This window comes from Ascaphus truei, unplaced genomic scaffold, assembly GCF_040206685.1.
Source record: "Ascaphus truei isolate aAscTru1 unplaced genomic scaffold, aAscTru1.hap1 HAP1_SCAFFOLD_209, whole genome shotgun sequence".
NCBI lineage: Eukaryota > Metazoa > Chordata > Amphibia > Anura > Ascaphidae > Ascaphus > Ascaphus truei.
In genome coordinates, this window is record NW_027455000.1 from 80,459 (window position 1) to 152,547 (window position 72,089).

The following is a 72,089-nucleotide window of genomic DNA, read 5'->3' on the forward strand; positions in this document are numbered from 1 at the left end:
CCAGCGGGCCAATCCCCGGAGGGGGGTGTGAAGGTACTGCTCCAATGAATGAATGCAAGTCTAGGTTGCAGTGATAGGCTGCACAGCTGCAGTAGATACCAGAGGGAGTGTGTATTGCTTTGATGAGTGAATCCAGGCTGCAGCAAACCTCAGGAGAGCTGATCCAGAACTGCACCGGTCTGCAAGGTAAGGCAACCAGTAAACCGTGGAGCGGATTCCTTACATGGACATTTTGATTTTATTTTGTTATTAGAGTAGGCTTTTTTTAATTGAATTCTATTTTTGCAAAATAAAGGATATTTTGAGTAGTCCATTGTTGGATCTTGTTTTTTCTCTCTTTAACGTTTATGCATACACATTAACAACAGCCCAAATTCAAATTAGTGAGCCAAAGGGACCATTTTTTATTGTGTCTTATTTCTAAATGTAGTAGGTGCCAATATATTGTTTACATTGTTATTTTTCCTATGTCATTTAAATTTTTTTCTGGTAGGTAGTTAGTAGAATAGCGTCCTCTGTTAGAATATGCCAGTGTCTTTTAATAGTACAGTATATCTTAGATGAAGCTTCGTTAACCTTCGTAGTAAATAGAATATGTGATATTGTACCATTATTTATTATTTTCTTATGTCTTCTCGGGGGCCCAGAGAGCTTGACGTTCCAAATTAATGGCTTTAGTAAAATATCCATTGCAGTCCACTTTTTTCCTAAATAGTTTTGTGTCGACTGAACTATTTCATGAAAGTGATTGTGCAAAGTCCAGGAATTCAATAATCTTCCTGCTTGAATAATAAGTAAATTTTAGACCAAGATCATTGCTATTTATACTCTTGAGAAAAGTATCTAAAGAATCTGAAGCCACTTTCCATCTAAAAACGATGTCATCAATAAACCTGCACCATTAAATTCTATTGGATAAAAATGGGTTTTTGTTTCAACTATAAAAATTCTCCCAATATTACATAAAAAGATTCTCATAATTAAGCGCAAATTTCTCCCCATTTCCGTCCCACATTTCTGTAAATAAAAATCACCTACTGTATAACGCAAAAAATTATGCATTAAAATAAATAAAATACAGGGCGTGGCTTGGAGCCTAACAGAGAAGGCTGCGTGTGTTTGGAGCTCCTCCAGATAAAGCTGCAATCAGATAAAAAAACGAACAATTATTTGGCCCAATTACCCCAAATTGAGTGCCACTGAAGAGAGTAGGAGACGGAGGACATTGGGGAGAAAAAAAAAAAAAAGCAACAATCTGGACAATCTATTGAGATCCCAGAAGCAAAGATACACAAAAAAAAAAAAAAGCAAGTAAAGGCCACACTCCTCATACAGAGGCAACTGACAGCAGCAGGGTCCGCTCGTGGTGCTGAGCGGTGCTGCGGGGACCCCCTCCCCTGCCCACACAATTGAAAGGGCTAAAGCTGCGGGAAACAGTCCAGTAAGAGACTCACCGGCACTAGTACAGTGATCGGAGGATCAAGCAGGAGTCAAGGAGGGAAGAAGGAGCAGCCATCTTGACTCCGTCACGGAGGAGCGAGCCGAGAGGTGTGCGGCCTCCTCCTGAGGGTGAGTGGCTCGATGGGGGGTCCAGAGGAGGGGAGAAGGAGTGCCATCTAAGATGGCCACCAGGCGCGCACGCGGAGGATAACACACGACGGCTGCACCGAAGGGGAGAGCCCTCATGGATGACCGGATTGAGGCCCGCTGACAGGGAAAGAGTGTCTGGGGATTCCCCCCCCTACCCCAGAGACAGGAGATTCCAACCTCACCTAAATCGAGCGAGGGGCCCAGGCTGAGAAGGGAGACGGCCATCTTGTGCCCAGAGGCTAGAAAAGACACTACACTGTATACCTCCCTGAAATCAAGAGAGGCAGGCTAGATGGACTAAGTGCTGCAGTTGGGAGCAGAAGGGGAGAGAAGACCTTACCTCATCAAACTGTTGTTTGAATCATTCAGCCACTGTATAAGAAAGCCCTCTCTGATGCTGGAACTCCCCAATGCATGGTCACTTAAGATTAAAAAAAAAAAAAAAAGGACTTCCGGTGACGTCACCGCACATGCCAGCCTAAAGCGGAGCTCCTGATCCCCCTCCACATAAAAGGAGATAGAAAGAGCAAAAAACACCCAAAAATGCCAGGGAAACGCGATGGCAACACCAGCTACAAGCCAGGATGGCAAAGCAACAAAAATAAAACCCCACGCAAAGCGTTTCAACATATTTTATGCCGGCAAAGCGCCAGACAGACCAGGAGGAGAAGAGCCAAGATGGCGCCAGCACCAGCGTGGCAAGTGCTCCCGCCCGCGAGCAACCACTACTGGAACACATAAATGCAAGCCACCTTATAACTAAAGACTTCCTCGAGGACTATATGAACCAGATGTTCACCAAGCTGAGGAAAGGCTTTAACGAGGACCTGAATAGTGCGATCAGCAAGATTAAGCAGGCCCTCAATGACCATAACTCAAAGAACGGAGTCCCTGGAGGGCAGGGTGGAGGAAGTCGAGGCGGTTCAGTCCTCAGCAGAGGATGAAATCAACAGGCTCAACCACGAAATTGCACTGCTGAAAGATGGTCTGGAAGACCAAGAAAATCGGGACCGGCGCCAGAACCTAAGGTTCCGAAATATCCCTGAAACAATTTCAGCAGAAGCCCTCACACCCTACCTGCAGGACCTCTTCCAGATCTTGGCCCTGGAGATAAAGAAAGAGGATATGGAGCTAGACTGAGCCCATAGAGCCCTGGGCCCCAGGCAGGAGGACCCAAAAAGGCGCAGAGACGTGATCGCACGCTTCCACTCTTACAGCACCAAAGAGAAAATCCTGTCTAAAAGCCGAGGGATGAACCAGATCTCATTCCAAGGAGAACAGATCCAGATCTATAGCGACCTGTCAAGAACGACTATTCTCCGCCGAAAAGACTTAAAGCCTTTGACTCAGCGCCTACAAAACCACAGCGTGCGCTATAGATGGGGATTCCCATTTAAACTCAGCATCCACGCTAAAGGCAAGTTCTACACGATCTCGCATATAGAAGAAGCTCCCAGATTCCTGTGGCTCCTGGGACTCCCTGCCTTACAGGGACAGAGACAAGAGGAAGAAGAAGATGACACAAATCTGCCCCGACGACAGCGAGGATCCAGATCTTCAGAACGCCTGGCCCAGCAGAGAACCACCAAAGCAACGCCAGGACCCTAAAGATCCAGGAAAGAAAACAGCAAGACATTCCCTGAAAGGCTGAGACACCCTCTCCTATCACATGGTGAAACTAACCCTCTTCCCCCCCCTCCCCATACGCACCTAAGTCACACCAGCTGACGATCCCCCCTGCCACCCAAGGACTATGCTCACCTGCAAAACCCCTACATGGAGCCGGGGGTGCCCCCCCTTTTTTTCCCTCCCCCCACCTCACCCCCCCTGCCACTTTCCCACCCATACGAGTACCCACACTACAAACACCCGACCCCCACATGTCTCGTCCGCCTACAGCGACCCTGCCCTCCCTCCCTCGAGCGCAAAGGGAGAGAAAACACAGGTGGAGGATATCCCAGTCCCACCAACTTACGGGGATACCCGGCAGAGCCTGACTGCAGACGTCGCGACCTGAGTGTAAAGGTAAACATAGAAGGAAGAGATTTTCCAGAAACGCCAACAGGAGGGCGCTGTTACATACGAAATGGGAGCCCTACTCTCTATCCTACGGAAGGGACAAAAAACTAACTGGTATCTCTGATTATTGAATACTTATCCATCATAGTGGCCATGGCTAGCTATTTAATAAAGTAAATACCAGAGCTATATCCACCTTCCCTCCCCATTCCCGCCCCCTCCCCCCAGTAACATGAGCTCACGGTCTCCATATACTGTACAACTGAAATGTATAGAATAAATTAGAAATGTCGAGCATAGAACTGATCATACCCCGCATATCCCATCCCCTTCCCCCCGCCTCCCTGGCCCCCCACCCATCCCCCTTCAGTCTCCACAAAAGATCTTGCCTAACCCAGACTAGCCCGGGTGCAAAGTATATAATTGTACATACAGGTTCAACTGAAATGTATATGAGTACCTACGACTCTAGATCAAAGAACTGCTGCTACCCTACCTTCCTTATCTCCCCCCCACCCCCAAAACCCAACCCCAGTTCCCACTGGCCCCCTCTGCCCCACCATTCGCCCCCCCTCCCCTCCCCGTCCAACTGAGCAGGATCAGCTTCTATCACACACACCTGAAATGTATATGATTATCTAAGAATGTGGATCAAATAATTGCTGTTACCCTACCCTCCCTATCTTACCCCCCCCCCCTGATACACGAATCGCTGCAAACGACATGATACAGTTGAAATGTGAGCAACGGACGACCTCTGTCCAATTGAAATGTTCCAGCTAACCTCTAAATGTATAACAAGCAGATAAGAGCAAGCTATCTTCCCACCGTCCCCCCTCCCCATCCAACTGAGCAGGATCAGCTTCTATCACACACACCTGAAATGTATATGATTATCTAAGAATGTGGATCAAATAATTGCTGTTACCCTACCCTTCCTATCCCCTCCCCCACCCACCCCAACCCCCCACCCCACCTCCCCCAACCCCCCACCCCACCTCCCCCCCTAACGCCTCAGATCCAGTCACCCACCCTATGTACAGGTCTTGATGCAAACGACACGATACAGCTGAACTGTTAGCAACGTATGCCCTATGTCCAATGGCAACAGCCCAGATAACCTATGAATGGGTAACAACGGACAAGAGCAAGCTATCTTCCCACTGCCCTCCCTAGCCCCCCTCTCCCCTCCCCCTTTCCTTACCTCCCCTTCACCCCCCCCCCCCACCCACATCCCCCTCCTCCCCACCCTTTCCCACCCCCCTCACCTAAACGGAGGACAAACACCAAAAGGGTAAACCAAATCAATAAAAGTGGTATAACCCGTAGCCTTACCAGGGAAGACAATCAGGATTGGGGTCTAACCCCAGAATAAGATCTACAACGGAGAGAGGAGGGTGACTCTCCGAGAGAGATCTTCAATAAATTAAATTAAAAAAAAATAAAAAAACAGGGTTTCAGATATTAAAATGTAATGGAGGGGTTGGGACATGACCGCGTAGGGCTGAGTGTGCTCATGGCTCACGATCGTCTCCACACGGGCAATAAGCCCAAAATCCAGATCACACAGGATCATGGTTTCCATTTTAGGGGTTTTTCCCAAAAAACCCACACTTTTTCTCTCCTCTCTCTATCTCCCTTTTCTCCCCCGTACCTCACCCCCACCCACGAGCAATGCAGATGCACAAGGCAAGGTCAAGAGATCCATGCCAACTAAGAAATATGCTGACCTTAATGGGAAAGTGGCTAAACGAGCCACTAAGGTCAAAGAAACTGAGCTATGGCTAGTACATCAGCCATAAAAATAATATCACTAAATGTAAAAGGTCTCAACTCTAACAAAAAGAGAAGATTAGCTCTTCAGGAGTTTAAAAAGTCAAAGGGGGACATAGTGTTTCTTCAAGAAACTCACTTCAACACAAACACCCCTCCCAACACATTTAAGCAAACTTATCCACAGGCATTCTTTGCATCCTCTAAAACAAAGAAAAGAGGAGTAGCCATCTTGTTTAAAAACAATACGCCATTTGCAGTGGACTAGGTTAAACCAGATCCAGAGGGCAGATACCTGTTGGTGAAAGGGTCTCTGGCGGGAGTTAAAGTTTCCCTCCTTAATGTCTATGCCCCTAACGAAGCTCAAACTGAATTCTTGAATGGGGTCTTAGAGACCCTAGACCAACAAACACTATCCTCCTTGTTGATAGCAGGAGATATGAATGTGGTCTACAACCCAGATATAGACAAAACCACAATAGCAGGTACGAACCAATCTGGCCGAACACGCGCAAACTCCACAAAATTTAGAGAGACAATAAAGGAGTTTTCACTAACAGATATATGTTTTCACTAACAGATATATGGAGGGCCCAACATCAGGGACAAAGGGATTATACATTCTACTCAGTCCCACATCAGACCTACTCGAGGATCGATTGTTTCTTGGGTACCAAAAATATTCTCCAGGCATCCTCCCAGTCAAACATAGGGTCTATATCTTGGTCCGACCACACTCAGATTGAGTTAATGCTCTCTTTGCCATTCAGTAAAACCAACAACTACACGTGGAAACTGAACGACTCTACTAAATTCGAAAGAGATAGGGAGGACTGTTAAGCAAAAGTTGAGGGAATACTTCCAATTGAATAAAGGCTCTGTGTCATCCCCATCAATCCTGTGGGAGGCACATAAAGCAGCGATTAGAGGAGAACTGATCTCCATAGCATCTCACAAGAAAAGAGAGAAACTTAAAAGATACAAAGAACTATCCACCCAATTAGCCTCATTAGAAAGGCAACACAAAGATACCTCGTGTAAGAAAACCCTTAAAAAATTGGAAAAAACTAGAATGGATCTTAAGGAAACCCATATTGACGAAGTGGAGAGAGCATTATGGTGGACGGACCAAAGATATTATGATAAAGGGAATAAGGTAGATAGGTTGCTGGCCTGTAAACTAAGAGGTCTGAGAGTTAAATCTCAAATCCCAGTAATTCGCACAAAGGCAGGGCCAACTACATATAATGAAAAAGAAATAGCCAGAGAATTCTCAAATTTCTACACTAAACTATACAATCTACATCCCTCCCGAGAGGGTAGCACAGGGTCCGAGGCAATAACAGAGTATTTAAATAACTGTAAACTACCGAGTCTAATTGAGGAGGAATCCCAGATGTTAAACAAAAGCATTACTAGAGAAGAACTGATGGAGGCCATCAGCTCACTGAAAGCAAATAAGACCCCAGGCCCGGACGGGTTTTCCAACTTGTACTATAAAAAATTTGCGAAGGTGCTCTCCCCATATATCCTCGAGACTCTCAACTCTTTTCTGGAGGGGGAACCCGTCCCGACCTGAATGTCTATGGCCAATCTAGCCATCATTCATAAGGAGGGACGGGACCCCCTCCAATGTGGAAGCTATAGGCCTATTTCGTTATTGAATACGGACCTGAAAATATATAGTAAAATTTTAGCGAACAGGTTGTCTCCGATCCTACCGAGACTCATCCATATAGATCAGGTGGGCTTCATCCAAAACAGGCAGGCCTCTGACAACACCAGAAAAGTTATAAACATAGTGGACTGCGTACACCTGACCGATACAAAGGCTATTCTATTAAGCTTAGCCGCTGAGAAAGCGTTTGATAGAATCAAGTGGGATTTTTTGGATAAAACACTATTAAAATTCGGATTCTGGGGACCATACCTAGAGGGCGTTAGAGCCCTGTATAGGTCGCCCACTGCCTACGTCAAGCTCCCGGGGGGGGGGGGGGATTCGACTCCCATCAAAATTAGAAATGGCACCAGACAAGGATGCCCCCTGTTCCCACTCCCCTTTGCATTAACAATTGAGCCTCTGGCATCTACAATTAGAGAAGATCAGAACATCCAAGGTATCAAAATAGGAGAGGTGGACTATAAGATTTCCCTCTTCTCAGATGACATTATACTATCTATAGCAAACCCATTAATATCCTTGCCCAATCTCCAGCTACAATTAAACCAATTTGGCAAAATATCCGAGTACAAAATTAATAACGATAAATCTGAAATACTAAATCTAAACCTACCGGATGCAGAAAGGGCAATATTACAATCTAAATTTAAATACAAATGGGCTGATAATAATATAAAATACCTTGGAATTAAAATAACAAAATCATTCCGGGAACTCTATAAGAGTAACTACCCAACGCTGTTTGACAAAATAAAAAGATACCTACAGCGATGGAACGATCTACAGATCTCCTGGATGGGATGGATAGCCACAGTAAAGATGAATGTTGTCCCAAGGTTATTAAACCTATTCCAAACAATCCCGGTAAAAGTCCCAATAGCAGAACTTAAAAACGTACAAAATAGAGTGTTCCAATTTATATGGAAGAGCAAAAGGCTGAGAGTGGCGAGATCAGTAATGCTGGCACCCAAGGAGGGAGGGGGCATGGGGGTACCTGACATAACCAAATATTATCAAGCTTCCCTATTGAAACAAGTGGTGACGTGGAATAACGACCCCACCACCGCAAGCTGGTTGCAGATGGAGTCTGTCTTTGTGTCCCCTCGCTCCCTGACCTCGACCCTTTGGGGAGGAGCAGAGGGTGAGGGACCCCCTGGGAGATTTGAGTTGGGATCGATGAGGTGTACGTGGGAGATTTGGTCAAGAACCAAAAAGAAATACTCACTCAATTCGAGTCCAACTCCTTTATATAATAACCCCGAGTTTCTCCCAGGGTGTATTAAAAAATCCTTCCAAAGACTAAAGGAGCTTGACATTGTTAGATTAGAAGACCTCGTGAGCGGAGGCAAACTTATGACATACCAAGAGGTGCAAACAAAATACCAAGCAAGGGATATCCCAATCTTTAGCTTCCTACAGATTAGACACTTTCTGCAGTCAGTATCGCAGAATAAGAGCTTTCCGGATTTAACAAAATTTGAAAGACTATGCACAATAGGGGTGCACCAGAAGGGTCTGATCTCGAGGATATATACGGGAATGACTTCGACAACCACCCCACAAAATCATAATTATATGTTGAAATGGGCCGAAGACCTTGGGATAGAAATAGATAGGGAAGACTGGGAGAATATCTGGGAAACGGCAGCTAAAACATCAATCTGTATGACTACGAAAGAAAATATATACAAAATTCTATTTCAATGGTACCTAACCCTGAGTAGGCTGAGCCAGATCTTCCCAGGCACACCTGATCTCTTCTGGAGAGGGTGTGGCCTGAGAGGAGATATGGCACATAAATGGTGGTTCTGCCCAAAGATACAACGTTTCTGGACGCACAAACAAAATATGGTGCAAGAAACCACGGAGCTGAGAATCCCTTTGGACCCGATGACATACCTGCTGGGAAAGCCAGTGGAAGATATTCCCTCGCCAGAGGGCAAAATGATCAGATTCATCCTCACGGCCGCACACTGCTCAATTGTAGCCACTTGGAATAACATCAATGCGCCTTCCAAGCAAACGGTCAACAAAAGGCTGAGAGAGGTCAAAATCATGGAGCTACTATCGGCCCAGCTCTCCCAAAAAGTGGAAAGATTTCACAAAGTTTGGGACTTATGGTCCCCAGCCTAGCCTAAACCCCAGCTCATCCTCTAGTGCAGAGAAACAATGGAAAAGGAAGTAGCAAATAACTAAAGAATAGCAGAGAATACCTACCATCCCCCCCACCCTCCCCCTCCCCTTCTCACTTCCTATTCTTTCTCTTCCTCTATCCCTTTCATACCAAACTGGTGAACCCTAAGAGTGGACAAACTCAAGGATATAAATGCATTTGAGGTCACCCTCATCTAACCCATGCAGGTATGGGGAGCCATACAGTCAGAACAAATATGTAAGTTTCTTGATAAGTTAAGTGTTATTAAACCTGTAAATACATGTGACTGCATGTATAATTGTACTCCACTCTTTGTTGATGAGTCGGAAATGTATAAACTGATATGATGTGTGAAAAACAATGAAAAAAATTGGGGAAAAAAAGGAACAGTCCCAGTCAAAGCAAGAGCTTACACAGAGCCTACACTCGAGCTTACACACGAGCCGGCCGGGCTATTAAACAACGTCACGAACCTTGGCAGATAAAGACACCAAAGTTAATAACTAAACCCCACACACTCTGCTAGAGCTGGCGGGGTCCGTCCCTGTGCACTCTACATAAGAGAGAAATCCCAAAACCAGAGTAATTAGCACGAATATGTTCCTCGGGGGCGCGCACGTGGCGCAGTCCACAATGGCCGTCTGAAGCAGGCTCCATGAGGCAGCGGGCATTTAAAAGCACCTAACAAAATAATAGCAGTAGGAAACGCATAGATTGGAGGCGTTGGATCTAGAGCTCTCTGCAATGGCTCCGAAAAGCCAACTCCGCAGGACTTCTTCAAGACAAAAGAGAAAAGCAAATCAGGTCGATCAGAAAGCAGAGCGACATCCACCACCCAGTCAGATGCAGAACCAGAATCTGAACCTGAGGTATGCAACCAAACATCAACTAAAAAAGACATTGAGAATCTATACGCCAGCCTAAAAACCTTACTCCACCAAGAACTGCAAAGCGCACTCAAAGATCTCAGATCAGAGGTCAGCTCCATAGGAGAGCGCACAGATACGTTGGAACATAAAGTGGATGAGGTCATTAACAATCAGACAACTATGGATATGGAGCTCCTAGATCCAGAATGGCTGACATGGAGGAGAAACAAGAGGATCAAGAAAATAGGGCAAGAAGAAACAACCTCAGGTTCAAAAACATTCCAGAGACGGTCACAAACAAAGAAAAAGCAACAACTGAATGGCTACAGACCCTCCTCCCGGAAATGTCCCCAGCAACACTGATCCTTGACAAGGCGCATAGAGCGCTTAGACCGAGACCACAAGCTGGAGATAGAGCAAGAGATGTAGTGGTGAGGATGCACTACTTTAAAACCAAAGAAGCGATCCTTACCCTGGCACGGGAAAAAGGAGGGCTGAAATGGGGAGATGTGACGATAGACGTGTACAATGATCTGGCACCATCAATGCTGATGAAGAGGATAGCCCTGAAACATATCACAAAAGTCCTGAGAGACAACGAAATTCGATACAAGTGGGGGTTTCCATTTTGCCTTATCGCCACCAGAAATGGAACGCAAGCATACCTGAGGGCTCCAGAGGAGGGAGTGGACTTCCTAGAAAGATTGGGATTGCAACCGCCAGACTCCATGACCAGAGAAGAATGCGGACCACCTCCCGTCAGACCCACATGGAAAGAAGTGGGCAGAGGAGCCACCCCACATAGAGGAAATCCAAAGGCACCCCAGAAATTTTAGGTCTATGCAAATCTTGCTACAACTGAGAAGACCCGAAAATTTCGATACACGGACCTATGCCAAAAATGATAGACTGTGATGTGTTACATAGACCCAGATAAGGAATAGCAAGAGGTCACCACCTTTCCCCCCCCATAGATGAACGGGTAACCCGAAAGTTAGAATTACTGGTGCCAGAACGCAAAAAACAAAAAGTTAAGCAAAAAAAAAAAAATTGGGGGGGAGGTTCAGGGAGGTGTAGACAAGATAGGGTTAATGTATGTTTTCAGTTGTTGAATTATGCTAGTTCAATATAGAGTTGATCACAATGTCTTAGCTCCACACATTTGGCTTGGGAGGTCTACTAAAAGGTATTAAAAAAAAAGAGGGATAGAAATTTTAAATGTTAGATGTTAACTAAAAAAACAAAAATAAAGAACAAAAAAAGTTGATTGTTAAGCGGGCCCGCCGCCTGGGACCACAGTACGGTCCATACACACTCAAGGATATGAGTGTGGGATTAGCGCTACTGTGCAATCGCAGGGAAAGATCATTCACGACCAGTGAACAAACAAATCCAGGCCATGTTAGCCACCTGGATTATCCTATTTATGTTGTTTTATTTTTGATGTTTAAATGTTTTCATTACTATAAGATGTGCAAGAATACCTTCCAGGCCGCCACTCAAGGGAAACCGGAAAATGAACCCACTAGAGAAGAAGACCTCACACCCAGGTAAATACAAATGACACTAACATTAATATCGCATTAATTATCGCAGGGACTGAATAATGTGGTAAAAAGGAAGCTAGCAATGACAGAGTTTAAAAGATTATCAGGGGACATAATATTCCTACAAGAAACGCACTTCACTGCTACTGCTGCGGCCCCTTTTAACCTCCAACATACCCGAGTTGCTCTCCGATATTTCCCCGCATGCCATGCATTCAAACGCGTTCAGCCGCACTCAGCGCTGAACGGCTAGACGCGCTAAACAATGGGCTAAACAATGAAAACGCCCGCGGCGCTTAAAACCGGCCGGAAAAATGCCGCATCTGCCCGCAAGTTAGAATTTCGCACCGAAAATGCTGCAGGAGGCTAAAGGCAGCCGCCACTGTAGCTCTACGTATTGGGACAAATTCTATCCCCAGGTATACACAGCTTCTGTAAAGGAAAAAAAAAAAGAGGGGTGGCCATACTCCTAGCAAGGAACTCTCCATTTACGATAGACAAGGTAAAAAGGGACCCGGAGGGACGATACCTAATACTCACAGGGAACATATAAGATACACAAATAACCCTAGAGTATATTTTTTACAAACTTGTTCCGACTGCTGGGTACAACCGCCCGGGGCCGCATAGTCTTGGTTGGAGATTTTAACATAGCCTTAAACGAAATACAAGACAGATCTAAACCTGCTCTAGCTAAGACTCTGGCTGCCCACAAAGGGGAGAGAAAAACGCTAAGAGAGGGACTTAAAGAGTTTGATTTAAGGGATGCATGGAAGGAGATGAATCCGCAAAAAAGTGACTTCTATTCTATTCAGCTCCCCACAAAGTATATACAAGGATAGACTACATATTTGTAGACTCTCTACGAATCCCAAATATTACAAAGGCCACCATACACCCTATTACCTGGTCAGACCATGGCCCAGTTGAAGTACACATTGAAGACATACATAAGAAGCCAAGTAAAGGGTCATGGAGATTAAACAAGTCACTACTAAAGATGCCAGAGGTCATAGCTGAGATCAGTAACGAGGCAACTAACTACTTCCAAATAAACGAAGGGAGCGTGGACTCACCCTATATCTTATGGGAGGCCCATAAGGCTGTGGTGAGAGGAAAACTTATAAGTGTCGCAACGCATAGAAAGAGGGAGAGACAGAAACAAACCGTAATTCTGCAAGAAAAGATAAAGACCTTAGAAGAGGCACATAAAGGAAATCACAGTATAGCCATTGAGACTGAATTACGGGATCTAAGAGGGAAATTAAATTTATTACTGACTGATAAAGTGGAGAAGGCCATAGCATGGACAAAACAAAAAATTTATGAGAAGGCCAATAAGGCTGACACAATGCTGGCCACAAGATTGAGGAAGGATAGAATGCAATCTAGAATACTGTACATACACTGGCGACACACTTTATTCGAGCTCGGCTAGTCCCACGAATTCGGGTATACCCGGGTGTATTGAGGTTTGTGACTGTTTTCTGCCCGAGTGCATTGAGTTATTTTCCGGCAGGGATTGAAGCATTTTATTCCCGTTGGCTGCAATACTGCACAGTACATATATATATACTGCATTACAATTCATGAATTTATGCCATCTGGTAGACACGCGAAGCATTGCAGCCTATTAAATCCTAATCATTATCATTTAACAGATCAGCCGCCCATCAGCCAGGCATGAACCCAGGCTGGGAAGGCAAATGCAACGGGGCTTGTCAGAGGTGAGGAGCGGCGCATTCCAGGTATCTGCCAGGTACATACCGGGTATTTGCTTGAATAAAGTGTGTCGGTGCAGTAGCATTAGAAGAAAAGATGGGGTGTGTACAACAAATCCACAGAAAATAGCTAATGAATTCACCACATTTTACAAAGAGCTATATAATGGAGACAAAGTAGATAAAGGGAACCCCACCAAGGAAAAACAGAGAGCATTCCTCAGAAAAATGAATTTGCCTAAACTCACAGTACAGGATATAACAACACTATCCCAGCCAATCACATCGACAGAGGTATTAGAAAAAGGGGTTGAAAAATCCAAGGCCCTGGGACCAGATGGCCTGTCCAATATATACTATAAAAAATTAGCCCACATATTAGTTCCCCAATTACTAAAGTTATTTAATAAGGCTCTTGAGGGAGAACAGTTCCGACAAACAATGCTGGAATCAAAAATAATACTAATACATAAAGAGGAAAAAGACCGCACCCAATGCAAAAGCAACAGACCGATATCCCTGATCAATAACGATCTCAAAATATTTTCTAAAATACTAGCCACTAGATTGAATAAGTATCTTCCGCAACTGGTAGACGCAGATCAGGCAGCATTTATACGAGGGTGACAGGCAGTGGATAATACACGAAGAACAATTGACTTAATCCAGATAGCTAAGCACAATAAAACGCCTTCGAAGCTATTATCTTTAGACGCTGAAAAAGCTTTTGATCGTATTGATTGGGGGTATATGTTTGAGACACTTCGGGCATTTGGAGTGAAAGGCAAATTTATGAAAGCTATTACATCTCTATATGGAGAAACCACAGCAAAAGTAGCCTATATTAATATGCAGACCAAGAAAATCCACATCAGCAATGGTACAATACAAGGCTGCCCTCTGTCACCCTTATTGTTCGCACTGGCGATAGAACCGCTTGCAGCCCAAATCAGGGCGAACGCAGATATTGGGGGGATTAAGGTAAAACAAAAAGAATACAAGCTGGCATTGTTCGCCGATGATATATTGTTAACAATTCCAAAACCCTTCACCTCACTCCCAAACCTATTTAGTAACCTGTCAGAGTTCCAGAAATTATCGGGGTTTAAAATAAATAATGAAAAATCCGAAGCCCTAAATATAAACCTCCCTCAGGAACAACTAAAGCTAATAAAAATAAACTTTGATTTCACAGGCCATAAAGTACTTGGGAATCTGGTTGACCAACACAACTGACACTATATATGAGACAAACTACCCAGCACTAATAAAAACACTGAAAAAAGATCTACAGTAGAAGAATGGTCCAGGTATCATATATCATGGATAGGCAGAGTAAACGCTATTAAAATGAACTTACTACCAAAAATCTTGTACCTATTTCACATGAAGCATGTGGTCAGTATAGGTCAGAGCTAGGGACATACACGAGCTACAGAAAAAAAATCACAAAATTTATATGGAATAACAAAAAAGCGAGAATAAAGCTGCCCACGCTCTATAGATCCAAACAGTCAGGAGGGCTAGCCTTGCCACACTTGTAGCAATACTATCGAGCGGCACATGTAAGCCAACTGGTCCACTGGCATGCACATAAACAGAGGAAAAAGTGGGTGGAAATTGAGTCCGATATGATATCAGGGTCATCTATAGAAATGATACTGTGGTTAACAAAGAAAGAAAGACCAGCTCTGATGGTGCCCCTGGAATCTATCACACACTCACTAATCGTGTGGGATTTATTGAAACTTAAACATGGGCTATCCAACTTCAAATCTCAGATGACACAACTATTTGATAATATTAACTTTATCCCGGGCACGGAACCAACAGCGTTTAAGGACTGGAGCAAGGCAGGAATCACAAGGGTAAAAGATCTACGGACAAACAAAGATATTAAAATGTTTGATACAGTAAATAGAGAAAATGGCCTTCATGATTCGGCCTTCTTTAGTTATCTTCAATTGAGGGATCACATACAGAGGACAGGTCCAATTGAAGATTTGTGCCTCATAGGGGAGGGAAAAAAAGGTCTGATCTCTAAAGTATACAGCATACTTGCAGAGGGTAAAACGGAACCGGAGATAAAACCCAAAATGATAACAAAATGGGAGGACGAGATGGGAGAACAACTAGATCAGGAGCAGTGGGATAACATATTTGAAGGAATAGCAAAGAGCTCCACATGTGTATTAATAAAAGAAAATGCATATAAAATTCTCCACCAATTGTACTACACTCCACTACGACTGTCCAAATTTTTCAGAAATATGTCTCCAATGTGTACAAGGGTGTGTGGCCAGCAGGGATCGTTTGTACATATGTGGTGGATGTGCCCTAAGGTTACAAAGCTATGGAGGACCACACATGATATGGCACAGACAATTCTTGGGTACACCTTCCCCCTAGACCTCTGGAAGGTACTGCTATGCAGGCCAATTGAAAACATGGAAAAAATTGACGATAAACTACTGACACGCAGATATACAGCGGCCAGATGTGAAATAGCCAAAGTCTGGAAACAGGAACAACAGCAGTCCATACACACTGTAAAGGCGAGATTATGGAGGATCTGTCTTATGAAAAAACTGACGGGGATACAAAACGACACAGTACAAAAATACTTAGAAGTCTGGGAACCGTGGAGAACTTATATAGGACATAGATATATTACTAGGGGAACTCTCAAAATCTGAAAAACACATAATAGAAATGCCCTAAAAACACATGAGCTGAGGAAGGGGAGGGGGGGGGGGAAACCCACATAATCCCTGAGGAAACCTTGGTGTGATATGTCTCGTATCGGTCTAAAATGAGGAGGAAGGCTTGGAGGGTATTCGGTACTCAAAAGTCACAAAGGTACGTGTTTTATAAGCTGTTATGTTAATATTACTGCTATGGTACACCGACAAGTGGACAATTGTTGCTAAAGTAATGACATTATCTTTTTGTCTTTTCCTTTTCCCTCTCCCTGTCTTTTTAAGTTAATTTATTGTACTAGTTATTTTATACACTGTCCCAACAGTGATGTTATTATTGTCTCCCCACTAAACGATGTTATAGACCTGACACAAAGCTATGTAAATCAAAAGTAACATTCTCCCCTTTTTATGTTCTGTACCCCACTCCCCATTGGTCTTAACAAAAAATGCAATGCTCTGCCTGATCTCCTGGGGGAGGCTAGGCAGGGAGGTACCATAGAGCAGGTGGAGATAGGGGCTCAGCTGAGTGTCAGGCAGAGAGCAGAAGCCAGGGCTATGCTAGAGAAGTGTAGGGCTCTGTTTTCAGACAAGCCAGGGAAGACACACATTGCAGAACACCCAGTGCTGACAGGGGATCTGAGACCTCTGCATAAGCACGCTTATAGAGTGTCAGCAGAGGTGAAGGGCAGTATAGAGAGGGAGGTAGAAGAGATGCTGGCCCTAGGGGTAATTGTACCATCCCAGAGCCCAGTCGGTTCTGTGTGGACTACCGGCAGCTCAATGCGGGCACGGTGTCAGATGCCTACCCCATGCCCCGCATGGATGAGTTGTTAGATGAATTCGCGGGGGCAAGGTATCTGATGACTATGGATCTCAGTAAAGGGTACTGGCAGATCCCTTTGACCCAGGAGGCTAGAGAGAAGTCTGCATTTATTACCCCAAGTGGCCTCTATGAATTTCTAGTGATGCCATTCGGGATGAAAAATGCACCGGCTACCTTTCAACACCTGGTCAATCGCTTGATGGAGGGTATGCAAGGGTTTGCAAGGGCATACCTGGACGACATTGCTGTCTTTAGTAATTCGTGGGACTCACACTTAGTGCTTGTAGCTGTGGTGCTAGCCAGGATTAGGGAACCGGGACTCACGTTGAAACCCACCAAGTGCTTAGTAGGGATGGCAGAGGTATTGTACCTAGGGCACAGAGTGGGTGGCAGGCATCTTAAGCCAGAACCAGCTAAGGTGGAAGCTATAGTGCAGTGGCCCATTCCCAAAACCAAGAAGCAAATCATGGCTTTCCTAGGCACCGCAGTCTACTACAGAAAGTCTGTCCCTCAGTATAGCGCCATTGCCAAACCCCTGACTGACTTGACCCAGAAGCGACAGTCTATGCTGGTAGTCTGGTCTCCTGCCTGTGAGGTCTCGTTTCAGGCATTAAAGACTGCACTAGCCAGCGCTCCTATACTTGCTGCTCCAGACTATGCAAAAAAGTTCCTGGTGCAGACTGATGCCTCAGACTTTGGCATTGGTGCTGTACTCAGCCAAGCGGGGGAGGAGGACGATGAGCACCCGGTACTATATCTAAGCCGCAAACTGCTGCCCAGAGAGGTGGCCTATGCCACCATTGAGAAGGAGTGTCTGGCCATAGTGTGGGCTCTAGAGAAGTTACAGCCTTATTTGTATGGCAGACATTTCACAGTAATAACTGACCACAATCCTTTGAGTTGGTTACAGAGGGTGTCAGGGGAAAATGCTAAACTTTTGCGCTGGAGTCTTGCCTTACAGGAGTGGAACTTCACCATCTAGCACAAGAAGGGAAGTGAGCATGGTAATGCTGATGGCCTTTCCCGCCAGGACAGCCCTCAGGACTTACTAACTTCAAGAGCTGGCAGGTCAGCCCAGCCACCGGACGGGGTGGTCAGGGCAGTCCCTGCGTCTTGAGTGGGGGAGGTGTGACGGGGAGGAAAGGGTTAATACCTGATTTGCTATGCATTACTGTTGTTGCCCTGTCCCCGCCATTTTTATTCCCCATGTGCAGGCCATTCCCTGTCTGCGAGGGTAAAAGACAAGATGCATTGCTTGCCATACCCTCTAACCAACACATGATAGCAGATCTTAAATGTAAGGCAGAAGATATTTTTTTTGTAAGTCCAAGCAAGAATTACTTGAACATCCAGCTGTGATATGGGTGAATGAGCTTCGGTATTTTTATGACCAAGCCTCAAAGGGTTGTAATTATTTTTATGATGGAGCCTCAAAAGGCTCCCACAGATTTAGAGTCCCCCTGTCTAAAAGAGTGTCAATTATGGCAAGACCCAGAGACCCATAATGTATACAAAACTGACATACTGATGCACAGCAGATGTCAGGCTAGTGACCCCTCCGGGACAATAATCAGACTTAGTGGCCCCAAGTTATGGGTGTAGCCCAGGTATGCTAAGTGGCATGGGCGTCAACCTGACCCATGCGCCCTGCCCACCGGGAAGCCCTTTTGACCAGTCTTATGAACTGTTGGTCACTTGGCTATTCGTGGGTTTTTTTTGTTCCCACGAGGGGATTGGATCCACATGTTAAAGATAGCTTTGGGCAGTCTATAAATGTGGCTTCCCATTTATTCCCAGTGGGATTCTTGAATTTTAATACATGATGTAAAGATGCAAGACTTTGTTCTAGTACAGCAGCAACCAGTCCAGGAGTGAAGGGGTTAACAACCACATAACCACAGGACTTTTAAAACCAAGGCTGCATTTCTTGCACTGGCAAGCAAAGGACAATTTCTTTCGTTCCAGGGACAATTTCTTTCATTTCCTTATCCCAGTGAGTGTTGTTTTAAGTGTATTCTGCAGATGTCGTGTGTTTGTCTATTAAGGAAATAAATCACAATTTATTTTGCAACTTGTTCTGTTCAATCAAGTACCCAGAAATATAAATGTGTTGATAAAAGTTGGTGTCATCGTGACACAGCCCTCTTCAAATAAATAATTAAAGTTCCTCAAATGTTAAATATCCTTCTCTGTTATATGAATGGGAACTCGATCTGAAATTACAACTGATTCATTTGTATTTCTATTTGTGGTCATATTTGAGTAATGTCTCTTTAAAGTAATATTTCTGATAAATGTATGCAGAGCCACAAAAAAGCTCAAATGCGGAGGCGCATGCGCGATGGCGAGGTGCATGGAGTCTTAGTTTCTGAGTTCTGTCCCACCCGGCACGAAAAGCTAATAAAGCGGCAATAAAAATAAACACATAACAAACTCATTACCCGGCAGAGCAACCGAAATACAGTATATCACGCAGTCTCAATCAAAGAGAATGACGCCTGTGCTGACGGACTATTTTCAAAAGAGCGGAGTGGGAGGAACGGGAGGGGGGGTTCTGCCTAGCCGCACTGAGGGATTGGATTCGGGGGGAGAGGACTCGGAGTGCGGAGGATCTACCAGAGGTCAAGTCTTTTGCTCAGAAATGAAAGCATTCTTTCAAAAGGAGCTTTGGGACATGAGGAAAGATCTGAACTGTTTGGGCGAGAGAACAGAGGATCAAGAGTCAAAGCTAGATTCCACTATAAAGGCTCTGATGAAAATGGAGAAAAATTCAGCCAACTTGAAATCTACAGTCTTAGACTTGGCGGAAAAACTAGAAGACACGGAAAATTGCGACCGCAGAAACAATATCAGGCTGCGCGGGGTTCCGGAGGTCATTACAGACCCCAAGTAATTCACCTTAAAATGGCTATCCCACATGTTCCCGGATAGGCTAGAGTCCAACCTACAAATGGACCAGTGTCACAGAGCGCTCCGTTCACGACCGCAAACAGGGGACCCACCCAGAGATATTATTATCATTATTATCCTGGGTGTCACATCGTGTCCCGGTTTCACACTGCCCTATGTGTTTTGGGTTGATGTTGCCTCGCGCCGCTACCCCCCATGTTACCGCTTGCTTTGTCAAGCCAAATATGGGGTAGCCACTCCACCGGACCGAGCTCCACTGGCTCCCCATGTCGCACCGCTAGGGAATGGGGACGCGGTGAGGTCTGAGACTTCCATGGATCTCGGCGATGACCGAGCTGGTGTTTTGGGGGGTCAGGTAGGGGGTGGAGGGGGGAGGGAATCGCGTGTGGTGAGAGGGGTTCGTTAATAGATATATGCACTGCTGTACTTTGGGCTCAGATAGGTTCATGAGTGGGTCAAAAAGAGGTTGCCTCGGGATGTGGTATAATGTTTGTAGTTTTAAGGCACTGCTCTGACACAAATATTAGACACAAAAGTCGAGGTCTCTTCCTTGAAAACTGACGCAGATGGCCGCCTAAAAGACACGGTTGAGACTACCTGAGGGGCCGGACGTAAAGTTTTAATTACAAAGTTGATTGTATCAACGTTATTGATACACTATTTTCATACTACATTGTGTTATTCTATATTATACAGTATGTATTATAAAGATAGGTTCACAAAGGTGTCGGAGGACCTCTTCGGCTAGTTGCTTACGTCTCGAGACATGGAACATGGAGGATAGCCATGTACACTACCGGGACCCTGGGGACCCTGATTTCTGAGCTCTCTCGGAGAAGGGGGCACATATGTTAGGTGTCCCAGGGGACTGTTCTACCCCAAGGGCAAAAGAGCCAGATTTGCCCAGCATCAAACCCGGCTCTTACAAATTTAGTGTTCCATGTGTTTGGTATGTCTTTTCTTCCTTGTCCTCCCTCATGTGTGTCACTTTCCCTATCCCCCACCCATACCAGGAGAGCGAAAGAGCTGCATCAGGTCATGCACAGAGAGAATGGAGTGGGTGCCGTCGGTGGCATCTGAGGTTATCTATGAGATGGGTAAGCAATCCTCACAACAAACACACATGGTTGTATATTTTATTTCCCATAATGTCAAGGGTTTTAATAGTTCGCAGAAATGGCGTATCGCCTTCTCTGAATACAGAAAGAAGAGATCCGACATATTGTTCCTTCAAGAAACCCATTTCAGTATAAGAAACAGCCCCAAATACCTGGATAAAAATTTCAGACAATTTTATTTAGCACCTGCAAACGAGAAGAAAAGAGGGGTCACTATACTGATCCACAACGGGCTGCCCTTTAAATTAGAAAAAATAAAGAGATAAGGAAGGAAGATACCTGATAATTGTCGGTCTGATACATAGCTGTAGAATAACACTAGCAAACATATACGGGCCATATGAAAGTGACCCTCAGGGAGCTTTGCACTAAGCTCCGTACTTTTATGTCTGGTTAAAATAAAAAACCACGTCCGATACAAAGTGAAGCCGGAGACGGGATTCACTAAGGCCTCGAGCCCATTTTCTCTCGGACGGACCAAACACTGGCTTATCGTGCAAGCTTTTTCCCCCTGCTAGCGTTCTTAAACTTTACGTACACTAGCTGATAGAAAAAAAAGCCGCATGTAACATTTGCATGGAGATTTGGCATCTCCATGCAAGGCTGTTACAGGCGATCGTACACAAAATAAAATCATTTTCATAATAGTGTACATGAGTAGGGGGTCTCCGGAGCTGAACTGCATTGGTTTTAGGTCCGGGGACCCCCTACTTCAGGAGATACAGGCCCCGTTATGGGGTGCCGGTATCCCCTGCACTTTGAAAGATTCCGCGTCACGTGACCGGGACATTTACATTCTGCAGGGGATACCGGCACCCCATAACGGGGCCTGTATCTTCTGAAGTAGGGGGTCCCCGAGGCTGAAACCAATGTGGTTCAGGTCCGAAGACCCCATGCTCATTGACAGTATTATAAAAGCAAACGTTACCATTTTTTACTAATTTGGTCATCTCCACGCTAAGGCAATTATGGTCCCCTGAGGTTCGTGTATGTCCCCTTAGTTTCCTGGGGGTATCTGTGGGAGAGTCCATGGAAGGAGTGAATCCATTCAATATAATATCATTGTAAATTACTGTGTGTGTGTTTCATATATATCTTTTTTGGGACATGGCAGTGTAGGGGTTAAATGCTGAAATGCTGAAGTGATGAATTTAGCCAAGCACATGACAACAATTATAATCACACTTTCGCGCCACTATTTTGGAGGGACACCCTATATAAAGCGTGCATTCTGTTCAGCCAGTGTGGGTGTTGTTGTGAGGAGAGATAGAGTGGACATGGTGGTAGTAGGAGGAGAGAGTTGGTTATTTGTTGGTGATTATTGAGTGAGTTGTCTTGTGTTATTATATTTTGTTTCTCTAAATTTTTGTATTGTTGGTGTGAAAGAACTTTGTTAGTGTGTCATTTTGGTTTATATTTCTTTTTTGTGAGTGATTGAGTGAAATAGAGAGGATGAGTGGGAGTGGACGTGGGAGTGGATGTGGGAGTGGACGTGGGAGTGGTGTGGTGGCTGGTGGAGTGGTGGAGCGTGGGAGTGGAGGAGGTGCCATGGCTGTGTCTTCCTTTGAACAACTCACTGGATCATTATCATGTAAGAATTTGTTAACAATTATTATATTATATTATAATATAGAAAGTATCTTGTATAGGCCACACTATTTACTGTATGAACTATATTTGACATAGGTAAGTTGTGGGTGCTGGGGAACAATGAAGAGACCTCTAATGTCTCCTAAGTACATATAGAACATAAAAAGTGTTCCCCGCACTCATAATGAATACTAAACAATCAATGATACTTGAAATGCATATATATATGAATGAGCAAAAGTGAAGAACATTAATTGACAATGTGCCAAAAAACTCTAATCACATACAATTAACAGGAGGGGGAGGGATGGTGAGGGAAGGGGGAAATGTGACATCACTAAAAAGTGAGGGATATGATAAACAAATCCCTAACAGGGAAGGAAGTGGGTGCGGTGAGACGCAGGGGAAACGTCACGTTTCGTGGTCACTTACCCCTTCTACAGGCCCATTCTCATAGTCACCACAAAGTGGGACTATGGTACTTACCGACTCCCTCACAGTAAAATCCTCCCAGTGTTAAAAGAAATGCTACAAAAGATGCCATAAATGTTTATGCAAGACATGCGTAACGTAACATTGAGCTGGTAAACATGTATGCTATAACGGAGGTGTGCAGCTGATTGGGCACATTTAATTTCTCACGAATGCGCTCATGACATAGCCTAATAGGTGTCTGTAATTATATGTACATGTTGTAAAACTGTATAATATATTACCATACATTATTAACTCACTACTTAAATGTATATTAACACTTTTACATATAGCAACAATAGAAAAATGAAACCCCTATAATGAGAGCACTCTAAACAGATATGTACACTGATGACACCTGAGGAATCTAATGATGTAATGAATTGATGAATTAAAATATTGCAGGTAAGTGAACCTATGCCTCCTCTGAGGCTTGCCTAATCTAAAGTACGAATTTAAAATGGAGTGGGTATAAACTGAGGTATAAAGCCCCAATATAACATATAAGTAGGACTATAAAGCCATCACGTTTAGATGCAAAATCACATCTAAATAAGTGTAGCTAAACACCAGACTCTGAATGGCTAATGAGTAACCTCTACAGAAAAATGAAAGGATCTACTGTCATAGAGAGTCTCTGTGATTGCTGCACTGTGGGGGTGCAATGCCTGTGGCCAAATATGTAAATGAATATCAATATGTAACACTTATATCAGCTCTGGCCTCCCACCTAGCAGGTAGGGTAGTGTGAACACTTTAGTTCACACTTCAATAAACAGGTAGATAGAGATGAAGAATGCAAGGTATAATAACCAATGATTGCCAATGCCAGTATCCAAAGATAATCCAGAAACAATAATGATGAGTTGAAGTAGTAGCTAGCAATATTGGGTTAAAAAACCTCCTGAAGATAGATAATGGGTAGGAATGACCCCCCCACGATCAGTCTCATTGGAAGTACCCCTGTAGCAATAATGTACTCACAGTTCCTCGGTTTATGGCTGGCAGGATGTGCAGCTTCCGGTAGTTGTAGATACAGGAAATGGGAAAGAGCGCACGATCCTACGGGAGCAAGGAGAGGACCCAATTCAAAAAAATATAAACTTTATTATGTCATAGACCTAAAATCCAACGCGTTTCAAACGCTGGTGCGTTCTTAATCAAGGATAACAAACACTGTTAAAAAATCCAAATATATACCCCTCTTACCTGCGACCAGTTCGCGCCAAAAAGAACCGCACAGTGACATCATGATGGCCGTGCGTGCCAACCCCCGCATGCGCGAACCGCCAAGACGGGATAAAAAGTCAAAAGGGCGGAAGTGGTGGCCAAGGGTAGGGAGACAGAGAGACAACTAAGGGCAAAAACAAAAACGACGGTAACCCAAGAGGGACAATAAATGAATGGCAATAATATAATCTTAAAGCTGTCAATAATAATCAGCCCTTAAAGATGGAAGGAAGTAATAAAAGAGAAGAAAAAGAGTAAAGAGAAGAAAAAAGAAGAAGGGAAAAATAAAGCAAAAAATAAAACATTGATTAAAAATAATAATAAACCCTATAGCTCAGCGCAAAAAATTATAACCGTGTAAATACAATATGTGCATGATAAGCTTTCTGCTAAGTGAAAGCTGCCAAAAGGGTCTCTGCCTAACAAATTTCTCACAAACTTGTTTACAGATAACAGTACACAAAATGCAGTGACCCAGCGCTCCAGGTGACAACAATACACCAGTCCAATGGTCAGTCAATGTGGATAAGGAAAGTTCTTTACAATGTTCCAATCGTTGAAGAAATGATGATCCAATTTCTGGCTGTTGGTTCCAAGTTCCTCCTAATGTACAATAGACAAAAGAGAAAAGACCATTGCGCAGCCACAAGAACCAACAGAATTAAAGTAGTGAACTTACAAACATATTGTGTCGTTGTTCCTTTGAGACAATATGTGCTTTAAACCTCTTCTTTTTCAGATATCACGAATCCCCTGTGTTGTCTGTCATTCATCCAGTTTTCTATCTGCTCACAGTATTACCACTCAGAAATGGTCCCCATTTAATCCCAGAAAGGAGATGACATAAAAAATGATGGTGCAGATTGATAAAATTTAATAACAATAAAATTAAAATAGCCAAAGGCTTACTCACATAAGCCAGGCTGTAATAAAACAGCTGACAACGTGCCGTCCGCAGCTTGATACAATCAGGTAGGGCTAGCTTCCGGGATGATGGCGCTCTCACTCCCAGCAAACCCTGGAGTTGGCGTCTAGATCTGTGCAATTGCTCTGCGTAGCCCACCTCTTCCCGTTATCGTTGCTTTCTCTAACTCAGCTTACAGTGGCCAGCACTACACTCTGTGCTATGCTCCCCCCCTCTGAGCGACTGCCGTCAACCCGTGCGCAGCTCAATGATGTCACACGGAGGCAGTGGAGGACTACATCAAGTCCAAGTATAGCCACTCGGGGCATAGAACAGAGGCGAGAATCTGTTATTTAATGAGGATTTGGAGTGTGGGGCGCAACATTTACATGAATAAGATGGAATACCGACCAGAAAATGGGTCCCCTAGATCCTATAGCATAACGGTGCTTGATGCTAATGGGAGGGAGGTAAGGAAGCCTGATCCCAGACATTATTACTGACGTTTAGATTCTCCTAGGGAATAATCTATTAAGTGTAATTTTGGGTGCAGTAATTATGTACAGTGTGGGAAAATGTATTCCTGTATTGATATTGTTGTTTTTGTATCTTTTGCAGTTGCCCGTTTGAAGGAAGGTTCCATAAATTTAGGCCCAAGCGGGGATGTTGGATTCCACCAGAGGGAGATTGTAGCCCTGTGTAATTTTGGTGTTACATGCCTCTTTCTTTCTGTGCAGTAATCCCTGTTAAGAGGGCAGGTTTGCCAGAAGTTATCATGAGGATTGCCTCACCCCATGTGAGGTATAATATGTAGCAAAGGAAGTGACAGCATGCTCTGTGTCCACTAACAGTGACACAAGGGTGGGCCTTCTGGAAGCTATATAATACGCATCACTTCCTAAAGTTAGTGTGTTCTGTACAGGCTGAGTTCAAGATCAAGTCTGTCAAGTGGTTGCAGAGAGTAACACGCTGACCTCACACTGTGCCAGGGCTCTGGCACAGATTGTGGCCCTCCCTTAGGGGAGAGGTGGCAGAGATAACCCTGTCTCTATTACAGAGTCAGGAGGGAACTTCCTTGAGGTGGTGAACTATGCTGATGTGCGGCTAAGTACCGGCCGCTATGATGGGCAGTCTGCCGCGGATGAAGTCAATAAAGATGCCCATGATTCAAAGAGCCTTCTTGCCTGAGACCGGAGTTAATCAGGGAGAAGTTGCACCCAGGGATTCTCTTCCAGACACTCCTCCCTGCTGTCGTGGGGACCTGGAAGAGATGGAGGCGCTGTACCAACTGTGAGTAGAACTCAGCACTACCTCACGAGCCAGTCATGGTGAAATCCCCAATACCATCAAGCGGGAGACTCAGGAGTCCTGTGAGCCAGCAGGTGCACCACATAACATGACACGTAACGGGGGGGGGGTGGGCTAGTTTCTCACATAGGGGTTAGGATCAGAAGGGCCCAGGGAAACACTGTTACATATATAATATATATATATATATATATATATATATATATATATATATAATGGGGGTCTCATCAGTGTGGGGTTAGTTACATTGGCTATGCAAAGCTGAAGCAAGCAAATTTTTGTCACTTTTTTAACTCACCATAACTTAACTAAGTATGGTAAAACCCATCCTGATAATATATATATATACAGCAAAGCTGAAGCAATCAGGATGGTTTTAACCATACTTATAGTAGTTAAGTACGATGGGAGAGGTAAGAGGATATTCAGGATTGATCTCTGTTACGGATACCAAGAGTATGGAGAATGTGAAGTAGAAGAGGGTTGTCCATAGTATCAAAGGCTGCAGAGAGGACGAGTAATATTTGTACAGTATGAGCAAAGTGTAATTAACTTTATCTTTTGCAGCATGGAGGTCATTAGTTATTTTGGTGAGGGCTGTTTCAGTGTAGTGGGCAGTGCGGATGCCAGAAAGAGAGGGTCTAGGAGAAAGTATGTGGTGAGAAAATGGAGCAAGTGAGAGAAAGGCGCTCAAGGAGTTTAGATGCAAATGGCAGGAAGGAGACAGGGCAATAATTAGAGAGACAGGTAGGGTCAAGCTTGGTGTTTTTGAGTAAGGGTATAACTGTTGCATGCTTGAAGGAGGTGGGAAAGGTGCCAGTGCAGAGGGAGGAGTTGAAAATATGGGTAAGTGTAGAGATTAGAGTAGGAGCAAGAGGTTTTAGGAGATGGAAGGGAATGGGGTCAAGAGGGCAGATGTTAGAGGGAGAAGAGGAGATCAGTCGCGTCATCTTCCTCTGTGACAGAATAAAAGGAGTCGAGGAAGGAGGAGAGTTAGGAAGATGTGTAAAATGTGCGGAGGATACAGTGGGGTTATCTTGCTGAATAGAATCCACCGTTGTCTTGAAATAGTCTGCAAAGTCCTGAGGTGAAACTCCACTTAAGAATGGTCCACTTTAAATCTGGAATGCTGCCTCCTCCTGCAGTGCTGCTACACCAGTGAATCTCTAAATATATGGGCGTAAGAAGTCACCTGATCCCATTTACTTTCAGCCCAGACAGCTCAATTAACACATGAGGCACAGAAGACTAATGTTATTTGTAATCAGACTTCTCATACCTATGCTAGCTGCTGGATTGACTAATTAGTTTAGCCCAGCAGATGTTAATACTGTTGCAGAAACAGAAACAAGTCACCCAGTGCATACCTGAGAAAAGAAAGATGAAGTTTGATACGATCTTACAAGATGAGGCCTCTATCATTCCCTGTTAAACTCCACTTAAAAATGGTCCACTATAAAGAAGGGACGCTGCCTGCCTGCAGTGAAGCAGATTGGAATATATTCTATAGCATTTCAATTATTGTATGTGTATACAGGTGAGAAGAGGATGATTTAGTAATGGTGGTGGCAATATGGTAACCATGTGTTGGATTGAAAACTTTGGCTTTCCTCACTATAATAGAATATGTACAGTAGGGGGGAGCATATAAGGTCAAAAAAGGTTGTTACATATTCTAACTTATGGAGGTTGTAAAGCAGCAGGCAGGACATTGCTGCCACACTGCCATTTCCGGTACCTCTATAAATAGGTGTAGCCAGGTCCCCCTCTGGGTAATTACTTTTAGCTTTTATGGCACTAACCTGCGTGGCGGTCGGGGATTCGCCATGGACTCCGGTGAGGAGGATGAGGTGCAGGGCAGCTGAGGGGAAGAGAAGCGGCAGCACCTAGGGTGATCGCGTCGCAGGTGGTTTCTGTAGCAGGGTGCCGCCATCTTGCACAAGGTTCGCACATGCGCAGGGCGGCGGCCATGTCAGGTTGTGCAGGAGCAATGCGCAGGGCGCATGCGGCGGCCCATAGAGACAGGTTAAGCAGGGAACTACAAGTCCCATGAGCCTGAGGAGCCTGAGACATGTGACGCATGGCAGCCAATCGCGCGACAGGATTGTGCTGGAGACAGTTGTAACAGTTTGGAATGCTAAAAGGGTGAGGCAGTTGATCCTGGGAGATAGAGAGGAGATGAGGTGCGTATGCAGGAGTCAGTGACCCTCTAAATTAGGTCAGTATACCCCTAGGCCCCAGCTAAGGCCCTGAGTCACCGCTAGCTTGTGGTTGCTGTAGGGACAGCCCTTTGTGTAGGGACCTTGCCTGTTGTATTCAGTACCAGTCAGGGACAAAGCTGCTGAAGATGAGTAATTGTAACGACAAAAGAACAAGGCGCACAACGCACATAGTGAAGCACAATTAAAAAAGTGAATTTTACTAAAGGATAATATGTTCTGCGTACATCAGAATAAATAAAATCAAGCAATGGATTAGTGGGGTTACCACACAGAGGGACAGCTGGAAACGTCGCTCTTCGCTCGATGCAGGGGAGGAAACAGGAGACCAGCGGTCATTTATCCAGACAGGAGGGCCCTCTGAGTCCGTGGAGTACACTCACTCTGTCTCAAGGTGATAGGATGGTATGTCCACAGTGTTAAGTCCTGCACACAGGTCCCGTAACAAGGTACAGCAGCCTCCGTCAGTACCACCACTGCCAAATGCCGACAGCACGCCGCTTCGCCTCGTGGGGCGCCTGCCGATGACGTCACGGACGTCCCCTCTACTGCAGTACCCAGAGGAGCATCCACAGCAGCGCACAGCACATTTGGTGGTCATGTCCGGAGATACAGAGATTCTGGACCATGATCCAGAGGCTCATACACGAAGTCACGGGACTATCCCTACCCTTGGACCCATTGACCCTGGTGCTGAACAAACCAATCAAAGATCTCCCCTCACCAATGTCCAGACTTGTAATGGCCATATTGATGGCAGCTAGGTGCTCCATAGCAGCCGCTTGGAAGCAGACTAAAGCCCCCTCTAGAACGACTGTCACTAGGAGAATTAATGAAGTTATGACCATGGAGAAACTGACCGCAATGCTCCAAAAGAAAATACCCCAGTTCCTGAATACTTGGGACCCCTTGTTAGCAAAGTAGACTCAACCGAACCGAGTCGCGGAGGCAGGAGCGCGCCACCCCCCCCCCCTTTCTCCCCCCCCGGACTCCGGGGGAGGAGAGGATGCTACAGAGTCCCCTGGACGACTCCCCCTCCCTCCCCCGGGACCCTCCTCCCCCCCTATACCCCTGTATGTCTTTTTCCTTCCCCCCCCTCTCTCCCTCCCCTCTATATCCCCCCCACCCAAGAAAATGGAAAATGTTATATGGTCACTCACAGATTGTAAAAAGCATCACTGTCATGGGATCATGACACCCTTATATGTACTGCATTATCTGATTGTGCCCAATAAAAAAATTGTTACAAAAAAGAAAAGGAGTCTGGTCCAGACCAGGAATATCAGATTACTGTATCGGATCGGGGCACTCGCTCTTCCCAGTGTGTCCCCGTCACCTTGGTCCCTCCGGCTAGCCCTTCCCTTCCTCTGCCTTCGCGATCCCTGCCCCACTCCCTTGAGGCATGCTCAGCGCGCTCCCGTTCGCGGTCCGCACACTCGCGCAGTTCTTCTATTGTGTGCGTGCGTTCCCGCTCCCTGGTCTCCCGTCTGGGGACTCACACCCCTCGGCGTACCTCCGTCCCTTCACCTGCTTCCTCCGCTCCTTTCCCCTCGCTTACCCTTCAGCCGAGTACCTCCTCCGCGATACTTCCCCCACGCTCTGGCACTCGGTTATTGCGTGCACGTGACCGCGTTACAGAGGGCGTGCGCACTGGCTCTATTTACCAATCCTCCCCTGATACTGGTTCCGCCCCTCGGAGCTTACAGGCCATTACCCTAGATTACCTCCATGTCTCCTCCCGTACTCACACACCTATCCCTGCAAGATCCCAAACAAACCCCTGCTCCACCCCTTCCTGCTATTTGTCCTCCCTCCTTTATAACCCCAGTCTGCTTCCTCGCTCTGCATAGCTTTCCTGTAGCTCCTGTGTGTACAGTGTCTATTCCCAGCTCCCTTGTCTATTTCAGCTCTGGTTCTTGTCCCTGCCCTTGTTTGGATTCCCTTGGTTTGTACTTGAACTCTGCTGTAGACTTTGACTACGCTTTCTTCTCCTGCCCTTGAACCTTGGCTTTCGGACATCACTACACTGCTCTCTTCTATCCCTGGACTCTGGCTCATGGACAACTACCTTCCGACCTCTGGCGCCCAGGACTCAGCAAGTATAACGTTAACTCTTACTCACCAGGTCCGGCAACGCAATTACCACACTCCGGGCACGCCCTCACTGCTGTGAGTGCGTGTTATACAATTACCCACCTCAGTACTGGGGACTGGCCAGGTCTGCGGGCATACAGGCATTACAATTACTCAAAAATACAAAAAAGGATGTGAAAGTGCGCAGCTAATACATGGTAAGACACACAAAGTGAATACAATGTGAAATAAACAATATTGTGGACCTTATAAGTGTAAATACACTAATGATGCATCTGCAGCCTTTCTTGGGGTGTGGCTCGACACCCCTAGAACTAGAGAAACGACAAAAGAACAAGGCGCACAACGCACATAGTGAAGCACAATAAAAAAAGTGAATTTTACTAAAGGATAATAAGTTCTGCGTACTGTACATCAGAATAAATAAAATCAAGCAATGGATTAGTGGGGTTACCACACAGAGGGACAGCTGGAAACTTCACTCTTCGCCCGATGCAGATGAGGAAACAGGAGACCAGCGGTCATCTATCCAGACAGGAGGGCCCTCTGAGTCCGTGGAGTACACTCACTCCATCTCAAGATGATAGGATGGTTTTCCACAGTATTAAGTCCCGCACACAGGTCCTGTAACAAGGTACAGCAGCCTCCGTCAGTACCACCACTGCCAAACTCCGACAGCACGCCGCTTCACCTCGTGGGGCGCCTGCCGATGACGTCACGGACTTCTCCTCTACTGCAGTACCCAGAGGAGCGTCCATAGCAGCGCACAGCACACAGGGCGGCACAAAGTACATAAAATGGGAAAGGCTGTCACAGGGGACAGGGAGGAATAAACCAAGGGTGGTCTTGGCCACAAATGAGTATACAAAATGAGCAGAAACACATTCCAATGCGTTTCGTAACAGAAAGTTACTTCTTCAGGGAATACAGGCAGCTGGGGGAGTGTACATACTTATATACCAAACAACCCCCAATCCAAAATAAGGTATCATATTACTGCACCAATCCGTGAAGGCGCATCAAATTGCTCATTAAGGTTCTGCAAATACAGTGTCAATTAAAAGAAACAGAACATATAAAAAGTACAAAATACAATAAAAACAATACAAATACATAATATTTAGGCGACAGAATTCTGAAAGAGAAAAGCCACAATTAGAGCCATACAGGTGCGAAAATAAAGACAGACATGTATACACTGGCGACACACTTTATTCGAGCTCGGCTAGTCCCGCGAATTCGGGTATACTCGGGTGTATTCAGGTTTCTGATAGTTTTCTGCCAGAGTGCATTGCGTTCTTTTCCGGCAGGGATTTAAGCTTTTTATTCCGGCTTGCTGAAATACTGCAATGCCGTGAAAATACACATGGTGGCGCTTGCGAGCTTTTCTCTGTGAAGCCGTCACCTATAATGAATTGTAATGCAGTATACAGTATATACTGTACAGTATATATATATATATATATATATATATATATATATATATATATATATATATATACTGTATAACAACAACCCCTATAACCCCTATAAGCCCTAACATACAGTACTGTACACATACAGTACTGTATACTGTATGCATATACATAAATGATACTACTGTATGGGCGGCGGGGGCGTGATGTGTTTGCAGCAGAGAGAGATCCGCTGCTCTCTCTCTGCGCAAACATCGGCACAATAAAAATTATTTGAAATACATTTTTATTGATAGTGTAGATGTGCAGGAGGTCTCCGGAGCTGAATCGCGTTGGTTTAGGTCTGTGGACCCCGTGCCCCCCTGCGTTTCAAGGCCCCGATCACGTGACCGCAGCCTGTAAACCAAGCAGAGCAGAGGGATACCGGCACCCCCTAAAGGGGCCTGTATCTCGGGGGGCACGGGGTCCCCAGACCTGAAACCTGTGCGCTTCTGCTCTGGAGACCCTCTGCACATGTACAGTATCAATAAAACATATACAATATACAGTATAAATAAACACTCGTTCTTTACCTTAGCGTCTATGCGCTATGGTAAAGAAGCATCAATTCTGTATTTTAATAATATTGTACAGTGAGCAGGGGGTTCCCTGAGCCAGAAATTAATGCTCAGGGACCCCCCCCTGCTCCTGTTCAATATTATTAAAAATACGGAAAATGCTGCGTCATTACTATAGCGGATAGCCGCTAAGGCAATGAAGGGGTTAACCCACCGTGCCCGCTTTATTGTGTGTAGTGGGGATGGGTGAGGGGGGTATTTGGCCCTTGGTGTGAGTTTAGAACTTGCGGGAGGGGGGGGGTTGCGGGTGCACTTAACCCCTTCACGACCGTAGCAGTTAATACCGCTACGGTCATGAAGGGGTTAAGCCCTCCCGCTACCCCCCCCCCCGCAAGCCCTCCCCAACCATCGTTGGGGCTAATACCCCATTCACCCACCCTCCCGCTACCCACAATAAAAAAATACACACACACACAGCAGCCGCCAAAAAATAAATAAATAAATCTAAATAAATAAATAAATAAATGACAATAAATACATTTGAAATACATTTTTATTGATAGTGTAGATGTGCAGGGGGTCTCCGGAGCTGAATCGCGTTGGTTTTAGGTCTGTGGACCCCGTGCCCCCCGAGATACAGGCCCCTTTAGGGGGTGCCGGTATCCCTCTGCTTGGTTTAAAGGGCCCGATCACGTGACCGCGGCCTGTAAACCAAGCAGAGCAGAGGGATACCGGCACCCCCTAAAGGGGCCTGTATCTCGGGGGGCACGGGGTCCCCAGACCTGAAACCTGTGCGCTTCTGCTCTGGAGACCCTCTGCACATGTACAGTATCAATAAAACACATACAATATACAGTATAAATAAACACTCGTTCTTTACCTTAGCGTCTATGCGCTATGGTAAAGAAGCATCATTTCTGTATTTTAATAATATTGTACAGTGAGCAGGGGGTTCCCTGAGCCAGAAATTAATGCTCAGGGACCCCCCCCCTGCTCCTGATCAATATTATTAAAAATACGGAAAATGCTGCGTCATTACCATAGCGGATAGCCGCTAAGGCAATGAAGGGGTTAAGGCATAATAAACAATTAATACATTCAATACATATTTTTCATGTCTGTGTTAAAACTCCCTGCCTTCTCTCTAATCTATGTAAAACCCCCTCCCCCTATCCCCCTATTGTGTGTGTGCGTTAAGCTTCCCTGCAATCTATGTAAAAAAACCTCCCCCTATTGTGTGTGTGTGTTAAATCTGCCTGGCCTGTGTTTCTGAGTGCTGAGTGCTCTGCGTTAAAGGCCCCGATCACGTGATCGCGGCCTGTAAACCAAGCAGAGCAGAGAGATACCGGCACCCCCTAAAGGGGCCTGTATCTCGGGGGGCACGGGGTCCCCAGACCTGAAACCTGTGCGCTTCAGCTCCGGAGACCCCCTGCACATCTACACTATCAATAAAAATGTATTTCAAATGTATTTATTGTCATTTATTTATTTATTTATTTAGATTTATTTATTAATTGTGCTGCTGCTGCAAGTCCTAAACTCACACCAAGGACCAAACACCCCCCTCACCCCCAATAAAAAAAAATCACGCACAGCAGCCCCACAATTAATAAATAAATCTAAATAAATAAATAAATAAATACATGAAGAGAAATAAATATATACTGTACAGTATATACTGTATATATACTGGATATATATATACATTATACAGTATATATAATAACAATCCCTATACAGTACATATACAGTATATACTGTGTACAGTATATATATACTGTATATATATATATATATATATATATATATATATATATATATATATATATATATATATATATACTGTATAGTATACAGTATACAGTACATACACACAGATGATGAACCAATATACAAATACAGTACATGTAGAATGGTTATCAAAATCATACTGTCCTACAAATAACGCATCTCTATACAGTACAGACAATAATAATAATAATCCATTTAATAATCCTAACTGATTTTACAATATAAAACATAACATTCCAATCCACACAGTACATTGCATTTACATTGTATACTGTAAATGATGCATAGCATTAAATCTATGCACCATATACTGTACATTCTGCAAATGAATGTTAACAATATAATTGCAAGCTACTCTACCAGTAAATACAAACACTTCCAAACAAGTCAACTACAGTATTTTAACCAATCAAGTAAACCAAAATCAATATATACTGTAAGTACCAACCAGAAAACACAATTTAAAACCAAAGCTAACCCTTACAATACCAAGGATTACATCTATCTAATTGTAAAAAACCTTATACATTATACACAGCATTGTTGAAAGCACCCTCCCCCCTAATGTTTCTGTTAAGAAGATTACACTGAAGGGAGAGAGATATAAAGGCCTAAAGCTCCTTCCCCCCTAATGTTTCTGTTAAGCAGATTACAATGAAGGGAGAGAGATATACAGTAAAGGCCTAAAGCCTTACCTGCATTGGTAAACCCTCCCTGCATTGATGTCGTGCAGTGTATGTACTGTAAATGTGGGAGGGGGGGGGGGACCCAATGTGCATTATTTACTGTGAGGTCTAACCACCCTCACCCCCTACCCACATACTGTACCGTTACCCCCCCCCATCCTGGCCATGGCCCCTCCGCTTCTGCAAAACAGACACAAAAATTAACACTTTCAAAGTAATGTCCCCTAACCCCTTAATCACCATAGCGGTTATTAACCGCTACAGTCATGAAGGGGTTAACCCACCCTCACCCACCACTCGGGACGCCTACTGTACATACCCTCCCACTCTAACCCCCCACCCCGTGAGGCCTAACCACCCTCAACCCTCACCCACTAACTACCCACAAGGGAGGCCTACCCACATACAGTACCGTTGGGGAACCCCCCCCACCCCCCACCCCCAGTCCCCGCAATCAAAACAATGCACAGCCCCACAATAAACAGCATTCTATTTATTAAATACATTACCCACCCCCTGTGCCCCCCCCCCATAAATACAAGATTTATTCTTTTACATTCAGGGTCCATAACGCAGCCCCACGCTAGTCCCCGGTGGGCTGGCAGGGCACCTGGACAGACCTACAGTTTACCAGCAGCATTCCACAGGTTCTGGAGGCCTGCTGGTGGATCCTGCCAGCACCATGGCGCCCAGGTGGTCTCCTTGGGTCACCGTGAGCCACAATTGGGTCCCCACGGTAGGCCCAAGGATGTCTGGGAGCCCCGGGTCAAACCCACAGGTGTCTGCGGGGCCTCGGGTGGTTCCCATGGGGGTCTGGGGAACTCACGGGTGCTCACTACGGGTCCGCGGTGCCCCCACATAAGTGGGACCACACATCATCATCCCCGCACCTACGGGTCGGAGGTGCCCCCACAGAAGTGGGACCACACATCGTCATGCCCGCAGACTAGGGGTCCGCGGTGCCCCCACAGAAGTGGGACCACACATCATCATCCCCGCATGTGTCACCCGTGGAACCACCAGCCTGCTACCCTTTAGGATACCCGAGGATTCCCCGCGGGTGGTCTCCAGAGGTCCCACGCAAAACCACGGAAGTAACCCTGAATGTAAAAAAAATAAACCTGGCCTATACATTCAATACATACACCCTCCCCCCCAACATCTACAGTACAATAATGTGCAAAATAACTATTATCCAGATATGGATAATAGATTAATTGCCCATTATTAAAAACATTAACTAGCATATACAAATAAATAAAGTACTACTGACCTCATCAATACGAAGTGTCCGTTGCCAGCAAAATCCTTGTCTTGTCCACAACATACAGTACATAGCAAATACAAAGCCAATACATTGCAATTACATTCAGATATCAATTAACCCCTTAAACACCTTATCGGATAATAACCGCAAAGGTAATTAAGGGGCTAAGCCACACAGGCACGATACCCACCCTTCACCCATGAATTTGTACTGTGGCTTCATCATGCAACTATATATATATACTGTATATATATATACAGAGAGACAGAGAGAAAGAGAGAGAGAGAGAGATATATATACAGTATATATATATATATATATATATATATATATATATATATATATATATATATATATATATATATATACACACACACGTTATATACACACCCATGATAAACCAATATACAGTACAAATAAATGTAGAAGGGTTATCAAAAGCATACTGCCCTACAAACACTTCTCCATACAGACACTACATTAAAATCAATTTCCTTTAAAAATCCTAACTGATCTCACAATATACTGTATATGATCACAAACCAATGAAAAAACTCACATTCCAATATGCATAAAATCTATGCACCATATACTGTACATTCTGCAAATTAATCAAAAGTAAACAAAAATCAGTTAGCAATCATTATTTACATCCCTAAACATTTCACACTCAATCACGAACAATGAAACCATTAACAGATTCACGCCTAGAGCAGAACAATTAAGCCTTTGAAAAAATATACTGTAAGTACCGACAAAATACAACATTTACAACCAAGGCTATCTATCCCTGACCTTCCTCAAACACACAATACAATACCAAGGAATACATCTATCTAATTTTAAAATACTTTAAACTCACAAAATAATTAAAAACACATCTAATCCAGCTTTTAAAACATCATTTCTTACCCTGAATGTATACTGGACAGTATATCTGTCTAGACATATATATTGTACATACATACATACAGTGGCAAGAAATGATATACCACAAAAAAAAAAAAATACACATGTTAAAAAACCTTTTGAAAAAATTAACAAGTTAAATAAAATACATTTCTTTACTGTAGTTCACTTACCATTACTTGCCCCCACCGATTCCCGTTGCGCAGCTTACTCACGAACCAATCCACGATCAGGAACCCATAAAATAATAAACCAGAAAATAATAAACTTTAAACTAAAAATCCAAATCAATCCACGGGTCTTCTACTTGTAATCCATCTTCATCTGTATTCTTCTTTCTTCTATCTCCTTCCGGGCGGGGCAGGGCGTGGTCTTCTTTCCATCATCGGCCACGCCCTTGTCTTTTTTCTTCTCCGGAGGTCCTTCCTCCGCGGCGTCTGGCTGCAAAATGAGACGACATAGGCTTTTAAAGGCCTATGACGTCACATTTTGCGTCATGGTTCCCACGGTCCTGATTGGACCGTGAAAACCATGTGTTTTGGCCGATAAAAAAAAAATGATGACGTCACTTAAAGGGAATGAAAGCACAGCCAATCAGAATGGCTTTGCTTCAATTGCCTTTAAGATGACGTCATGAAAAGGCACATGGCCGTGCACACATGGTACTAGAGCCAATCAGAGCGTGGGAACTTTATCCCTACTCTGATTGGCTCTGGTATACCATGTGTCAGGGGCTTGGGAGAGAAAGGATGTGACGTCAATGAAAACCTGTCACGTGGTACGGTAGCCAATCAGAGCGTGGGAACTTTATCCTTATTGACGTCACATCCTTTCTCCCCCAAGCCCCTGACACATGGTATACCAGAGCCAATCAGAGTAGGGATAAAGTTCCCACGCTCTGATTGGCTCTAGTAACCATGTGTGCACGGCCATGTGCCTTTTCATGACGTCATCTTAAAGGCAATTGAAGCAAAGCCATTCTGATTGGCTGTGCTTTCATTCCCTTTAAGTGACGTCATCATTTTTTTTTTTTATCGGCCAAAACACATGGTTTTCACGGTCCAATCAGGACCGTGGGAACCATGACGCAAAATGTGACGTCATAGGCCTTTAAAAGCCTATGTCGTCTCATTTTGCAGCCAGACGCCGCGGAGGAAGGACCTCTGGAGAAGAAAAAAGACAAGGGCGTGGCCGATGATGGAAAGAAGACCACGCCCTGCCCCGCCCGGAAGGAGATAGAAGAAAGAAGAATACAGATGAAGATGGATTACAAGTAGAAGACCCGTGGATTGATTTGGATTTTTAGTTTAAAGTTTATTATTTTCTGGTTTATTATTTTATGGGTTCCTGATCGTGGATTGGTTCGTGAGTAAGCTGCGCAACGGGAATCGGTGGGGGCAAGTAATGGTAAGTGAACTACAGTAAAGAAATGTATTTTATTTAACTTGTTAATTTTTTCAAAAGGTTTTTTAACATGTGTATTTTTTTTTTTTTGTGGTATATCATTTCTTGCCACTGTATGTATGTATGTACAATATATATGTCTAGAGAGATATACTGTACAGTATACATTCAGGGTAAGAAATTATGATGTTTTAAAAGCTGGATTAGATGTGTTTTTAATTATTTTGTGAGTTTAAAGTATTTTAAAATTAGATAGATGTATTCCTTGGTATTGTATTGTGTGTTTGAGGAAGGTCAGGGATAGATAGCCTTGGTTGTAAAGGTTGTATTTTTGTCGGTACTTATATTTTTTCAAAGGCTTAATTGTTCTGCTCTAGGCGTGAATCTGTTAATGGTTTCATTGTTCGTGATTGAGTGTGAAATGTTTAGGGATGTAAATAATGATTGCTAATTGATTTTTGTTTACGTTTGATTAATTTGCAGAATGTACAGTATATGGTGCATAGATTTTATGCATATTGGAATGTGAGTTTTTTCATTGGTTTGTGATCATATACAGTATATTGTGAGATCAGTTAGGATTTTTAAAGGAAATTGATTTTAATGTAGTGTCTGTATGGAGAAGTGTTTGGTTGTAGGGCAGTATGCTTTTGATAACCCTTCTACATTTATTTGTACTGTATATTGGTTTATCATGGGTGTGTATATAACGTGTGTGTATATATATATATATATATATATATATATATATATATATATATATATATATATATATACTGTATATATCTCTCTCTCTCTCTCTCTCTTTCTCTCTGTCTCTCTGTATATATATATATATACAGTATATATATATAGTTGCATGATGAAGCCACAGTACAAATTCATGGGTGAAGGGTGGGTATCGTGCCTGTGTGGCTTAGCCCCTTAATTACCTTTGCGGTTATTATCCGATAAGGTATTTAAGGGGTTAATTGATATCTGAATGTAATTGCAATGTATTGGCTTTGTATTTGCTATGTACTGTATGTTGTGGACAAGACAAGGATTTTGCTGGCAACGGACACTTCGTATTGATGAGGTCAGTAGTACTTTATTTATTTGTACATGCTAGTTAATGTTTTTAATAATGGGCAATTAATCTATTATCCATATCTGGATAATAGTTATTTTGCACATTATTGTACTGTAGGTGTTGGGGGGGAGGGTGTATGTATTGAATGTATAAGCCAGGTTTATTTTTTTTACATTCAGGGTTACTTCCGTGGTTTTGCGTGGGACCTCTGGAGACCACCCGCGGGGAATCCTCGGGTATCCTAAAGGGTAGCAGGCTGGTGGTTCCACGGGTGACACATGCGGGGATGATGATGTGTGGTCCCACTTCTGTGGGGGCACCGCGGACCCCTAGTCTGCGGGCATGACGATGTGTGGTCCCACTTCTGTGGGGGCACCTCCGACCCGTAGGTGCGGGGATGATGATGTGTGGTCCCACTTCTGTGGGGGCACCGCGGACCCGTAGTGAGCACCCGTGAGTTCCCCAGACCCCCATGGGAACCACCCGAGGCCCCGCAGACACCTGTGGGTTTGACCCGGGGCTCCCAGACATCCTTGGGCCTACCGTGGGGACCCAATTGTGTTCCACGGTGACCACCTGGGCGCCATGGTGCTGGCAGGATCCACCAGCAGGCCTCCAGAACCTGTGGAATGCTGCTGGTAAACTGTAGGTCTGTCCAGGTGCCCTGCCAGCCCACCAGGGACTAGCGTGGGGCTGCGTTATGGACCCTGAATGTAAAAGAATAAATCTTGTATTTATGGGGGGGGGCACAGGGGGTGGGTAATGTATTTAATAAATAGAATGCTGTTTATTGTGGGGCTGTGCATTGTTTTGATTACGGGGACTGGGGGTGGGGGGTGGCGGGGGTTCCCCAACGGTACTGTATGTGGGTAGGCCTCCCTTGTGGGTAGTTAGTGGGTGAGGTTTGAGGGTGGTTAGGCCTCACGGGGTGGGGGGTTAGAGTGGGAGGGTATGTACAGTAGGCGTCCCGAGTGGTGGGTGAGGGTGGGTTAACCCCTTCATGACTGTAGCGGTTAATAACCGCTATGGTAATTAAGGGGTTAGGGGACATTACTTTGTATGTTTTAATTTTTGTGTCTGTTTTACTGTACAGCAGCAGCAGCGGAGGTTGCCATGGGTAGTGGGTAGTGTATTGAATGTATTTATTGGTTATTATGCCTTAACCCCTTCATTACCTTAGCGGCTATACGCTATGCTAATGAAGCATCATTTCTGAACTTTTAATAATATTGTGCAGGAGCAGGGGGTCCCCTGAGATTAGATTTCTGTCTCAGGGAACCCCCTGCTCACTGTACAATATTATTAAAAATACAGAAATGCTGCTTCTTTACCATAGCGCATAGCCGCTAAGCTAAAGAATGATTCTTTAATGATGTACTGTATGTGTTTTATTCACAGTGTAGATGTGCAGAGGGTCTCCAGAGCAGAAGCGCACAGGTTTCAGGTCTGGGGACCCCGTGCCCCCCGAGATACAGGCCCCTTTAGGGGGTGCCGGTATCCCTCTGCTCTGCTTGGTTTAACAGGCCGCGGTCACGTGATCGGGGCTTTTAACGCAGAGGGATACCGGCACCCCCTAAAGGGGCCTGTATCTCGGGGGGCAGGAGGTCCCCCGACCTGAAACCAGTGCGGTTCAGCTCCCGAGACCCCCTGCACATCTACACTATAAATAAAAATGTATTTCAAATGTATTTATTTGTATTTATTTATTTATTTATTTATTTATTTATTGCGGGGATGCTGTGTGTGATTATTTTTTATTGTGTGTAGCGGGGGTGGGTGACGGGGTTTATAAATGTGAGTTTATAAATAAAATAAAGAATATTATTTCTAGGGGCCTTAGAACAGAAGTTCCCACGCCAATTGCGCGCTCATTGCTCTTTTGTTACAATGTTGCTGGTCTTGCGGGTTTGCAGTCTGGCAGCAAAAAGCTGTTTGTAGTACTGAGTGTGAGATAAATTAAACAGTTCTTTTATTACTGAACTTTTATTTACAAATACAGTACAAAAACCGTGCAACACACAACAACATACAGTATCCTTTGTTTAAGTACAGCAGGTACTATAGGGTAAAACATGTACTGTACAGTACAGCACAATATTACAGTATGGTCTCACTGAAAGTCCTCCCCATTTCCCATCCATGGCCGATTCCTTGCATGGCGCAAAACGCCATTAATGCAGTCTCTAACGCCTCTCATTACAGGATCTGTAACAGGGTAATAGCGCTGCATTTCTTCCACAATCTTTTTCCTTAAATTAGAAGGAAGGGCCTTTTTTTGGCGATTCCCATCATAGTTCACTTTGAACACCCACTCGCAGTACAATGTGTAGGGAACATGGTGTTTAAATATGATCAAGGCATACTTGTGTGGTATACCAGCACTCCTCACCCTATACTTCTCCCTCAGCGCCGGTGGCAGATCGCACAGGGAGATGTCGGGCTCTGTTTGTATGCGAGCGGGTGTAGGAGGTCTTTTGGGAGCGGGTGTACTTGAGGCGATGGGCAATGGTAGGGTGTCTGGGAGGAAGCTTTCCTCCGGTAGTGGTCGCCGGGTTGTCTCCTGGCGTGGTCTTGACGGGGTTGTCATGTCCTCCTCAATAGCATAGTACACTGCATCTTATGGTGGAGGGGGTGTGCTTGGTGATGGAAGAGAGTCGAAGGTACCATGCATCACATCCATGTCACCCCCCTGCTCCAGCGTCGGGGAAACAGGGGCATTAACACCGAGCAAATAATGTATGCCCGCTATGTCAGCCTCTATCTTGTCCATCCGTTGATCCATCCGTTGCTCCATATGTAGCATCCGTTGATCCAGCCGTTGCTCCATTTGTAGCATCCGTTCTCCATATGTAGCACCGACTCCAGAAGCAGATCTAGCTTTGCCAGCACAATAGAATTCCCGGGGAGATCCACAGTTAGCCCATTCAGGATCCGGTCTAACGAGCTGCTTGTGCATGGCATCTGGAGATCTGGGAGGATGGGTGCAACGGAGGATGAGATGGGGGTTCCCTGGAGAGAAGCGGCATCGATGGAGAGTGGAGGAGGTGACCTGGGGATGCCCGGTACAGGAGAAGCTGCAGCGTCGTCGAAGAGGGATGGAGAAGGTGACCGCTGGATTTCCGGGAGAGAAGCAGAGTCGTCCAAGAGCAAAGGAGACAGTGACCCGTGGATTTCAGAGGCAGCAGCATCTTCAGATGGAACCGGAGAAGATGGGGGTGGAGAAGGCGGGCTGAAGATTTCCGGGACAGCTACAGCTGCGGCAGAGTTTATTCGAGCATTTGCCCGTTCTCTGCCGCAGCAGTAGCCTGGCGCGCGCCCGAGAGTGACGGGCGCACGCCGAAGCAGCGGAAGAGCGCCCTCCGATCGGGGCGCTCTCCCTACCGCTGCCGGGTCCGCCGGGTCCCCCGGAACCCTCTGCCGCTGTCCCGCGATCGCGGGACACCAGGGCTCCCTCGGGGAGCCCCTGGACGCACGTGCAGGGGGCGCACGCTCCCGATGACGCGTGACCGCGCGTCTATGACGCGCGGCACGCCGAGGGGCGGCCACTAGCAAGCCGGGAGATTTCCCGGCTTGCGGTACCGACCACACTCGGATAAAGTGTGTCGGTACTGTACAGCAGAGTCGTCGAAGCTTATGGGAGCAAGTGGTCTGCGGATTCGGTGAGTTGGCTGCCATTCGTCTTGCGTACCGAGCACAGTACCGTATTTCTTCTTCACATAATAAGGCTGACGTGTTTTAAAAGCCTTAGCCTTTGGGGTCAGCAGAAGGTTTTCTTTGTTGGCCTTAGCCTGTCGCTTTGCCTTTGGCTTGGAAACGGTAACTGCCTTTCTCTTTTTCAGTGTGGCAGGCACAGCAGAGGTGAGATGGTTCTTTCGTCCATAGAACCGGGGATGCTCCATGTAAGCGGGAGGCACAATGCAGTATCTGGACAATGGCTCAGATAAAGATCAGCAAGTGGTGGTCTATGCAACGTGTACAACCTTTTATGCATGGCGGCCAGGTACAGGTGTTGAAAGTGGGTGGTCTGTAATGTGAGTCATTAACATATAAATACACCATCCATTTTGTGGATTCACTGCACATTGAATACACATCGACTAAACATCGAATATACATTCTTGTGTTTGTATTTCTTTCTACTCGCAGCAATGCCTGTTAAGAAGATTTCAAAGGATCTCAGCATGAGAATGAAGGAGATGTACACGAGCGGAAAACGAATTGCAGATATCCAGCGATGGTTAACTGCTTCTGGCCTCGTTGTGCCATCAAGCACCGTGTGCTATCATGCACAAGGAAAAAACAGAGACCGCAAAAAGGCACCAAGGGTAACAAATGCGTAAGTATACTGTATTTATAAAACTTAACCAAAAAAAATATAGAAAACTGTAGTGTACATCTACAGTATACCGTATTTATATAGTATATTTATATTACAACAGTATATACAGTAGTGTACTGTATGTGTGGTCAATTTATATTTTTTGTGCAGCAGTATACACTTTTGGTATATTGCAATTAATCTTACAACGGAATATACAGTATATGATGTGTATTTATTATGATATAACAACAGTATACCGTATTTATATAGTATATTTATTATATTACAACAGTATATAGTGTATGTGTGGTCAATTTATATTTTTTGTGCAGCAGTATACACTTTTGGTATATTGCAATTCATCTTACAACGGAATATACAGTATATGATGTGTATTTATTATGATATAACAACAGTATACCGTATTTATATAGTATATTTATTATATTACAACAGTATATAGTGTACTGTATGTGTGGTCAATTTATATTTTTTGTGCAGCAGTATACACTTTTGGTATATTGAAATAAAATGAAAACTGCGCTCATAAATGGATAAAATAATGGTGATGTGATTCAAAATAACTGTGAATACAACCTTGTAGGATGAGGTTTGATGCAGCTGTTCAAACGGAGAGCTCAGCACTCCAGGCTAATACAGAAAACAAGGAAAAGAGAACAGCGCAAAGAAAAACCTCATGGTGTAGTATATTAAGAAATTCAATTTATATTTAAAAAGGGTGAGTATTGCACGTACATCTAGTAAAAAATCACAAAGCATGACATGTTTGGGACATGTTACCCATCTGTAGACAGCTGTTCATCAGTGGCAGAGGTTCGCATGGATCAGCTCGCCGTTGGAGATCACTCAGCAGTAGCAGGGACTCTCCTGGATCAACTCGCTGATGGAGATCACTCCCAGCGTCTGTAGTTATCACCGTGGTCTCCGTTGAGCTCCTTCACTTCCTGACACGTGCACAAGGGCGTCTGACGTCATCAGATGGCGTCCGGTAGTGTCTTAGTGTCTTTAGTTCGTCGCGCTGAATGGCGCTAACCGGCGAGAAAGTCACAGAAGGACAGCAGGTCCCAGGCAGGCAGTGTGATAAAAAAGTACCACAATGGGTATATAAAGCATAAGTAGGGAATGCGCCCACTCCTACGCGTTTCGTTATAAATAACTTCTTCAGGGAATGATAGAGGATGTTCCGGGGCGCTTCATATACCCTCAGATCTCTCCTGATTGGCTGTGCTAGATTGACCCGACTCAAAACACCTCTGGGAAATTAACCCATTCAGCGCTGGGTCTTAGTCAAGACAGGCGGCCTCTCAGCTAGAGATAGGGGGTGACAACATAACATATAACATTAAAACACAATTTTATTTGGTTAACAGGGTATTAGAATGTAAAATCTAAAAATAAAGAAAAAATAATTAGTAACATCCTAATTTAAAAAGACGTAAATAAACACTCATACCTAATGCTACATGATAAAATGATATGGTCGAATTTGTATTACACAGACAAATTAAGAGAAATCATTAAAAATGAAATAAAAGATCTAAAAGATCTGATATAATGTTAAAAAATCTCTAATGTTCACTGGTGATATAAAACTATCTTTAAAAATCAGAATAGGGACCAGACGTCAAGTTCCTCGTTTAGGCCCAGTGGGGACAGAGTTTGTAACTTATAAATCCACAGGCTCTCCTGTTTGGATAATTTTTTATCTCTGTCTCCAGCACGTCTCCCTGGGGATACAATTTGTATGCCTAAATAGCTTAAAAGTGAGGGATCGCTGTTATGTTTTGATTTAAAATGTCTAGATACGCTATGCTGTTCAAAACCTATTCTGATATTCCTGGCGTGTTCTAGAATCCTCACTCTAAGGAATCTTTTCGTCCACCCAACATATTGATACCCACAGGGGCATTGTAGCAAGTACACTACATATGTTGATTTACAAGATATGCAATCTTTTATGGTGAATTTTTCTTTGGTGCTGCTTGAAATAAATGTTTTACGTTCTGTATTCAGCATTTTGCAAGCCTTACATCTTCCACAGCTAAAGTTACCGTTAGGTTTGCTGGGCATCCAGGTGGTCTCTGATGATGTACTTATTGGACCACCAATGTCCCTTGGTGCCAGATGGTGTTTCAGAGTCTTAGCCCTACGGTAAATAAAACTTGGTTTCGGATGCAGAGCCTTGTCATAGCCACATTTACTTCAGAAACGAATTCGAACCAGATAGACTTCCTGGACCTTAGTTTGGCATCCAGGACGGGTGAAAACATCAATACTAAAACATTTTTTAAAAAGGTAGACACCAACAGCTTCCTATTATCATCCAGTAATCACAAGAGAACCTGGATTGATAATATACCATTAAGCCAGTTCATGCGCATTAAGCGAAATTGTAGTCTTCAGACGGATTTTGAATCCCAATCAACTTCTCTGTTTGAGAGGTTCATTGAACGTGGCAATGACAAGGCTCTGTTGTTCAATTCTTTGGAGAAGGTAGAAAAGATGGAGAGAGACTCCTTACTGATTCAGAAGAAACAAATAAATAGGGATGAAAGTGACAAACTCAAAGTACCATTTATTACGGAATTTAGTTCAGTAAGTAAGAGCATCCAGAAGATAATCAATAACAACTGGAAAGTTCTATGTAATGATCCAATCCTAGGTCCCTCTCTGCATCCGAAACCAAGCTTTATTTACCGTAGGGCTAAGACTCTGAAACACCATCTGGCACCAAGTGACATTGGTGGTCCAATAAGTACATCATCAGAGACCACCTGGATGCCCAGCAAACCTAACGGTAACTTTAGATGTGGAAGATGTAAGGCTTGCAAAATGCTGAATACAGAACGTAAAACATGTATTTCAAGCAGCACCAAAGAAAAATTCACCATAAAAGATTGCATATCTTGTAAATCAACATATGTAGTGTACTTGCTACAATGCCCCTGTGGGTATCAATATGTTGGGCGGACGAAAAGATTCCTTAGAGTGAGGATTCTAGAACACGCCAGGAATATCAGAATAGGTTTTGAACAGCATAGCGTATCTAGACATTTTAAATCAAAACATAACAGCGATCCCTCACTTTTAAGCTATTTAGGCATACAAATTGTATCCTCAGGGAGACGTGGTGGAGACAGAGATAAAAAATTATCCAAACAGGAGAGCCTGTGGATTTATAAGTTACAAACTCTGTCCCCACTGGGCCTAAACGAGGAACTTGACGTCTGGTCCCTATTCTGATTTTTAAAGATAGTTTTATATCACCAGTGAACATTAGAGATTTTTTAACATTATATCAGATCTTTTAGATCTTTTATTTCATTTTTAATGATTTCTCTTAATTTGTCTGTGTAATACAAATTCGACCATATCATTTTATCATGTAGCATTAGGTATGAGTGTTTATTTACGTCTTTTTAAATTAGGATGTTACTAATTATTTTTTCTTTATTTTTAGATTTTACATTCTAATACCCTGTTAACCAAATAAAATTGTGTTTTAATGTTATATGTTATGTTGTCACCCCCTATCTCTAGCTGAGAGGCCGCCTGTCTTGACTAAGACCCAGCGCTGAATGGGTTAATTTCCCAGAGGTGTTTTGAGTCGGGTCAATCTAGCACGGCCAATCAGGAGAGATCTGAGGGTATATGAAGCGCCCCGGAACATCCTCTATCATTCCCTGAAGAAGTTATTTATAACGAAACGCGTAGGAGTGGGCGCATTCCCTACTTATGCTTTATATACCCATTGTGGTACTTTTTTATCACACTGCCTGCCTGGGACCTGCTGTCCTTCTGTGACTTTCTCGCCGGTTAGCGCCATTCAGCGCGACGAACTAAAGACACTAAGACACTACCGGACGCCATCTGATGACGTCAGACGCCCTTGTGCACGTGTCAGGAAGTGAAGGAGCTCAACGGAGACCACGGTGATAACTACAGACGCTGGGAGTGATCTCCATCAGCGAGTTGATCCAGGAGAGTCCCTGCTACTGCTGAGTGATCTCCAACGGCGAGCTGATCCATGCGAACCTCTGCCACTGACGAACAGCTGTCTACAGATGGGTAACATGTCCCAAACATGTCATGCTTTGTGATTTTTTACTAGATGTACGTGCAATACTCACCCTTTTTAAATATAAATTGAATTTCTTAATATACTACACCATGAGGTTTTTCTTTGCGCTGTTCTCTTTTCCTTACTTTTGGTATATTGCAATTCATCTTACAACGGAATATACAGTATATGATGTGTATTTATTATGATATAACAACAGTATACCGTATTTATATAGTATATTTATTATATTACAACAGTATATAGTGTATGTGTGGTCAATTTATATTTTTTGTGCAGCAGTATACACTTTTGGTATATTGCAATTCATCTTACAACAGAATATACAGTATATGATGTGTATTTATTATGATATAACAACAGTATATTTATATAGTATATTTATATTACAACAGTACTGTATACTGTATATTTTGTCTATTTATATTTATAGTACAGCAGTATACATTTTTTGTATATTTATATTTACTGTATATTACAACATTACATGTACAGTATACAGTATACATTTTATATTGCTGCATATTAATAACACAATATAATTTCTTTGCATTGTAGGGAGACTACTCTTCTGGTGGACAGAGTAAGTGAGGAGAATGATGAGAGGAGCGCATTAAGGGTTAAAAACACTGCAGGAAAACCACAATCTGACTGTATCCGAGAGCAGTATAAAGAAGATGAGACGCAGAATTGGATGGAAATATGGACGTGTGAGGTTAGTACTGGACAGTACAGGAGGTACTGTAAAGTAAAAGTGTTGTTTTGCAAACTGTACTGCGCTGTGACGCTAACATTTTTTATTCATTGTCATTACAGAGCGTACCCCATGATACGGGACGCAAACAAAATCAAAAGAGTGCTACAGGCCCAGGCATGGATCGACAGCGGTGAGACTTTCCAGGATTGCATCTTCACTGATGAGTCTACTGTGTCGCTGGAGAGATTTGCAAGATTTGCGTTCCACAAAAAAGGCCGCATAACTTTGAAGCCGCGGCCAAAACACCCTGTGAAGCTGCATGTGTGGGGTGCCATCTCTAGGCGTGGACCGGGATGCATTGTCGTCTTTGAAGGTACAATTTCTCAAATATAATGCCGCCTAATGCACTGTACTTGACTAGTGTTGCCTTACCGTATGCACTGTACTGTACTATTGAGCACTTTTCTTTTCTTGCTATAGGAATCATGAATAAAGATTTCTTCCAAGACAACATTGTGCCCGTGATAGTGCGATACATCACACAAGACTTTCCCAATGGTCATCGCTTTTACCAGGACAATGATCCCAAGCACACCGCGTCGACGGCGCATATCCTTGAGCGCGGCATCAACTGGGTGAAGACGCCAGCGGAGTAAGTGCAGTAGACCGTGTCCCATTTATGTTCCCCACTGTTTTTACTGTGTACTGTATCTCTTAAACTAATTGTCCTTTCTTTCCAATCACAGATCGCCAGACTTCAATCCGATCGAAATGGTCTGGCATCAGCTGAAGGACCACATCCGTAAAGTGGCGAAACCCTCCAAGAAGGACGAGTTGTATAAAGCCATAATGAGTTTTTGGAACGATGTACTCACCGTGGAACGATGCAATAAATATATAGACCATATTGCCACTGTGTTGCCCATTGTCATCGCGCGCAATGGGCAAGCATCAGGAAAGTAGTACAGTGCTGTAGTATTGTACAGTAAGTACAGTATGATACAGGTAAGTATGGCACAGATTTTTTCTTTCCCAATAGTCAGAGTATACAGTAGTTCCAGTATACAGTACAGTAGACTAGTTTGACAGTACTACAGTAACTGCCTACTAACTGCTCCATTTTTTTCTTTCCAGAGAAAGCTGCACCAGCCACCTACTGTACAGTAGTTCTACCATAATACAGTACGCACATACAGTACAGTACAGTAACTGAACAAAGTTTTTGTTTTCTTGTCGTTCCAGGAAAAAGGGTGCCCAAGGGGGAGGGGGGGCCTTGTGTTCCATCAAATCTGCTTGTGCAGTCAAATGTACAGTATATAAACAGCAGTAATGATGTACACAAAACCTCTCCTCTCTCAATGAACTACTGTACCGCAGACACAATGAGGATACTGTTACAGTATGAAGGGAAAAAGAACAGGATGGGTTATTTAACATTACAGTATACTGTGCAATATTTATACTGTATATTTATATATACTGTATTTTTATTCTAAAGGTATTCGAGAATGTACTGTACTGTATGAGGACCTGGTGACTTTCAACCCTCTCAGACCCACAGAACGGATTATTTCACATTACTGTATATTTATCCTGTATATTTTCAGTAATTTAGAAGCAGTGGCTGTTCTGAACAGAACAGTTACTGTAAGCAAACGGATGCACATCAGATTTACATTTCAAATTCGAGAGGGGATTTTTCCAAAGCAGGCAGGCCTCCCTCTAAGGAAGGTGGATGGTGGGATGATACAGTACTCTGGCTGGCCTCCTGCTGAATCTTGTTACCGTAGCCAGCCCAGGGCCAGATTAACAAAACAATGGCTTGGATTGGATTAGCCAGACGATTGATGCTTGGCCAGGGAGGGATTAAAAACTCTAAGGGAGGGGGTGGGTGGTGTAGCTGTAGGATTGTACTGTGTCAGTATTTCCAACGGCAGGTCACCCTAATAATTGCATGAATAAACCCCCAAAGACAAGGCCCAAATATAGTACAGTATACTGTATACTGCATATACAGTACAGAGCTGTATACTGTATTATAAATAAATAATCATACAGTACTGTACAGTATGTATTATTGTGTGTTGAGGTTTTGAATTGCTGTTAACTTGAAATGTTTCACCATTGTATTGTACTGTATTTGTAAATAAAAGTTTTTTGTGGCGACTTCAGCAATAAAAGAACTGGTTAATTTATCTCACATAAAGTACGTGAATACGACCGCAATCACCATTGTAAATGGGTGCATAGGATGGAACGACAGGTGCTAAAGGGGTATAAATATGATATTTATCAGTGTTGATCAAAGAGAGTTGATCAGAAGGATTCCCCTTATAAAGTATACAGCACTCTATTGTCATTCATACAGTATAGTAAAGGGTAGACAACAAATGGTCTTGCAGTATACTGTATTACTAAAAATCTGTCAGGTTGACCAGAATCACTGCGGATATCGGAAAATAATACAATTTTATTAATTCTACGTAGAATTAATAAAATTGTATTATTTTCCGATATCCGCAGTGATTCTGGTCAACCTGACAGATTTTTAGTAATACAGTATACTGCAAGACCATTTGTTGTCTACCCTTTACTATACTGTACTGTATGAATGACAATAGAGTGCTGTACAGTATATAAGGGGAATCCTTCTGATCAACTCTCTTTGATCAACACTGATAAATACAGTAATTTATCTCACACTCAGTACTACAAACTGCTTTTTGCTTGCAATAAACAAACAAACAGGGAAGCGCTATATGAGTTAGGATCAGGCCCAGCAGCCACTTTATGTTGAAAACCACATATGAAATGAGCATAAAATTGCATGAATAATTACACAAAAATATATAAAATAAATAGCACAAGTCTCTGACAGAGAGAAATTGTCCAGGTGGTGTGGATACAGGTTAATGCCCCTGTCTGATAGGACAGACTCGGGCAAGAATGGCCTGTGAGAGGTGAATATCCAGAATGGTAGCTGGGATGGAAAGCGCTACCAACTGTGCAGGTATTGAAGTGTGTAGAAATGGGAAGGTGCCGTAGGCATCAAATGTGGAAAGCGCTCACCCAGACTTCATACACTTCGCGCTTTTTGCTTGCAGACTGCAAAGCCGCAAGACCAGCAACATTGTAAAAAAAGAGCAAAAAAAGAGCAATGAGCGCAAAATTGGCGTGGGAACTTCTGTTCTAGGGCCCCTAGAAATAATATTCTTTATTTTATTTATAAACTCACATTTATAAACCCCGTCACCCACCCCCGCTACACACAATAAAGCGGGCACTTACAGTACACTATATATTTATTTCTCTTCATGTATTTATTTAGATTTATTTATTAATTGTGGAGCTGCTGTGCATGAGGGGCCATGGCCAGGATGGGGGGGAGTAACGGTACAGTATGTGGGTAGGGGGTGAGGGTGGTTAGACCTCACAGTACATTATGCACATTGGGTCCCCCCCCTCCCCACATTTACATACCCTGCACGACATCAATACAGGGAGGGTTTACCAATGCAGGTAAGGCTTTAGGCCTTTATATCTCTCTCCCTTCATTGTAATCTGTTTAACAGAAACATTAGGGGGGAAGGGGCTTTAGGCCTTTATCTCTCTCCCTTCATTGTAATCTGTTTAACAGAAACATTAGGGGGGAAGGGGCTTTAGGCCTTTATCTCTCTCCCTTCATTGTAATCTGCTTAACAGAAACATTAGGGGGGAAGGGGCTTTAGGCCTTTATATCTCTCTCCCTTCAGTGTAATCTGTTTAACAGAAACATTAGGGGGGAGGGGGCTTTCAACAATGCTGTGTATAATGTATAAGGTTTTTTACAATTAGATAGATGTAATCCTTGGTATTGTAAGGGTTAGCTTTGGTTTTAAATTGTGTTTTCTGGTTGGTACTTACAGTATATATTGATTTTGGTTTACTTGATTGGTTAAAATACTGTAGTTGACTTGTTTGGAAGTGTTTGTATTTACTGGTAGAGTAGCTTGCAATTATATTGTTAACATTCATTTGCAGAATGTACAGTATATGGTGCATAGATTTAATGCTATGCATCATTTACAGTATACAATGTAAATGCAATGTACTGTGTGGATTGGAATGTTATGTTTTATATTGTAAAATCAGTTAGGATTATTAAATGGATTATTATTATTATTGTCTGTACTGTATAGAGATGCGTTATTTGTAGGACAGTATGATTTTGATAACCATTCTACATGTACTGTATTTGTATATTGGTTCATCATCTGTGTGTGTATACTGTATACTGTATACTATACAGTATATATATATATATATATATATATATATATATATATATATATATACAGTATATATATATACTGTACATAGTATCACTGTATATGTACTGTATAGGGATTGTTATTATATATACTGTATAATGTATATATATATCCAGTATATATACAGTATATACTGTACAGTATATATTTATTTCTCTTCATGTATTTATTTATTTATTTATTTAGATTTATTTATTAATTGTGGGGCTGCTGTGCGTGATTTTTTTTTATTGGGGGTGAGGGGGGTGTTTGGCCCTTGGTGTGAGTTTAGGACTTGCAGCAGCAGCACAATTAATAAATAAATCTAAATAAATAAATAAATAAATGACAATAAATACATTTGAAATACATTTTTATTGATAGTGTAGATGTGCAGGGGGTCTCCGGAGCTGAAGCGCACAGGTTTCAGGTCTGGGGACCCCGTGCCCCCCGAGATACAGGCCCCTTTAGGGGGTGCCGGTATCCCTCTGCTCTGCTTGGTTTACAGGCCGCGATCACGTGATCGGGGCCTTTAACGCAGAGCACTCAGCACTCAGAAACACAGGCCAGGCAGATTTAACACACACACACACAATAGGGGGAGGTTTTTTTACATAGATTGCAGGGAAGCTTAACGCACACACACAATAGGGGGATAGGGGGAGGGGGTTTTACATAGATTAGAGAGAAGGCAGGGAGTTTTAAAAGCGAGAATAGGGGGAGGGGGTTTTACATAGATTAGAGAGAAGCCAGGGAGTTTTAACACAGACATGAAAAATATGTATTGAATGTATTAATTGTTTATTATGCCTTAACCCCTTCATTGCCTTAGCGGCTATCCGCTATGGTAATGACGCAGCATTTTCCGTATTTTTAATAATATTGATCAGGAGCAGGGGGGGGTCCATGAGCATTAATTTCTGGCTCAGGGAACCCCCTGCTCACTGTACAATATTATTAAAATACAGAAATGATGCTTCTTTACCATAGCGCATAGAAGCTAAGGTAAAGAACGAGTGTTTATTTATACTGTATATTGTATGTGTTTTATTGATACTGTACATGTGCAGAGGGTCTCCAGAGCAGAAGCGCACAGGTTTCAGATCTGGGGACCCCGTGCCCCCCGAGATACAGGCCCCTTTAGGGGGTGCCGGTATCCCTCTGCTCTGCTTGGTTTACAGGCCGCGGTCACGTGATCGGGCCCTTTAAACCAAGCAGAGGGATACCGGCACCCCCTAAAGGGGCCTGTATCTCGGGGGGCACGGGGTCCACAGACCTAAAACCAACGCGATTCAGCTCCGGAGACCCCCTGCATATCTACACTATCAATAAAAATGTATTTCAAATGTATTTATTGTCATTTATTTATTTAGATTTATTTATTTATTTTTTGGCGGCTGCTGTGTGTGTGTGTATTTTTTTATTGTGGGTAGCGGGAGGGTGGGTGAATGGGGTATTAGCCCCAACGATGGTTGGGGAGGGCTTGCGGGGGGGGGGGTAGCGGGAGGGCTTAACCCCTTCATGACCGTAGCGGTATTAACTGCTAAGGTCGTGAAGGGGTTAAGTGCACCCGCAACCCCCCCCCCCTCCCGCAAGTCCTAAACTCACACCAAGGGCCAAATACCCCCCTCACCCATCCCCACTACACACAATAAAGCGGGCACGGTGGGTTAACCCCTTCATTGCCTTAGCGGCTATCCGCTATGGTAATGACGCAGCATTTTCCGTATTTTTAATAATATTGATCAGGAGCAGGGGGGGTCCCTGAGCATTAATTTCTGGCTCAGGGAACCCCCTGCTCACTGTACAATATTATTAAAATACAGAAATGATGCTTCTTTACCATAGCGCATAGACGCTAAGGTAAAGAATGAGTGTTTATTTATACTGTATATTGTATGTGCTTTATTGATACTGTACATGTGCAGAGGGTCTCCAGAGCAGAAGCGCACAGGTTTCAGATCTGGGGACCCCGTGCCCCCCGAGATACAGGCCCCTTTAGGGGGTGCCGGTATCCCTCTGCTCTGCTTGGTTTACAGGCCGCGGTCACGTGATCGGGCCCTTTAAACCAAGCAGAGGGATACCGGCACCCCCTAAAGGGGCCTGTATCTCGGGGGGCACGGGGTCCACAGACCTAAAACCAACGCGATTCAGCTCCGGAGACCCCCTGCACATCTACACTATCAATAAAAATGTATTTCAAATGTATTTATTGTCATTTATTTATTTATTTATTTAGATTTATTTATTTATTTTTTGGCGGCTGCTGTGTGTGTGTGTATTTTTTTATTGTGGGTAGCGGGAGGGTGGGTGAATGGGGTATTAGCCCCAACGATGGTTGGGGAGGGCTTGCGGGGGGGGGGGGGGTAGCGGGAGGGCTTAACCCCTTCATGACCGTAGTGGTATTAACTGCTACGGTCGTGAAGGGGTTAAGTGCACCCGCAACCCCCCCCCCCTCCCGCAAGTCCTAAACTCACACCAAGGGCCAAATACCCCCCTCACCCATCCCCACTACACACAATAAAGCGGGCACGGTGGGTTAACCCCTTCATTGCCTTAGCGGCTATCCGCTATGGTAATGACGCAGCATTTTCCGTATTTTTAATAATATTGATCAGGAGCAGGGGGGGGTCCCTGAGCATTAATTTCTGGCTCAGGGAACCCCCTGCTCACTGTACAATATTATTAAATCTCTCTCTCTGCTGCAAACACATCTCGCCCCCAGTATGTGCAGTAATTTACTGAACATGTACTGTAGAATAAATGCATAGTTTTATTTATTCGGGTTTATTACACAGTACTGTATACTGTTCGGCCGGAAAACATCAGCATACTGTACTGTACAGCACAATATTATCCATCGAAATCCCCCCATTAGCCGTTTTCTTTTCTGAGGAAAAACAAAATGAAAAGTTTTAATGTACAGTAATGGTCAGCCCCCTAAAGAAGTACCCAGCCTGCCCCACCAAAATAATACGGCAACAATACAGTACTCACCATACTGTATTACTGAATTTCCCATTCAGCTTGCGCCTTCGCCGGACCACTGCCAGTCCAGCTTTCGTCGATAGTTTGCAGAGGGACTAGCCCACCTGTAGTCAGCGGGAAATCGCTTAGGTACATGCAAGCTTCATCAAAACTGGCCGCGAAATCCGACTCTGTCTCAGGGTTGTCACTGACGGCGGGGCCATCATTAGAAGCTGGTGCTGGTGCTGGTTCTGGTTCTGGCGCATTGCTTGGCAGGGACTGTCGCTTTACCCTTCGCCTTTTGCCGCCTCCATGATCATAGATACGGGAAAAACCCTGTGACACACACCAATACCCTCCAACAAATTGGGGCTCAATACGGTGAAAACAGGGGTCACTACATAACCTTTTCCTTATTGCATGCTTCCACAAATGAGGAGTTGGCGAAAATCTGTAAAAGTCATAGTTTTCGATAAAATACTGATAAATTTGAACAACTGTTGCCATCTTATCCTCTGTTGCATTAATAGCGGCCCATATCAAATAAGCATAACTTCTGTCAGGTTTTTGGAACACGGGCTGCATTTGAACACTCATGTCTCTGGAGAATAGTGTAAGCGAAAATGGTCTTTGTCTTTATTTAATACAGTATGTAAAGCCTAAATTGATACATTTTTTGCAACGTCTTCCTTCAGTCTCAAGGGCAAGTTACAATAGCATACTGTACTGGGGTAAAGTATCTTTTTTTAAACGAAACAACTGCAAAGCCCACACATTACTTAAGTCATGAGTTTATGCCATCTGGTGGACAAGCGAAACATTGCAGCCTAGTAAATCCTTCTCATTATCATTTTACAGATCAGGCCCCCGTCAGCCAGGCATGAACCGTGGCTGGGAAGGCAAACGCAACGAAGCATGCAAGAGGTGAGCAGCGGCGGATTCCAGGTATCTGCCAGGTACAAACTGGGCATTTGCTCGAATAAAGTGTGTCGGTGCAGTATATATGGGTGCTTAAAGATTAATACAGGGACCAAATATCTATATCTTCGTTTAACCCCTTAGGGGTCAACGAACTCATTTGGTAAATCCAAAAGGTTTCTTGGTAGGAGAGGCTTTTAATTCTATCGCCTCCCCGCCTCTCTTTAGGAACCACTTTAATGCCCTTAAACATTAGTTTAGAAGGGTCTTTATTATGATGTAGTGCATAGTGGCGGGAAAGGCTATGTTTTTCATAACCAATTTTGATGTTCCTGATATGCTCCTGTATACGGATCTTTAAGCATCTTTTTGTGCGGCCTATATATTGAAGGCCGCACTCACAATTAACCAAATAAACCACATGGGTTGAATTGCAATTAATAAAGGAATCAATGGCAAAGCTCTCACAGGTAACAAACGATTTGAACGTTTTCCTCGCAGGGTGTAGGTGCTTACATATTGAACACCTCCCACACTGGAAGTTACCAACTAGTCTATCACCAATCCAAGTGATTGGGGCAGGTTTAACACAAACATTACCCACATCACTGGGGGCCAATGAATTTTTAAGATTTGTTGCCCTCCTATATATGAATTTGGGGGCATCTGGAAGGCGGTCACCTAGAACTGGGTCATTACATAAAATTGCCCAATGTCTCTGAATAATTTATTCGATTTTCTTATTAACTGAGTTGAAGGTTGTAATTAAAGGTACCTCTAACAGATTACTCTGATTATTTATTTGTTCCTTAATTTTTGGGACTAACATTGTTTGTCTGTCCATACAACGTACTATATTAAGATCTTTAGACAAGCTAACACTCGAATAGCCTCTTTCAAGGAATTGTCAAACAACAATTGGGACTGCTCCTCAAAATCATGTTCCCCACTACAATTTCGTTTAATCCTAATGAATTGACCTCTGGGAATATTAGTAATCCATGATTTTTTGTGGTTACTACTCGCCATTAACAAGTTGTTGGCATCGATTTCTTTAAAGAAAACTTTGGTAGATATGTTCCATTGTCCAATGCTGTCAATTGTAAGTCCAAAAAGTTAATACTGATGGGGTCAGAGACATGTGTAAAAACCAAGTTTTTGTCATTGGTGTTCAAGTAGGTGAGGAAAGAGCAAAAGGACGAATCATCCCCCTCCCAGACACAGAGGATGTCGTCGATATAGCGACGCCAAATGATGATATGTTGTCTGAAGGGGTTGTTGTTCCAAATGCTCTGCAACTCCCACTGACCCATATACAGGTTTGCGAAACTGGGAGCAAATCTTGTGTCTATTGCAGTTCCGCAAACCTGTATAAAGAACTCTGCAAGGAACATAAAATAATTGTGGGTAAGTATGAAGTCAATGGATTTCAAAATAAATTCGGTGTTAAGGTGATGTAGTGTCGTATCTGCCTCCAGCAAAAATCTGACTGCAAGGAGTCCCTTGTCATGTGGAATGTGAGTGTAGAGCGCCTGCACATCACAAGTGATCCATTTGTAGGTACTCTTCCACTCAAAATCCTGAAAAGTGTGCAGGACAGAAGATGTATCTTTTAAATAAGATGGCAAAAGACTTACATAAACTAGCAAGAAGAAATCCACATACTGCGAAAGGTTCGCAGGAAAGGAAGGGGCGGACAGAAGGGAAAAGTATGGGTGAAAGGTAAGTGAACCTCTGTGTTAAAACCAGAAAGATACTAATCATGCAAAAAATGCTGCAGTTCCCAGTCAACATTAAGACCGTGTGGTTGCAAAGTATCTAACAAAAATATCCATTGCATCTCCATTTAATTTAATTTATTAAGTCGGTCTCCCCCTCTGATGTTAGTAGGGATATGAGTGACGCCAAAGAATCTAAAGTTCTTCAGACCACCATTCAAACAGGATGTAAAATGTTTGCTGACGGGATGGAAAAGATCTTTTTTGAGTATCAATCTTACATGTTCAGATATTCTGATGTGTAGCGGGCGAATTGTTCGTCCAACATATTTGGCTTTGCAGCCACACATTATAACATACACCACATAACTCGTGTGACAATTGATAAATGTAGAGATTCTAAATTTGGACACTGTAGATACCATAGCTATTCTTTTAGTAAGTATTGCATACTGGCAGCATTTACAGAATCCACATTTAAAGAACCCTTTGGGTGTAGTTGTTACTTGTGATGTAGGTGGAGACTGAAATAGACTTTTGGAAAGGGACGTAGCCAAGGTATTTGCTCTTCTAAATGCAAATCTTGGTTTCTGCACATACAGTATGGTTCCAAATCTGGGTCAAGTTTCAACACATTCCAATGTTTGGATATAATGTGTTGAATTCGTGGGTCCTGTCTACTGAATTTAGTTATAAACAAGGGATTGTCTGCAAATGTATTTTTAGTCAGTTTTTTTTTTTTTTCTTTTTTAACAACATAGTTCTATCCGCACAGTCAGCATGCATGAAGGCCTGTTCTATATCTTTAGTAGAATAACCTTTATCTGCAAATTTGAGACTTAGATTCTTGGAGTGTTGGAGAAATTTGTCCTGATCTGAGCATAATCTTTTGTGGCGTAAAAATTGCCCTTTTGGTATACCATGGATCATGGATCTAGGATGGCAGCTCTTAGCATATAGATATGAATTTCTTGAGTGGGGCTTGGTATAAATGTCAGTAGAAATCAGAGATCCTGGGCCACCATGGAGTGTCACATCTAAAAAATTAATATTGTGAGGATCAGTGATGGATGTAAAATGAAGATTAATATCGTTAGTGTTTAAAGTGTCAATAAAAGTGTGTAGTGAATGAAGATCACCATCCCAAATGAAAACCAAATCGTCAATATACACTGGCGACACACTTTATTCGAGCTCGGCTAGTCCCACGAATTCGGGTATACCCGGGTGTATTGAGGTTTGTGACTGTTTTCTGCCCGAGTGCATTGAGGTATTTTCCAGGCAGGGATTGAAGCATTTTATTCCCGCTGGCTGCAATACTGCACAGTATATATATATATACTGCATTACAATTCATGAATTTATGCCATCTGGTAGACACGCGAAGCATTGCAGCCTATTAAATCCTAATCATTATCATTTAACAGATCAGCCGCCCGTCAGCCAGGCATGAACCCAGGCTGGGAAGGCAAACGCAACGGGGCTTGTCAGAGGTGAGGAGCGGCGCATTCCAGGTATCTGCCAGGTACATACTGGGTATTTGCTCGAATAAAGTGTGTCGGTGCAGTACCGTTTATAGAAAATAATATTTGAACGAAAAATATTAGTGTCACCAAAAACGTGAGTGCTTTCCCATAAACCCATAAAAAGGTTGGCATATGAGGGCGCAAATGACGTCCCCATAGCCGTACCTTGTGTCTGAAGATAAAAAAGTGAGTCAAATAAAAAATAATTGTGTGTCAATAGAAACCAGATACAATCGCTAATGAAAGTGGTTTGTGCAGTGGAAAGAGAAGATAGTTCCAAATAGTGAAAAATAGCTTTAAGGCCGTGTTCATGTGCAATGATTGTATAGAGTGATGTGACATCCATGGTGACCCATCTGTAGCTCTCCTTCCAAACAATATTCTCCAACTCAATAAGTAAGGCAGTGGTGTCCTGTAAAAATGATGGTAGTTGTTGTACAATGGGCTGTAGGAAATGATCGACATAGCGAGATACACCATCTCCCAAAGATCCAATACTGGAGACGATGGGTCGCCCCGGAGGGTTCTCCAATGATTTATGGATCTTTGGGAGATGGTGGAATATCGGTATGATGGGGGATTCGCATTTGAGATATTTTCTCTCTTTATTGCTCAGAACTTGTAGGACATCACCTAGCTCGAGAAGTGTTTCTAGTTCTTCAAGAAACCTCTTTGTGGGATCTGTTCTCAACCTTGTATAAAATGTGTTGTCACTCAATAATCGAATGGCTTCTTTCCTATAATTGATAGAGGATTGTACAATAATGGCCCCTCCTTTATCCGCATTTTTGATTACAATGGAACGGTAATTTTTGAGTGATTCTAAATCTACTTTTTCTTGTCTGGTTAAATTATGTGTTCTATGAGTAGACCCTGGAAAGGAGAAACCTTTTGCTAATAGTCTAAGGTCTCTATCAACCTGACATTCAAACGTAGAGATGCATGAGCCCTTAGAACTATTTGGGATGAAAGATGAACGAGATTTTAATCCTGAATCAACGTGTCCAAAGAAAGGGGGTTCTATGGAAATGTCTGTGCAACATTCATCATAGAGTTTGTGCATGTCTGTGTTGAACGCATGTTCTCTAAAAGAGCACACTCCCTTATTCAGTAATGAATTATCAGGCTCTGTCGTATCAACAATTGGATTCACTGCCATTTGACCCTTTTTAGAAAACAATTTTTTCAGCGCCAACTGGCGCGTATATTTTTGAAGATCTATGATTGTGTTAAAGAGATCAAAGTCCTCTTGGGGCGCGAAGTTTAAACCTTTATTGAGAAGGACAATTTGTTGTGGGGTGAGCGGGGTGTCTGAGATGTTAATGATGTTGCTAAGAGAGGGGTCTAGGAGTATTTTTTCCTCTTGTTGTCTGAGCCTGATGTTTTCTCTGCTCTTTTTCCCCCTTCTGCACCTTTTCCATTTTTTGATGGTACATAATGTGTGTTTGGGAGATTGGTTTTAGATCTATCATCTTTGTGACTAGAAATATATGTATTTTTGAAATATCCATCATCAGAATCTCTATGGTCTTTTATGCTTTGTTTTGAAAAGGACACTGATGGTCTGTCCATATTGTCAGACGAATCTGTATCAAAACTAGACCTTCGTTCTGTGTATGGTGATTTCAAAATTGATCTAGTTGTGGGCTTTTGATTAGAATGATCACTGTCAGTAGACATCTTGCGAGGCGTAGAGTGAAACATAGCTCTAGGCCTATCAAAATCTCTATTGGAACCCAATCTTTCCCAAGAATACACTTGGTTCCTCTCATAATCTGTTTTGTCTCTAAAGAACTTTTCTTGTTTCTTAGAGACTACACCCTTTTCCATTTGCTCTATATTTTGTAAAAGGATTTTGTCGTTATGGGGAAAACGATCCATATCACAAAATGTATGTAATTCTTTTTTAAGAATATCAATTTCAGTTGTAAGAGACTTTTTTCTTTCACCTTATACCGTACAATCAATTGCATAAGATCAGTTGAACAAGTGTCCAATATTTTTCTCCAGTGTAATTCAAATTCTTTATCTGGAAAGCCAAATGAGGGCATTTTCTTCACACGTAATCCTCTAGGGATTCGTTTGACCCTTAAATAGTTCTCCAGTGATGTTATGTCCCAAAAAATTCTGATGTCTTGGGTTAACAGCTTTTCCAGTTTAACAAAATGATCAATTAAATCTGTAGCATTGTCACATGTGATGTTGGCTGAAGATTCATCAAATAAGTGTAAAGCCCTTTTTGTTCTTTCTGAGTTATTCCCGCATTTCTGCACATAGCTGGTAGTAATATCAGTTGTTATGTCCTGTTCCTCATCCATGTTATATAGGGATTCAATTCAACCCTTTAGATTAGTAATCAGAGATATCTTAATCATATATTTCTTTCAACAATAAAAGAGTCACCACTAACCCTGGTATAAAGTGGGTAATCTTCTTAGTAATACATATATTTAAATCCCACAATTGACTCGAGCAACCTGTGTACTGTCTGGTAGAACTGGATAATGAGATTTATCCTATCAGGTGCATCAGAGTCTCTTTATAGTAGCCGCTGCAGGTAATGAATATGTATATAGTCTTAGAAAAAAGGAAAAGCAACTGGCCCTGCTTAGGGCACCAAATGTTGCAAGCACTCACGGTTTGGGGAGTAATGATGGTTTGATGAGGTCTCAGTAGCCGTGTAGTTGCACCGCCAACCCTTTCATGACTAGCGTCACGTGGGGCGGTCACGCGACCGGCGGTGTTCTTCTCTGGTGTCTGTAGAAGGGGACCGGTAGGCTCCTTTACTCTGCAGGGCTGTTGGTCTCTGGTCTCTGTGATAAACTGCTACCTCTGGCGTGTCAGCTGTATGATGCGAGGCGGTCACGTGACCCGCGGGACTCCCCTCCGTGTGCAGCAGCTACCGGTGTGCAATCCAACATACAGCAGTATGTGAGCTCTTCCAGCAGCAGCAGGAAAAATCGTGGAGCACAACCGAGAAAACGAAGCAGGGTAGACGTGGTGTGGTGACTTCAAATTTTTTTTATTCAAACAGACAGGTGTAGCTAGTGGATCATCTGACGCGTTTCAGCCCTAGGGCCTTTGTCAAAGAATGATCCATCAGCTTAAGGGATACATAGATATAGGCAAAATTAACACAGAACACCTGCACCAAATAAAGATCAGGTGAGGTGGGTAATTCACCTAATACCACTGGGTGGGAACATAAAAAACATTTAAAAACAGTGCCAGCAATATATCATACAGATCATGATTACATGAAGATAACTAATGTAAAGCAATGTCAGCCTTGTAATAACTGACCTAAATATAAGTAAATCTCAACGTTATGTATGCATGTAATGATTGCTTGGCAACAATAAAATACAAAATGAATAAAACAACAACAGTCTGTTATGAAACAATGTAATTCAGTATATTATGTATAACATGTAAATATCTCAGTTCGACATAATAAATGGACCATGACAGGACCATAACAACTTGTTGAGAACTTATTTGTAATGGTTAAAAAAAAAATCCACAAATGCGCACCAGGGATTAGTGGAAGGTAATTTATTAAAAATACACAAAAACTGAGGGGATCCAACCCCACCTCAGAACAGCTTTGCAGCTGGATGGCTAAGTACTACCAAGGAGAACACCTAATGGTGACTAAACCCTAAGCTGCACAGTATACAAATACAGTAAAATTTATATAAAAAACATGAAAGAAAAAAACAAACATGAAAATAACCTATCAACAGATTTGTATAGAAACCGCCATAGAGTTGGGCACTGGCAAGGGGAAACGGACACTCACACTGAGACAGTCAGCAGACTCGCGGTGTCTGCACAGGATCCGGATCTCGGCACCGCGGAGATGGATAAAACCGCTGCTGTCTCCTGCAGGCTCCGTCTCAGCTTACCAGCATACACGCGCAGGATGACCTGTCGTGACCTCTACGCGTTTCGTACCAAGTACTTCGTCAGTTCACCTAGATTTGAGAGTTTCTGGGGAGACGCTTTATGTACATGCTGCAAAGGGATCATCCACACCATCACACAGCACGAGCGCTGAATACCCTGTTTTTTCTACCTTATTTGTAATGGAGCAGGGTATCTGAGAATGTGATGAGGGTATTACATGAGGGGGAGAGGGGGAGGAGGAGGGGGGGGAGACGGGGAGGGGGGTGGAGGGGGAGGAGGGGGGGGAGACGGGGAGGGGGGGGAGGGGGAGAAGGGGGGGAGGGGGTGTGGAGGGGGGGGGGTGGAAAGGAAGGGGCAAAGCACAAAAAGGGGCTTTTGACCACATCCACGCCAGCACAGGTCAACCGCGCCGGGGTAGATCTGGCTCAGCCTAGCAGAAGTCAGGTACCACTGAAATAGGATTTTATATATGTTTTCTTTTATTGTTGTGCAAATTGACGTTTTTGGGGCCTGCTCCCAGATCTCCTCCCAGTCTTCCGGGTCTATTGAAAGGCCTAGTTCCTCAGACCATCTTTGCATGTATCGATGGTTAGGTGGTGTGGAAGGTGACTCTAATCCTTTGTATATTTGAGAGATCAGGCCTTTTTGGTAAGTTTTTTTGGCACACAGAATTTCGAATCTGGTTAGTTTGGGGAATTTAGAGGTTGGGGAGAGGGATAACAGGAAGTGCCAAATTTGCAAGTATTTAAACAGGTGGAAGCCCTGGATCTCGAGTTTGTCCCTAATCGCCTGAAAAGTAGCGATCTCATCTTTCTGCAGCAGATCGGCCACCATCCTAACATTGTGACTCTGAAATTGGTCAAATTGACTTGGGGAACACCCTGGTGGGAATTTGGGGTTCCCGAAGATGGGGGTGAGCTGTGAGGGGGATGCTAACAGACCATACTTCCCTTTGCATTTAAGCCATACTTCCCACGTGCATCTCATTGCTCCCAGGGCAAACCTTGGTGGTTTGGTCCCGCTGCTGCCAGTGGACCACATTGCCACCTGGAAGGAGAGGGGGCGGGCGTAGTGAGACTATCTCTAGCCATGAAGCTAAGGCCGGGTCGCAATTCCAAACTACAGCCTGCTTCAGCTGTGCTGCGAGATAATATTTTGCTAGGTCGGGGACCCCCACACCTCCTCTCTCTCTACACGAGAGCATCACTGATCGAGGGACTCTGGGCCTTTTATCATTCCAAATGAATTGGAGGATTAGAGACTGCATGTTTTTAAGCGATGTTTGTGGGACCGGGATTGGGAGGGTTTGGAAATTATACAACAGTCTTGGGAGAACGTTAATTTTTTTTTTTTTTTCAAACAATTTTATTAGGCATTTAGGTAGATATGCAGTTGCATCATGCGATAAAAGAAAAAACGAATGGCGCAAAGCCAGGGAGCCAGGTGTGGAGTAACACGCTGTTCTTTATTAGTGCATGATGAGAGACAAGTATACCCCCTTGTGGGACAAAGACAGGAACCTTCTACGCGTTTCGGACCTACGGGTCCTTTATCAAGGAGTATGGGATGTGCTGGAGTAAGGCACCTTACATACCTGGTTCATAATAGGCAGATTGAAAAAATCTGTGAAAAATTACACCGCAGGCCCAGTGCGCATGCGCGTGACGTCACCCGTGGCGCCGCACCATCAACCCAATGGATTGTGGGTATGGACCGCCCTTAGTCGCCGTCGGCGCATGCCCAGACTGAGACATGAGGCCAAACATGACTCATCTAGTCTCTGTCTCTGCTCCTGCCCATAGTGACGTCACCGCGGGTATCCGATAGGTCGATGCACATCGCGGCACCACCAATGAGTGTGCTGAGCAGACGATGTAGCACCAATCAAACAGAGTCCCCTGCGCTCACACCAAGGCCCAGAACAGTACACAGGGAGCTAGAACTGACAAAAACAAAGACCTGATTAAAGCACACAACAAGAGCAACTAGTACAAAATACTTAAATATTCTTGTTGTGAATGGTATACCTTCTCACTGCAGATCCCACATATAAAAAGACATACAATGTGACATACATAAACACACTAAACAAAACCATATCAACATTATGCATTATGCATTATGCAACATATACGTACAGAAAAAATATTAAAAATATTAAAAACAAAATATACAATTATAAAGACCTTTTTTGTTATGTCTTCTATTCAATATCTCCAAGGGTGAGGGAAATCAACTGTATAATTCCATTGTAAAAATACACTTTTACATTTTTAACATCTCGTTTGCTGATCAATAATTTTTACTCAAAATAGTTAATATAACTTGGGACAATTATATTTCTAGTTAATGGCAACTGCCGGATAAGTTGTAAATCATGAAGGGCTTCCAATAGTTTATCTGAGTCTGATGCAAAATTGGTCATAGCAATAACTCCAAAGAATATTTCATACAGAGAAAACAGTGTTATAATAGGATAGTAATAATGTGATTTTCTATCATTACTACTAAAATATTGTTGGTAATATTTAATCAATTATTTATGCAAAAAATGGCACAGGTTCCATTCTACATTTAGACCGCAGGGAGTTCTGGTCTGAAGCATAAATATCCAGTAAGCCTCCCTGCGGTCCAGGAGGTTGAGTAGGTCACCCCCTCTTTCTTTTGAAAAGATTTTCTCAATTCCCTGAACTTTTAACCCATTGATGTTACCTTTGGGACGTTGTGTAAAATGTTTAGAGACTGGGTGAGATGTATCCCCTTTCTTAATTAATCTGATGTGTTCGAGTATCCTGTTTTTTAGGGGTCTGATGGTCCTCCCTACGTAATTAATTCCACATCCACATGTCAGTAAGTAGATCACATATTGGGTGTCACAATTTATGAAAGACTTTATCGGAAAATCCTGATTGGATCTACAACCCCTAAAATGTTGTGAGGGAATCATAAATTGGCAAATCTTACATCCTCCACATCTATATGATCCCTTGGTTACAAATTTTCTAGTAGGTGGAGGGGAGGACGCCACGTAGCTTGGTGACACATAGGTAGCAATGGTTTTTGCCTTGCGATAAACAAAACGAGGGCCCTTTTTAACACAGTCCTTTAAGCTCCCATCCATTTGGAGGATGTTCCAATGCTTACGGATGATATTCTGGACTTTATTACTGCATCTATTATATTGCGTAATCATAAGTGGAACATCCTCTTTCATGAATTCAGCACCTCTATTATTCTTGTTCTTGCTAGATGTTACTGGAGATGACGTGAGTGGGTTTCTTTGGTATTAGACTCTTATAGCTAAGTATTGACTGCTGTCATTTTGTCACTTACAAGTCTATATTTACCTACCCACTCCCACTGGTATCTCCAGGGTTAATGGTTTATTGTTTATGGAACTGGATGGAATCACCCTGGGTTTGAGCACCCTAATCTTTTTACCTATCTAGCATCATGCGATAAAGCCTAACATTTTCAAAACCATAACTTTTTGGGGGGGAAACAGGTAGACAACCGCCGTTGTCAGTAGAAGAGGGGGGAGTGCCTTCATAGAGGGAAGGCAGAGGGGGGGGGACTGGGAGGATGAGGGGGAGGGGGGGATAGAGAGGGGGGAGGGGTAGGGGGGGGTGGGACCCATCTGACTGTTGGGGGTATGGACTTGCTGATAATATTAGAGCACCTCTGGTGGGGGGGTCGGTCTCTGACGCGCTGGGGTTGGTTGTCTGGCCCTATTTCTGGAGATCCATGGTTCCCAGATGTCCTTGTAGGCAGGGAGTTTTTGTCTAACGACAGTGGTGAGCCTTTCCATGACCATCACCTCGTCGACTCTTTTTCTGATCGTTCCCAGTGCCGGCGTAGTTGTTTTCCTCCAGGAGGCCACAATACAGCATCTAGCCGCGGTAAGAATGAAGGATATTAATTTCCTGATTGGCCGGACCATGTCCTTCAATGGTGCAGCCAGCAGGTAGGTCAGTGGTTCAATAGGCACTTCCAGGTCGGTGACCTCTTTTATCAAAATTTGGACCTTGGCCCAGTACTTCACAATTTCTGGACAGGTCCACCAGATGTGGACCATGTCCCCTCTATGACCACAGCCTCTCCAACATAGATCTGATGCCAGAGGGTAGATCTGGTTTAATCGTGCTGGAGTAAGATACCAGCCAAACATAATTTTATAAATGTTTTCCTTTATTGTAGTGCATAGGGAGGTCTCCGAGGCTGTCTCCCAGATTTCTTCCCAAGTCTCTCTGTCTATATTTGTATTCAGGTCAGCTGCCCATTTGAGCATATAATCATGCTCTTTGGGGGTCGAGGAGCGCTCTAGAGCCCCGTATATGTCTGAGATTAGACCTTTCTGGTGGGTCTTTGTCTCGCTAAGGAGTTCAAACGACGTGAGAGTGGGGTATTCTGTGAGAGGGCATGTTGTCCTAATAAAGTTTCTGATTTGAAGGTATTTGAATGTGTCCAATTCTCTCATTTTAAATTTGGTCCTTAATTCTTGAAAACTCAGAAGCCTCCCTAGGCTCAGAAGATCCGCAATCGCCTCTATACCCCTTGTGCTGTATTGATCGAACAGTTTAGATCCACATCCCGGGGGAACTTCGGATTGTTAAAGATGGGGGTCAATTGGGAACTTTTGGTAGTAAGGCCATATTTGTATTTACATCGTAACCAGACGTCCCATGTGAAACGGGAGGCCTGTAGTTTAAGATTGTGTGTATGCCCCTCTCCTCTGTCCAGGCTCCAGAGGCAGGCTTGCAGAGAAGGCATTTTGGCACATTGAGTCTCTATCTCTACCCAACAACAACGGGTCGGGTCCGAATTCCACATTACTACCTGCTTGAGCTGTGCAGCTAAGTAATATCTGTGTAAGTCTGGTACCCCCAGTCCTCCCCTAGATCTTGCTGCCATCAAGACCGATCTGGCAACTCTGGGTCTTTTGCCCTGCCAAATGAAGTGGAATATTCTGTTTTGCATATTTTTTAGATCAGCGCCCGGAACGTGGGTCGGGAGTGTTTGAAAGAGGTATAACATTCTTGGGAGTATATTTATCTTAGTGGAAATCATGCGACCGAACCACGATATCTGTTAACCTTCCCACTGATCTAGATCCTTTTTGATCTTGTCCCATAACCGCGGGTAGTTATCCCGGTATAAATCCCGATAGTGCCTTGACACATTAACTCCCAGATATTTAATGTAAGAAGGGCACCATCTGTAGTTAAAATTGGTTTTGAGGAGATTGACTTCGGGATCTGGGAGACTAAGAATTAGAGCCTCTGATTTGTCGCTGTTTATCTTATATCCTGATACTCTGCCAAACTCCGACAGTTCCCTCTGGAGGTTAGGGAGGGAATTTAGAGGTTTAGTCAGAGTAAGAATGATGTCATCAGCGAATAGGGAAATTTTGTATTGCGCTTTATCGATCGGGATTCCCTGGATGTTCGGGTTCCGTCTTATTTTAGACGCCAGTGGTTCAATCGTGAGGGCGAAGAGAAGGGGAGATAGGGGGCATCCTTGTCGGGTACCATTCTGGATTTGGAATCGTTCAGAGCCTCCGCCTGAGAGGCGTACCGAGGCAGAGGGATTCTGATAAAGTGCTTGAACACCCTTTAAGAACGAGTCTCTGAAGCCGAATTTAATCAGTGTCTGGTTTAGAAATAGCCAGTCAATCCTGTCAAACGCCTTCTCTGCGTCTAGGCTTAATAACATTGCCTTTGAGCCTGAAAGGTGGGCATGGTCTACTAAATTAATTATTTTACATGTATTTTCTGAGGCCTGACGGCCCAGGACAAACCCGACCTGGTCCTTGTGTATTAATCTCGGGAGGATGGGATTAAGTCTGTTCGCCAAAATTTTACTATATAGTTTAAGGTCGTTGTTCAACAATGAGATTGGTCTGTAACTGCCACATTGGGTGGGGTCCTTCCCGTCCTTAAGTATTATTGCCAGATTTGCGGACGACATTGTGGATGGGATAGGACTCCCTTCTAAAGATGAGTTGAACAAGCTTAATAGATGTTTGGACAGGATGGGGAAGAATTTCTTGTAGTATGCATTTGTGAAACCATCAGGGCCCGGCGCCTTGGAGATCTTTGAGGCTCTGACGGCCGTTTCTAATTCGTCTAGCGTAATTTTCGCATTTAGGTAAATATTTTCTTCCTCTGTTAATGATGGAAGGTTGCAATCGGATAAGTAATCGGCGGCTAATGCCATATCCGTCGCTCTAGAAATAGCAGAGTGGGTCCTTAGGTTATATAATTTGGTGTAGAATTTGGTGAATTCCTCTGCTATTTTTTTTCCGTTGCATTGGAGTTCACCCGAATTATTCCTGATCGCCGTGATTTGCGATCTTTTCTGTATTCCTCGTAGCTTGCTAGCAAGAAGTCTATCGGCCTTGTTCCCTTTATCATAGTACCTCTGACCCGTCCATCTAAGAGCTTTTTCTACGCCTTCTAATTGGATTATTCTTAAATTGTTTTGAGCAGTTATCAATTGTTTATAAATTCTCCGGGAGGGATTATTTTTATGCTGCTGCTCTAAGTCGATTATTTTGTCTGTAAGCTCTTTAGTTAATTTGAGTTTAGTTTTCTTCCGGTGGGAGGCAATCGATATAAGATTTCCTCGGATTGTCGCCTTATGGGCTTCCCACAGGCTTGCTGGAGAGGCTACAGAGCCTTTGTTTATTCTAAAGTATTTCTTAAGGGATTTTTTGAGTTCCCTCACTGTCCTGGAGTGGTTCAGTAGGGAATCGTTTAGTTTCCAGCAGTATGAGATAGTTTTCCCAAAGGGGATGGATAGGGTCATGGTGATGGGAGCGTGATCTGACCACGTAATTGGGCCGATATCTGAGTCTGTGGTGGCCTCTAGGACGTTCTTGGAAGCGAGAAAGTAGTCAATACGGGAATAAGACTGGTGAGGCGCCGAGTAAAAGGTATAATCTCTTTGCCCCTGATGTTGTGTTCTCCAAATGTCCACCAGAGAAAAGTCCCCAATAATGTCCTTAAATTTTTTCCCCAGTCTTTGTGACTGAGTGGAGTGTTGTCGTCCTGGTTGGCTCGATTTGTCTTCTTTTGGGTCGAGAGCTATATTTAGATCCCCTGCAATGAGCATTGAGGATAGGTATTGTGGGTCAATTTCTTCCAGAACCTTTCTAAGAAATTCTGTCTGGTTCTCGTTTGGGGCGTATAGGTTAATAAGGGCGATTGTCGTGCCGGATAGTGAGCCATAGACTACAATAAATCTCCCCTCTGTATCTGCCTGAATTTTTGTTAAATTAAATGGAGTGCCCTGACGGAACAGAATAGCAACCCCTCTGCGTACAGTATGCTGCTGAATGATGCGAAATAGCTCATTGGGAACGCATGCTGAAATATTTTAGGCGGTTCTTGAGACGTGAAGTGCGTCTCCTGGAGGAAAACAACGTCTCCCCCTGTTTTCTTTATCTCCTGGAGAGCCAGGCATCGTTTTCTATTATTGTGGAGACCCTTCACATTTAGGGAGACAAGTTTTAGTGCTTTTTGATGGGACATTGTTACCTCTCAGCTGAGACCGCGTGTGTTGGCACTGGGGTAGTGCTAGGAGGGTACAGCCAAAATGGGCGGAGGAGGGGGGGTTGGGAGGGGGGCCACTGGGACAGTTAGAGCGGCTGAAAAAAAGAAAGGAAAATTGACCCTAGTGGGGTCTAAAAGTGTTGGACCGGTCTTTGGTAAAGGACCGGTTAGTGGGGTATAAGACCCTTGGGGCGGGTCCGAAAACGCTCTCCAGCGAAGGCGGGCTGGGTGGAGACCCTTTAGGTTCTGTGACTTCATCCG